The sequence below is a fragment of the Quercus suber genome, unplaced genomic scaffold (genome assembly GCF_002906115.3).
Source record: "Quercus suber isolate HL8 unplaced genomic scaffold, Cork oak 2.0 scaffold_935, whole genome shotgun sequence".
Taxonomy (NCBI): Eukaryota; Viridiplantae; Streptophyta; class Magnoliopsida; order Fagales; family Fagaceae; genus Quercus; species Quercus suber.
The window spans coordinates 148,703-203,151 of record NW_027070358.1 but is presented as its reverse complement, the minus strand read 5'-3'; the positions used below and the strand labels follow the sequence as shown (position 1 = coordinate 203,151).

At 35.9% G+C, this 54,449-nt stretch overlaps 1 protein-coding gene across 1 annotated transcript; it reads right to left on the bottom strand.

Annotated features, from left to right (window-relative positions):
* Positions 1 to 24,193: 24,193 nt before the first annotated feature.
* Positions 24,194 to 28,889, bottom strand: LOC112039863 (cytochrome b5). The gene is made up of 3 exons (XM_024072771.2): positions 28,699 to 28,889; positions 24,753 to 24,819; positions 24,194 to 24,646 (listed from the first exon to the last, which is right to left on the bottom strand). The coding sequence occupies exons 1-3, from the start codon at positions 28,783 to 28,785 to the stop codon at positions 24,396 to 24,398; spliced, it is 405 nt and encodes a 134-aa protein (XP_023928539.1). The 5' UTR covers positions 28,786 to 28,889; the 3' UTR covers positions 24,194 to 24,395.
* Positions 28,890 to 54,449: the final 25,560 nt, after the last annotated feature.

The window sequence follows — 54,449 nt, the reverse complement described above, 5'->3', positions numbered from 1 at the left end:
AAAAAAAAAAAAAGGTGTTTGGATGACAGAAAAATCAGATCTGTTTTTTATATATTTTAAAAAATATGGAAATGATTGTTAAAGAAGAGAGTTTCACTCATAACATAAATTATGCAACATGAATTAACTAAAACAAACACAAACACAATCATGTTTAATCTTTTTCTTTATTTCAAAAATATGCATATGTTAAAGAAAAATCAGATCATTATCTAAGAAAGATACAAATTAGTTTTTTATTTAAAAAAATTCAAATCTGCATCTAATGAAGTTGCAAATCTGTTTTTGAATTAAGAAAAATTCAGATCTACATCTAAGAAAGATGCAGATCTTTTTTCTATTTTAAGAAAAACTTAGATCTACATTTAAGAAAGATGCAGATCTGTTTTTGTTTTAAGAAAAAGAATAATTCACGTGTAGATTATTGGAATTAAGAAAAAGATCATAACAATTGTATAAAAACCAAGATCATGCTTTAACAAAATAATAAATAATAATTCATGGATAAAGAAAAACATTCATCATCATAAACAAGAAGCATAAAAAGAAAATGTGATTGAAAACAACCTCTTGCATGAGCACTCCTTGTTCTTGAGAGGATGTTTTAGGGTTCAAAGAAACTTATTCGGTTATCTTTGAAACTTAAAAACCCTAATTTTAGCAACAAATCTCAAAGAAGATCAACAAATATTAGCAATTTGAGAGCCTCAAAACGTATGCCTCTTAGAGTGTAAAAAGAATGTGCTGAATTATGAGATCTAGTCTCTATTTATAGAGGCCAGAAAACTCTAAAAAATAGCCCCGAAGTGTAGAATGTGAATCAGAACTCATCCTTTGCGAGAAGATCGAAAAGAGTGTACCTTATCGTCATCCAAAGGGTGTTGGGCCAAAGCCCAAAAGGAGCTGATTCGACACTTTTAAAGTGTCATTTGTCACTCCAAAAGTGCCGAATGGTGCTCCTAGATGCCAACACACTTTCATGTTCAAGTGCGCTTTGGACTCTCCTTCTAGGGTTTTTTAATCCGGTCCTCGCACCTAGACATGTTTTCATCCTCAGTCTATGATTTTTATCTCTTTTCTAGATGATTCGGATTTTTTCAGGAATAATTATCTTGTAGATAAATATCCTAAAATAAATCTTGATAAAGTTCAGATTATCCACAATTTTATTGTTATCCATTCATCCCTTGTATTCCTATGCTTGCAATCCTATTTTATACAATAATTATCAACCAATTACAACATTATATAATTAATTTTCATTGTTTAACCAATTAGAATTAATTTAAATTAATCGTGCGTGGTGGACCCTACCTAGACACAATGCATGTTGACCGTGCAAACTTGATCATGCGATATCTTTCGATCCGGCAGTCTGATTTGGAAACCGAACACACCATTATTTCTGTTAGAATCTCAAGATCATTTTTATGATATGCAATGAATGAATTAATGCATGCCAGAACAAATTAATGCATGTAATGCAAGAACAAATTGATGCATGTAATGCAATCATGATTTTTCGGGTACATGAATGATTATTCAAGTCATTCCCCTTGATTAAATCATGGGTGCAAAATTGAGTGTCTACACCTGGGATCACAGGAAACTACAATGGATTTCTTGCTCGGATCATAGCCCAGAATAGTGGAAAATTGTTCAATCATGTGGCGTAGTTTAGCAGTTTTAAACCGAAACACATGATCTTCAGGATCCCAAAATTTCATAGCGACACAGAGAAAGTCCCACTTGATCTTAACATTCCTCAAAGCCTTGATTCCCTCTAGTTTATAGGTTGTAAAGTTGGTCTTGGTACTAAAATCAAATCTACAGACCCATCTGTTAATATCATAAATGGTTGAATGAGAACATTTTTTATTGCTAGCCATGGATGACTTTTGCTTGTGATTATTGTGTTTTGCTAACCTTGAGGTAGAGATTTGTTTACAGATGCCAAAATAAGCTACTTCAGTTCTTAATCAGGTTTAAATCGGTTTCAAAGAGTTTGTAGCTAAGTAGGAAAGTGTTTCATGGTCACAGACAAAGAATTTTTTTTTTTTTCAAAAGACTTGAAAACGCAAAACACGCATTGAAAAAGTGTGAGGAGTCGGTCCACCATAGCCTAAGCCTGGTGGCGTGATAAAGTGCCGAATAGGACTCAGCTCCACCGATGCTCATTTACACTGTTTTGCATTTTCAGGCACTTTTTAGGTCCCTTTTTTACCCTATTTAATACTCAAAAAGTTTTTTTGGTTAAACTAGGGCATTCAGACATGCCTTACTCTTTTTTCTTTTTCTTTTTTTCTAAAAAAAGTTCATCACTTGCATCACTACTTTCAAAAAGGAGAAAAATGGACCAAATTAAGATTTTTCAAAACCATGGATTCATGTCCTAAACTAAGGGCATTCAACCATGCCTCATTCATTTTCCCAGAAGAAGGAATAAAAAAAAATAAAAAATAAAAAACAACAATAGCAACAACAATGAACCATCATCACCATCTTTTCAAAAAAAATAAAAAATCAAGGTTTCCAAAAATCATGCATTCGTTTCTAAACTAGAAGCATTTGGCTCTGCCTCATTCAAGTAAGCACAAGTTCCATCAGAATTGGTCAAGATGAGTTTAAATTGGTACTACAAGACCTCATCAGGTGAATTCTAAACTTGTCTCATTTAAAGTTCCAACATAATCAAAAGCAGTTCGAAGAACAAAGAGCTAAAAACACAAATCAAGCACCATTGGGACTTCGGGTCCATCTGTGCGAAAACCTCCTCGACCTACCCCTCTAGGAGCCGCCTTCAGTGTTTCCTTCTTGACTTGCGTAGAATCGAGATTCTTGTTGACGGTTCTCAAGTTCAAGATTTCCGATCCTTTCCTCCAAAGATCTTTTGGTGGAATCAGCCATTGCCATTCGACTCACCTAAAAAGTCAACAAGTCAAGTGTTAGATTGATTATCAAAAAATTCCAAGCAAGGACACTCAAAAAGCATCATCTTATACTCAGCTCACTTTATTGATCACATAACGAGAAGATTGAGTGCGTGCTACCAATTGTAAACTTCCAATCATCTGCATGCTTTCTTCCACAAGATCAACATTGACCTGAAGCACAAATTTTCCAGACCATGGGTGATTCAATGAGCTAAGAAGAAATGAGGACAAAGAACTTAAAATTCAAGAACACACCAGATCGGGCCAAGGGACGTTCGGGTGTACTCTGGCCTGTCCAAAGTCATGGAGTTGTACGATCCATCAAGATTCATCACTTCATATTACCATGTAGGAAAGTGAGGATAGGTCTCCATGAAAGAGCTAGAAGAGCCGCTAGTATGACTAGGAGAGGGATTCTCTTCTTCCACCTCCTCTTCTTTAGAAGATGAAGCTTGATAATGCAACATGCAGACATTGTCATAAGGAGGAAATATGAGAAAGGAGCATACAAGGTGAAATGCAACTCAACATCAAAAATAAAGAGAGATATCAAGGCAACAAGAATGCTGGCCAAACAACCTTGCAATTGAGTTTGAATAAATTTAGAATAAACTTCGGGTATCCCTGAAACAACATGGCCAATCTGAGCACGAGCAATCTCTTCATCAGTCAACAGATCAGCAAACCGAATAGAGGGACAAGGAGAAACCAGAATTGTTGTGGGAGGGTACACATGTTGACCCTGAGGCAACGCCCGATCACCAAGAAACCACTACCTCCCATGGCCACACTCAAACAACACCTGGCGACCATTCAATTCTAGAGCCCACTCACACTCGACATACTCCTCACATCCAACCCAATCATTCAAAGACATTTGAAAATCACAAAGAACCTAGAATGAAAAGAAGGCAAAACCACAACCAAACCACAAAAACCCTTAAACACAAAATTCCCAAAAAAAAAAAGAAAAAAAAAAAAAAACTCACATCAACAACAGTTAAATTGTTAATCAACATACGCCAAACTTCCAAAGAATGCTTGGAAGGCGTTGACAAATGGTATGTGGGAAACCAACAGAGAAATCTATGATAGATACCATCAACCTCCTCTTGAACTCGAGGACCAACCCCAAAATATTCATACATCCAAACCTGAAAAAATCCACACACATCAATATGACATAGCCAAAGCAATTTTCAAAACCAAACCCACACATTGCAAAAATTCCAAACCACACCTACCAAACAAATGGAGCACCACCTAAGCTTGAGAGGCTACGCCGAGAAAGTTGGTTCATCAAGTGCAAGAGGGTCGCGTAGGCCATGCCACCCCAATCATAATTCTTGATCTAGCCAATATCTCCCAAACTCCACAGATAGCACAAACTCATAGTACTGCCCAAGTCTAGACACAAGAAAATCCCAATAAAGAGGAGCATGAACAAATGAGTATTCATAGCCACAGTTTTACAGCTCTCAATATTTTCATACAGCCACATCAAAAAGACATTTTTTTCTCTTCAACTTTGAAGGCACTACTACACCTAAAAGTCTCTTAATCTCTTTCAGAGTAAGGAAATCATTAACCTTGATTCTTTCACCATCCAATCTCAAGCTGGTGATGACAGAGAAATCATAAGGTATCAACATTACTTCACCAATGCTTGGGAAATGGAAAGTACATGTGGTATCCCAAAACTATTCTGACAAAGCAAGGAGCAACTGAGATCCTTGTACTCATGAGTCTCCTGATTCAATAAAGCCTCGAAAAAAAGATTCGAAGCCCGTCTCATTAATAATGTTCTTGATATCTAGAGATAGTATTTCTCATGGGCCTTTTAGCATTTGAAAGCTACCTTGGCTTTTGAGATTCTGCAAAACAAAGTTTGACCCATCATCAAGATGTCAAAAAAATCCCATGCCAACAAAAAAATTCTCATAACCAAAATCACAACCACAAAAATTTTCCATAATTGAAATCACAACCACAAAAATTTCCCATAACCAAAAATCACAACCACAAAAATTTCCTATGACCAAAATCACAACCACAAAATTCATCACATATCCAACATCACATACCCAACAATGATATTTCCATAACCAAAATTTCATGCTCAACAAAAGCTTGTTGTAACCAAAATTCCATGAGCCACCAACATTGTTCAAGATTGCACCATGTCAAAAAAAAAAAAAAAAAGAGTACACAACAACAAAATGACAATGTCTCAACATCAAACTCTCAATTAAGCATGAACACAACAAATTCCCCCACCCCCCCAAAAAAAAAAAAAAAAAAAAAAAAAAAAAAAAAAACCTCACCTTGAAGTCCATGTGGGAATGTGGAGCATGGGTTTTGGGGTCTTGAAGGAGCCCCTCTTCATCATTCCTTTCAAGTGATGGATGGTATTTTTTTTCCCATGAAAAGTAAGGAAAGAAGGTCCTTTGGAAGATGATGCCATTGTAGTGCAAAGAGAAGGGAAGTTTGGAAATGGGTTTCACAAAATGGGAATGAAGCAAAAAAGGCCAAGGACACAAAGATCTGAAAAAATATTGAGGAGGATGAGTGAAGAGAAGTGGAGAAACTTAGGAAAGTGTTTTTTTAGAGAAGAAATGGTGTAGTGAAGGAGAAAATTCAAGTGGAAGAAAGAGGTGAATAGTGACAATGGTGGAAGAAAGAGGAAGGAAGAAAGAAAAGCAAAGAAAAAAAAAAGGAAAAGACAAAGAATGAGGGGCCGAAATTTGGCCACCCCTTGCTTTAAAATCCTAAGTTGTTGAGTCAACTCCAAAAAAAAAAAAAAAAGAATCTTCTTTTCTTTTCTTTCTTTCTTTTAAGGAAAAGATTGTGCAGGATGAGTGATTTTAAATAAATAAAAAAAAAAAAAAAAAAAAAAAAAAACAGGGGATATCAATTTCAAGAAAAGAAAATTTGTGTGACATTGAAAAAAAATTCTTGGAAAGAATCAAGGACAAAGATACAATTTTTCTTCAGGGGAAAAAATTTCAACTCTCAATTTCAAATTTCAACTCTCAATTCCAAATTTCAAATTCTCAATTCCTAGTTTCAACTCTTAATTTCAAATTTCAATTTTAAATTTCAAACTCTTAATTCCAAATGTCCAATTTTCAACTTCAAGTCCCAAGTTTCAAATTCTAAGTTTCAAAGTAGAGAAGCCCTTTGATCAACATTTCAGCCATTCTAGTCAAAATAGAGAAGCCATTTGATCGACATTTCAACAATCCGATTCTGAGGTAGAGAAACCCCTTGGTTACCTTTCATGAAGATCGAGGTAGAAAAGCCCCTTGGTTGCCACAGCTTTGGTTCCGAGGTAAAGGATTCCCTTGGTTACCTTTCATCAGGTCAAAGTAGAGAAGCCCTTTGATTGACATTTCAACAGTCCAATTCCAAGGTAGATAGAGGCCCCTTAGTTGCCACAGCTCCGGCTCTGAGGTAGAGGATCCCCTTGGTTACCTTTCATCAGGTCAAAGTAAAGAAGCTCTTTGATTGACATTTCAACAGTCCGGTTTCGAGGTAGAAAAACCCCTTGGTTACCTTTCATCAAGATCGAGGTAGAAAAGCCCCTTGGTCAACATAGCCAAGGTTCCAAGGTAGAGAAGCCCCTTAGATAACTTCCATTCAAATCAAGGTAGAGAAGCCCCTTGATCAACCCACCATAAGCCTCTTAGTCACCTCAATTATCAAGAATCATTTCAAAATTCATCAATTATCAAGTAGGTCAAGTATTCACAATTTTCATTTTTGTCAAATAGCAAGGTACTAGTTCTATGCTCCAAAGTTTTAGGTTCTAAGGCTAGGTAATCTTTGAAAAATCAACCTCAATTAAATCATGGCTGCTAAAATTAGTGTCTTTATTTTACATTGACATTCGCTTTACAAGCTCTGTCAATGAGGGGCATTCTGTAGATACTCGATTTTGCACCCATAATTTAATCAATAAAGATGACTAGAATGACCAATCATATACCCAAAATTCATGGTTGCTTACATGCATTAATTCATTCATTCCATATCATAAAAAAGATTTTGAGATTCTAATGGTCGTGATGGTATGCCCAATTTTCAAATCGGACCTTCAAATTAAAAGATATCACATGATCAAGTTTGCATAGTCAGCATGCATTATGCGTATGTAGAACCAACCACACATGATTAATTTAAATTACTTATGATTGGCTAGACGATTAAAATTAATTAAATAATTTTGTGATTGGTTGTTAGTGAGTGTCAAAAATAGGCTTGCTTACATGAGAATAAAGGGGATAATCAGATAACTACAAAAGTGTGGATAATCAAGACTTTTTGGAGTATTTATCTATAAGATAATCATTGCTGAAAAGACTTGAATTATCAGAAAAAGAGTTTAATTTTTTTAATATGGATTAAGAACGCATCTAAGTGCAAGTCCCAGCTCAAAAAACCTGAAAAATGAGTCCAAAACGAACCAAAAGTCAAACATGAGACAGGCACCCAAAAGGGCCATTCAGCACTTTTGGAGTGTCGATTGGCACAAACTCGGGCCTTGGCCCGAGGGCACTTGGATTAGGTTAAAACAAATCCTTTTCAATTTTTTAGAGATAAGGACACGTCTCAGTTCATGTTTTGATCATTTAACTATTTTTTCGAGCCACCCAGCCTCTATAAATAGAAGAGGTCTCTCAAAAATCAACACTTTTTCATGCTCTTAGAATTTCTTTTTTGTAAGTAAGGTATTTTAAGTTTCAAAGATAATTGAACAAATTTCTTTGAACCCTAAAATATTCCCTCAAGAAGAAGAGTACGCCAATACAAGAGGTGGTTTTTCTTTACCCTTTTTTCTGTTTTCTTTTATTTTGATGATGCATGATGTAGATATTCTTTTAGTTTCAATTTCTAATGTTCATGCCATGTGTTGTTAATATTTTTGTTGAAATATGTTTATAATGCTTTTGATGTCATGATTTACCTTTTGAGTTTCAAAAATTTGCACATTATCACATTTTTTTCAAAACCAAAAATAGATCTATATCTTCCTTAGATGCAAATTTGAATTTTTCTAATACAAAAACTGATATGTATCTTCCTTAGATGCAAATATGAATTTTTTCTAATACAAAAACTGATCTGTATCTTTCTTAGATGCAGATCTGAATTTTTTTAACACAAAAAAACTAATCTATATCTTCCTTAGATGTAGATCTGATTTTTTTTAACATAAAAATAGATTTGTTTCTTCCTTAGATACAGAACTGAATTTTTTTTAAAAGCACAGCAGATTTTGAAATAAAAAATGGAAGTCATAAGTAGTGATGTTTTGTTTGACGTAAGTAGCATAGGTTTATTTTATGAGTGTGGTTGATGTAAGTAGCATAGGTTTATTTTATGAGTGTAGTCCTCTTCTAAAAAATCTTTTTCTTATTTTACATAAAAAAATAGATCTGATTTTTCTAGTTCTTTACAAATCTAGATTTTCTAACTTACAAAACATATCTGATTCTTTTTACATAAAAACCGAAAACCAATTTTTTACCTATACCAAAACAGATCTAGTTTTTTTTACTAACAAATCAAATCACATTTTTTTTATTCACAAAAACATATTTGAATTTTTCTTAAAAGAATAGGACACATTTATAAATAGATTTATGTGACTTAGTTTGGTTGAGTGTCTCATGTATGCAATATATCATGCATAAAGGGGTACATTGGTCATGAGAGTCTAGAAGACCAGGCTCTGTCTGGGCTGAATGGGTGCCTAACACCTTCTCATTCTGTAAGCTAACCTCCGAATTACTGTCTTTGGATAGGTAGACCTAGGATTTATCTTTGTTTTTATTTTTGGATAGATTGTAACTAGGACAAAAAGCCATGTATTTTTTGGAGTTTGTAACTAGGACCCAAAGCCGTAATACTCAATCTATCAAGTTTGTATTTATTTATTTATTTTTATTCAATCAATGAGAATGGAACAATTCAGTCATGTAAAGTTGTATTTAATTATTTTCTTATTTTTTAGTATAAAAAATAAGTGGCAACTCCACACCACTTACCCAAAAAGAGAGATGTCCTGAAAAAGCACTCAAAAATCTCTTCTTCTTCTTTTTTAGGGCACCTAAAGTTCCGGTCTCTCACAATATGCTTGATAAATTATCCCAATTATTGTGTTGCGTAAGGGACTTACTGTTGTTCATTTTAAATTGCTGGCTAGGGGCATAAGTTGATTTTGTAGGGTTGAAATTTATCAACCATCTTGTTGGCTTTATTTCGTGCCAATTTGCTTGTAATTTAGCATTTAGTAACCCTGTATTTAGGTGGGATTCTTGTAAGAGTAGTATGTGAAGAGAATGTGAAGAATTGCTCATCCTTGTGCAAAGAAGCAAAGACTCGCGGCTAGGACTCCCGACTTGCAAGCCGCCAAATGCTGTGCACGTGAGAAGCATGCGGGAAGGTGAAGGGTCACACTAGCTGTCGCACTACAGGAAAAAAGTCCTAGGCTGGCTAGGCCGTTACCTCGCGACTTGAACTCGTAACTTGGACAAGCCGTGAGTTCAAGCCGCCAACTTACCCTGTTTGGCAAAAACTGACTCTTCGTATTCCAAACACACACCACTATATATAGACCCTTATATCCACGAAATCAAGAGAGCTTCCAGAGAGAATTTTGTGAGAGAAACCCTAGAGAAAAACAAGATTGCCTCATCCCCAATCTTCACTAAGAGACTCTACAAATTTCTCTACTCTCTTCCTCTCCATTGATACATCCTTGAGAGGCTATTAACCAAATCTTTTTCTCATCACACCCATGTCTGTGAGAAGGTACATTTGGTGCTAAGGGAAGCAGTTCAAAAGGGACCAATGACTATTGGTTGATGCTATGGTTTAGTAGTGGAATCCGATAAGTTAAAGAAGAAATAGGTTCGGCACAACTTCGTTGGAGCAAGAAGCTTGGAGGGCTTAGGTACACTGGGTAGATTAGGCTTGGAGGGTCTTCTGCTATTTATGTATCCCAACTACATTCTTTAGTGGATTATTTACCGCTTGGAGGGCGGCGGAGAGGTTTTACACCAAGGGCTTCGGTTTCCTCTTCGATAACATATCGCGTGTTGTCCTTGTGTTTGCATCTCTCTTCCTTTATCTTTACCTTTTATTTTCTGTTGTGGATGTGATTATAATTGGCTTAGATTGTTTATCAATTCTGTGTTTGGCTTATGTTCATGTTCCGCACATTAATTGTTTGATAATAAACTTGAATTGATTTTTTGTAATTTGGGGTCTAAACGTTCAAAGGTGTTTTACACGCTTTTTGAACTTTCAGATTTTATGTTTGACTATGTTGGGTTGGGATAGATAACACACAAAATTTTCAAACACAAGTATACATTATAATTCTATTGATATGATGGAGATGTATGATTAGTATATGTATTATAGATTATATTTTTACGTTTCTTTGAACCATTTTAGAGAATTGCCGTTATGTTTCCTTGGATGGTTTTAATGATTTTCTGCCTACCCGTTCGTGGTATCCATTCTACCCTATTGGATAGTTAGAGAACTAATGTGATGCAGTCTCTCTCTTTATTTGAGTTCCATAAGAAAAAGGATATGTGCTACATGAATGAGAATTTTATTGCTTAGTCATTACTTGGGTTTTGAGTTCTGCTAAGTTTTTTATACTATAAAAATATATGAATATCTTTTTAAACTAGAGAAATGAGTGTGATGTTCAGTTACATACTAAACCCCATTATTAAATAGTTGTTTGAGTTCAATTATTTGAGTTCCATTGGTTATACTGTGTTACCTACTAGTTTGTTGATTGTCGGGAAAGAAAGTTCTAAGATTCACCAGGAAAAAGACTGGGAGGTCTGAACAAGGCATTCTTTGTTGGTTTGAACAAAGTAATATGTCGACTACAAGAAAACATGCAGAAGATTGATAAAGATAAAGTTGATCAAGATGAGTTAGTCGTACACTACAAGGAGGAGAAAAAGTTGAGGATTGCATTGTTATGGTGGAATGCATTTGTAATTATTGTGATTGTTATGATTTAGTGCAATAGGGCTAGAGTGGAGCAATAAAAGATTTTGCCATAAGTTTAGCTAATTTGGACCAACTTTATCGCATTTTAATGTTATTGTTATGGTTATTAATGTACTTTATCATCCAATAAATGGATTTTCTGTTTGGAAAGATTAAAATAAATAAAGAAACATGGCACTTTGTTCCTAAAATCTTAAATTGTAACAATCCGTGACTAAAGAAACAATGACCTCTACTATCAATAGTGAGTGAAATGGAAATGGATTAGCTTAAAATAGGTTAGGTTCAAGGCAGTCGCTAGGGAAAAAAACAAAGCATGATAGAAGTTTCATAAAGTTAAATTAAATAATAGGGTTATTCTATCGTACTCCCATTGTTGGGGGGGGGGGGGTATGGTACCCACCTAAATCTAAACCATTAAATTAGTTTTGTTTTAATTTTGACCATTAATTTAATTTGTGAGAATACTTGTTACTATAAACAAAGAAAAAAAAATCCTTACAAATTACTCTCTCTCTCTCTCTCTCTCTCTCTCTAAGCTTCTGTCTTTTTGGTCTCTACACTTCTTCTCTGTCAACTTATTCTCTTCCAAAGTCATGACTACTACTAAACAAAACCCTAAGCAAGACCCACAAAAAAGAGAAACAGAGTATTTCAATTCCAGTCGCTCTCTACTCCGAAGATGGTGAGGTTTTTACATTGAGCTCTTCTGTTTTAGTTATATGATAAATTCATATTTTGCAAGTCCAAGTTGTTCCTAAAAACAAAATATTATAATATAGTATAAAATAATTTATAATAAATAATGAAACTTTCTTTTAATTTTTTTGAAACTTTTTTTTAATTGAATTCTAATATTTATTTTTATGTAAAACAAAAAAAGTTTTGAAGATAATCTAATTGTTAAACTATATGCATGCACGTATATGACAATGAAACTTTGTAACTAAACTTTGTCCTTAAAATTTTACTATTTAGGATTTTTTTTTTTTTTTAATCTAATTATACACATATATGCATAATGTGAATTTTTTTTTTTATAGAATATAACACAACTTAAAACCCATAAAAAAATAATTTTAAATTTAATATTAAGAATAAAATCAACTTATTCGAAATCTAAAATTAAGAAACTGACACAAGTACAATCAAATGTGATATTAGTACTGCCTAATATGACAATGAAACTATCAAATATAAGAAAAAAGATAAGGGAGCTATCAAATGTAGCAAAAGTTCAGTCATATGTGATATTGATATTGCCTAATGTGATGATGGAATTGTTAAATGTGAGGAAAAAAAATAAGGATACCACCAAATATGACAAAAGTATGGTCAAATGTGATGTTGATACTATCTAATGTGACAATAAAACCATCAAATGTGAGGAAAAAAATAAGGGAGCCACTGCGTGTGACAAAAACATAGTCAGATGTGTGTTAGTACAGCCCAATGTAATGATAGAACAATCTTAGTTGTCAATAGTTGGCAAGACATTTTTTTAGTTGGCTATGATGACAGATTTTTAGTCATCATCTTGTCAATTGGGTTATTAATGGTTTTTTCATTACCTCGTGTAGAAGGTTTAACGCTTTGTTTGTTTCAGCAATGATGTTTTCTAGAAAATGAGTCATTTTTCAAAAAGAATTTTTCTATAATAATATCTCATTTTCCTATGTTTGGTAGCAATCTTAAATGAGTTGAAAAATAATCTCCTAACTTCCCTTATTTAACTTGCTGTATGATAAAGTTAAAAATAAGTCATAATTTTTATGTTAACTAAAGATAGTTTTCCTTTAACTATCTTTCTAATGATACCAAATATTGGAAAATACAGAAAACTATCTTTATGCAAGGCTTTCCATCGAAACAAACAGAGCGTAAGAAAAATAATAACTGGAAAAAATATTTCATGATCTTAAATCCGAATCTAAATTTAGGTATCCAAACAATGGAATTTCAAATCTTTCATTGCATAAAAAGACCTAGACAAGGAATTTTAAAATCAATGGATTTCAAATCATGGCATTTTAAATAATCCATTAATTTGATATCCAAATCCAGATGTTGCCATCCAAAGACAACCTTAGTTATTTTTGTAGGAATTTCAAATTAAAACTTAAAAAAATTTAAAATCGTAAGGTTTAGGCCAACACTAGGGCAATGAGTTATGAGTTTAGGATGCTATATTGAACATGTCTTTAATGAAATTAAGACATAAGACACAATGAGTAGAAGCCGACCCATAGGTCAGGTGAGTTTGGGTCCCTAACACCTTCCCATCCCCATACCTAAACTCTGAACCCATACTCTAGTAGTAAGATCAGTCCTTCCACGTAAGGACGCTATATATATGGTTCCTAGACCTAAACTAGGTGGGGCCTCCTTTTCTTTTCTCCACCACGGTCCACTTGGCCAAGGCCTACTCCCCCCGTTGCGCCCACACCTGCTTAATTCCTTTTCCAAATTAAAACCTTGACCAAATCTTCTCATTTAAGACCCAAACATATTTTATTCTTTCCATGTTTTATTTTCCTTTCAAATTTGAATTAAACCTTAAAAGGTTAATGACAGTGCTTAATTTCAATGTAAATATCTTATCTTTGGTCACCTCATTAAAGTCTCTACATTTTCCAAATTGATTTTTTAGGATGCAAATTTATAATCCAAACAGTGATTGACCCGATTCTATTTGGAAACACAATATAAATTAACCAATTTCCTTCCCTTGAATTTTGACTTTGGTTTTAAACTTCCTAGCATTCTTAGGAGCCATGACTAAGATCTAAAGAGAGAGGAAACACAAAACCATGGGCATACCGCATTAGAGAGAGATTAAGCACAATGTATAAGCAGTCTTCAAAATCTATATGATGCATGATGCATAGACTCCAATGATGCAAGAGCTAATGCATTTAATTGTTCAATTTTTTTTTTTTTTTTTTTTACAATTTTGAAAAATGGACCATAAAACTAAAGTTTTATGAAAAATTCCTAATTGTTGATGAACAAAAACCCCAATTTTTCAACAACACTCAAATTGACAAATTGATTATCACAACAAGTGTAAACAAGCTATAAACAATCAATCAATCAATAACAATGCTCAATTTTTGGCAATTATACCCAATTGAATAAAAGCCCCAATTTCCTCAAGAACACATGAATCCTAATTTTGAAAATTTTCACAAATCATGAAAATTTTGAAATCAAAGCATAAGAAATCATGTGAACAACATGCATACACAAAAACCATTGATCATTATGAATAAAAAAACACTCAAAAATATCAAAAACCCCAAAATCTACACATTTCAAAAAATTGAAATTTGAATGATTATGCATGAATGCTTGTAAAATAATCAAAAGAAGGGGTAAAAGAGTCATACATAGAGTGTAGAAGAAAACCTTGAAGCTTTTGACTCGGAAAAGGACCAAAAAAAATTTTGTTCAAAGAAGAGGGATCTAGAGCAATCGAAGAGAAGGACAAAACTGAACTGTCAAACCCTTAAAAATTTGAAAAATTTGAATTTCAATCGATCGAGAAGATTCAAGTAGTGATCAAAGGGGCAGTTAAACAGATTTCAACTAATCGAGTTGGAATCAAATAGGAATCAAGGGAGGCAGAGAGTTTTGGCCTAAAAAATTTAACTTTTTCGATTGGTCGAGAAACAAGTTTGATTAATCGAAAACTTGAAAAAATTGGAAATTTTTGCAAAAAAAAAAAAAAAAAAAATCAACTGAAAACCAGTTTTGATGACATGAAATGCATACAAACGATTTCAGAAGTTTTCAAAAACATATTCCACTCAAGTTTTTGGAAATTTTTTCTTCAAATTTTTACCCAACCCAAAGAAAATGTACTAAACATCACACAGTGAGTAATTTCAGATGACCATATTAGTTAACACACAATTAATATGTACTGAGTTTAGCATAGATTTGCATGTAGTGTACGCAACTAGTAAGTGTACAAAGCACAAAATAGGTGACATGTAGATAGTAATCAAACAAATTTTATACATCATCAATCACATTGGTTTGAAAGTGACTATCATCTAAAGAGATACATCATATAATTCTCACATCTCCTAGAAAACACGCTTGCAATCATGTAAAAGCATTTTTTTTCTTTTTGCTTTTTCTTTTTCTTTTGTTTTGTTTTTATTTTTTCTTTTGATCACAATCAAAGATATCATGCATAGGCATATAGGAGATACAAAATAATACCCTAGTTGCATATTTTTATTCTTTTGAGAATAACACATCATTTATTCTTGCTATGCAAGTGCTACACCTTACTGAGCATGGCTTTTATAATTTGCACACAGGTGTTCATGATTGGCAAGTAACAGTGGAGAGATGATTATTTATGCCTTTCTCCTAAGATTTTCTAGTCCTTACGATCAAAATTTGTGACATTAGAATTAAGATCGTTTGTTTAAAAACTATAAACAACTCACACAATTAAGCACTACATAGCACAAATTAGCAAAGTGTAAAGAATAGCTCATCAAAGCTAAACAAGGTACACAATCATGAGTTGTAAATTTTATTGGCCAACCTTAATTACACACTTGGTGGTGTGTTATACAAATTAAAAAAAAAAAAATCCTAATCGGAATGAAATGCATGAACGAAATGCAGAAAAATAAAATCCTAAGCAAAAACATTTTGATCCAAACAAGTGAGAGATATAGCATGAGGACCATAAGGTTTAGAGAAACCTAGGGGCATGTGATAACACCAATCACTTGACGAAGAGACTCAAATCTACTTCTGTCAAGAGGTTCGGTAAGATGTCAACATTCTGATGCTCAGTAGGGATATATTCAAGAACAACTGTTAAGTTATGGTTTTTTACATAACATTTATGTTGGCTTTATTCCATGACAAAAAGTGTTATAATTACATTAATTTATTTCCTTATATTTTGTGAGATTTATTTGTAATGGGTTTAGTATTAAATTGGTGGAGATTGCTCAAGAAGTTGATCTCGCAACTTGGTTTGCGAGTGGTACAACCCGCGAAAGTCACATAAGGAGCACACGCCGAAAGCTGAAGAGTCAGTGAGTTTCGCAACTCATCTCACGACTTGACCAACTCGCGAGATAACCTGCAAAATGCACAGATAGCTAAAATTTTAAGTGTGACTCTTATACCCTTCACCCACACTCTATATACCCTCATTAGCCACAAAATTGTAAGGAGGCTATTCAGAGAAAAACCCTACAGAGGTTTCTACAACACACCCCCTTTTAGAAAGAGAGCTACTTATCCTTGATTGAGAATTCTTTTGTAGTCTCTTTTCCTTCCCCTCTCTCATTGTTGTACCTTGAAAGGAGATTGATTAATTTATATTGATTAATTCAATTTCTTTTTTTCTTTTTTCTTTTTTCTTTTTTCTTTTTTTGTTTTTGTTTTTGTTTTTGTTGTTGTTGTTGATAACTTTAACTCTTTGGCAAAGTTTAAATGAAATGTGCTAGATTAGGAAGTTAACAAAATGATATAATCAGAATTCTTCCTATTGAGGGACTTTGAATTTGAAATTTGATTGCTCATTTGAAGGAAATTAAATTGAGGAGATTATTTAATTTCCTAATGAAAATTCAATATCATTTTACAAACAACTCATTAAAAACCCTATATTTTCCATATTGGTTTTTAAGATTCAAATTCCTAAAATGGATGTCTAAGGAAAGAAACATACTTTGTCAACTACATTCAAGGAAGAAATAATGAATTATACCCTAAAAATTATTTTAAAAATTAAAAAAAAATTTAAAAAAAAAAAAAAAGAAAAAGAGACAGACCTGCCCAAGACTCAACCCGAACTGAATGTTCAAGTTTCGAGTGAAAGTGAGTTCAGGCCCATTACGTTGGGTTGGTTTTCAGGTCAGGTATGAAACTAACCCAACCCGACTCGAAAAGTGCTTAGCCCTAGATTTTAGGTTGTAATTTGCCAATATGGGCCTTAAAAATTGCTTTGAAAATTAACTATTGATAAATTAAGGAGAAGAATCTTTAAGAAGTTGCCAAGACTCCTTTTTTTCGTTGTTCCTTTGGCCATCCATAGAAGCCAGTCAATCTCCATGGGGGATTTGAGACATGAAATATGATGACATCAACATGATTTGGTGAGTAGGTTTGTATATGCAGATTCACATCCCCTTTCCACATTAGTGCCAAGCCACCTCTGGTATGAAACTAACCCAACCCGACTCGAAAAGTGCTTAGCCCTAGATTTTAGGTTGTAATTTGCCAATATGGGCCTTAAAAATTGCTTTGAAAATTAACTATTGATAAATTAAGGAGAAGAATCTTTAAGAAGTTGCCAAGACTCCTTTTTTTCGTTGTTCCTTTGGCCATCCATAGAAGCCAGTCAATCTCCATGGGGGATTTGAGACATGAAATATGATGACATCAACATGATTTGGTGAGTAGGTTTGTATATGCAGATTCACATCCCCTTTCCACATTAGTGCCAAGCCACCTCTCCTTTCTATACTTGGTACTACTAGCATACATCGGTAAGGTAATTCTGCCTGTATGCACCACATCTCTTCTACTATTCTTTTTGTTTCCATCAAGAACAGCACCTTGGGATATTTTTCCCTCACAAGATGAGAGAGTACATCAACTGCACATTGATTCCCAAGCCCTCGGCAATTTCAACTTAAAAGAATCATTGTGCTCGGTGGGGCTGCTCCACAGCCTCCGCCATTTGGACTTGGTCAACATTTGCAGCCACCAACGTTTTGTTTCGCTTCCCCTTCGAATTTGTCTTCTCAGTTTCAGCCTCATGATACAAATTCCTTCTCTTTAAGCTGCAGGAAGTAGAGTCCCTAGGGTTTGTTGTCGTGTGAGTTTATGTTCTCTCCAATCTACTCCACGTGCTTCCTCTTCCCTCAAGTGCTGTTTTTTTTTTTTCCCTGGTCAGGTGAGTGCTCATGTGGTATTTTAGTTGTTACTGATGAGGTGTCTTTACTCCCAACATATACAACTGGGATACTGACCAGGTTCGTGGTTAAATTGGTGTCAACGTTTCCATGCACACAATTAACGCCCCCTGTTATGATATTTTCGCTTTGGAAAATCCTACTCGAAAATTTTGCCCACTTAATCTGCTCATTAATGCCTTCGTATCATTCAATTCTTGAGCGTTAATATTCCCATCGTTGTCTCTGTTTTGGCTATTACTGAATCCTACATTTAATACGCCATCATTAGGGTCCTCTGTCTGAATCGGTTCCCCCTGTCCGTTGGGTTTCTCCAGCGAGACTACTAGTTTTTGAGTCTACCTCGGTGGACCTCCCCTCTTTGTAGTACTCTCCTCCCTTCCCCAGTACCTTGCCTTCAACCATTCACTGTATGGTAACTCCTGCTATGACGGATCTCTTGGTTTTTTGCACTCCTTTGCTTTGTGTCCAAAGAGACCACAATGGAATCACAACCCCACCAAGCACTCATACTTGAAGCCAATTCACAACCCCCCCAAGCACTCATACTTGAAGCCAATCCCCCCCCCCCCCTTCAGATTGGTCTGTCCGAAGTTAATAGTGGCATCTTGAACTCAGTAGATCACCTCGTCGCCCCAGCAATGAACAATACCTTACTCCCAAGGTACATTCCAGAGGAAGTGAAGCAAGCCCTTTTCCAGATGCACCCATTAAAATCTCTTGGACCGGATGGTATGTACCCTTATTTTTTTCAAAAATTTTGGCATATTGTTGGTCAAGATGTCACAGATGCAGTTCTTTCAATTTTAAATTCTGGACATATGTTGCATAAGATGAATTTTACCCATATTGTATTAATCCCAAAAAATAATGATCCAAAATACATGTCTGATTTTAGGCCAATAAGTTTGGCAAATGTGATCTCTAGAGTGGTGTCAAAAGTACTTGCCAATAGGTTGAAACATGTACTCCCCCTAGTGATATCTGATGCCCAAAGTGCTTTTGTACCTAACTGGCTCATTACTGACAATACTACTGTAGCATATGAGTTGCTACACAGGATGAGAAACAAAAGTAAGGGCAAAATGGGTCAAATGGTTGTCAAGCTCGACATCAGCAAGGCCTATGATAAGGTAGAATGGAGCTTCTTGCGACAAATGATGCTGAAGCTAGGCTTTGACATAGGTGGGTGACTTTGGCAATGGAGACAATCACCACTGCATCATATTCAATCCTAATCAATGGGGAACCACGTGGCTTCATCTCACTATCTAGAGGTCTTAGACAAGGGGATCCACTCTCTCTGTACTTGTTCCTGCTATGTGCTGAAGGTCTATCTGCCTTGATAAGAAAAGCTGAAGAGAACCACTCACTAAGAGGTATAAAATCTAGTAAACATGGGGTATGTATCTCTCACCTCTTGTTTGTTGATGATAACCTCCTATTCTACTGGGCAATTGTAGAGGAATGCCAAAGATTACTCCATCTATTGGAAACTTACAAAGCAACTTCATGCCAAGCAATTAATAGACAAAAAACATCTTTGTTTCTTAGCACAAATACCAAGCCAGAGGTGAGAAGAGCAATCCAACAAATGCTAGGTGCTAGAATTATGTCAAATGGTGAAAAATACCTTGGGCTACCAATGGCAAGCGGAAAGTCCAAGGTTAACACCTTTAAAGAGCTTCAAGAAAAAATAACCAAAAGGGTAATGGGGTGGAAAGAGAAGCTCATTTCCGAAGCAGGTAGAGAGATTCTGATCAAGACTGTGGCCTAAGCCATTCCAACCTACTCCATGTGCTTATTCAAACTACCAAAGGCCATATGTGACAAGATCAACTCGATTTTGGCCAACTATTGGTGGGGTCAAACGAAGGATGAGAGGAAAGTCCATTGGATAAATTGGCAAAAATTGTGTACACAAAAGAAAAAGGAGGGAATGAGCTTTAGAGACATTTCAGCATTCAATTTGGCAATGCTAGCTAAGTAGGCATGGAGACTTATCCACCAAGATCACTCACTATTCTATAGGGTGTACAAGACACAGTACTTTCCAAATTGTAACTTCTTGATGGCAGAATTGGGGTCAAACCCATCTTATGTTTGGCGGTCTCTTCTGGCAGCAAGGGATTTGATTTGGGAAGGATCAACCTGGCGGGTAGGTGATGGCAAACAGGTTGGAGTTGTGTCACACAAATGGCTACCAAACACACCAACCTTTCTGCATGAACCCGTGGAAGACATGAAAGTGTGTGACATAATAAACTGGAGGACAAGACAATGGGACCGAGGTAAAATAGCTACTACCTCCACCCCAAGGACATGCACAGAAATTCTAGCCACCCCCCTCAATCAGACGAACTCACAAGACTCCCTGATCTGGACTGCAAATAAATCCCAAAAGTTCACGGTGAAATCAGCATACCAGTTAGCCCTACGGCTGAACACAGAAGAAAGGCCAGAGCACTCTTTGGCCCGAGCTCATTGTGCAACTTGGGGGAAAATCTGGAAGCTCAATGTCCCACCAAAGATTCGGACATTCCTATGGAGAACTTGCAGTAATTGTCTGCCAACAAGGGACAACCTGCGCAGGAAGAAGATACAACTCCAAGCAACATGCGAACTCTGTCAAAGTGGGCCTGAAACTGTTACGCATATACTATGGTCTTGTCCTTTTGCAAGAAATGTTTGGGCACTGATCAGGGGCCGAATCCAGAAGTGTAGAAATGAGGTTGAGGATTTCTTCCTTCTTTTTAAACATTTACAGTACGTGTTGGAAGGTGAAGACCTGGACAGATGGGCAGTCACAGCTTGGTCCATGTGGAATTCAAGAAACAAATTTTATTTTGAGCACATATAACTTGAGCCACGGTCTATCTTGGAGAGGGCCACGTGTTTGTCGTCTGAGTACAAAGCTCTCATGGCCGTAGGGCAGGGTAACATTTAAGCAACACCACTAAAGGGTTAGTGCTTGTTTCATTTGTTTCATGTAATGCAATCCATGGGGATATGTCTGTGATGTGGACAGAGTCCCCCTAAGCCCAAACAAATCAGTTTGGCATTACCTGTAAAAGCTCAGTTTGGTTATAATAAAATTTTCTATCGTTCGTTCAAAAAAAAAAAGAAGAAGAAGAAAGAAGAAAAGAAGAAAGGAGAAGAATCGTGCAACAGATGATTAAGAAAAAAGTTAGGGCAAAGAGATGTGTAAGTCAAAGTATTTAATATCAAGTTGAAATGTGTTGTAAAAGTGGCTGAGGGTTCACAGGATACAAGTGATCTTCAGAGAATTTTTGAGATGGCTAAGAAGCCCACATGTTATCTTCTAATGATGCCTAAACAATGAAAGAGAGGGAGAGAGAGATTTAAAACTGCCATTTTAGTCTCCACAAGAGAAATGTTGAAACTAAAACTAAAGCATAGTCAGTTTTTGTTGCGGCCTTGCGGGCATTGAATGACAAGCGAGGCATGCACTTGGATCTAGGCCGTATTGTATGGCCAAAATTTATATTCCCAAAAAATAGTTGTTTCTAAATCAAATCTTATTTGTATTTGAGAAATCAAATACATATGTAATACTGTGATTTAACCGAAAAATAAAAATAAGGTCACTGATGAAACACAGGTTTGTAAGAATAGCACAAGAACTGATTGGCATTATTCCCATTGGGGTACTTGGGTGTTGAACTCAATGGTCTAAGGTATGACACAAATCCAAAACCCCCAAATTTAATCAAGCACAATAACGTTCACGGGATTTCTTTTTTTTTTTTTTTTTTTTTTTTGAAAGAGTTTCAACATATGGTGTTCACTTCTACTAATAGCTCTTTATCATCAGACCAAGACACCAATCAGTTCATAGGATTCCTGAGACACCACTTCTTTTTTTATATATATATAAAGACCGACATCTTTTCTTTGGTAATAATTTGAGATAGAGAGAGAATAACATTTACACAATTTCAATTTGAAACAAAGAAGACCCCAAAAAAGACAAAAAAAAGTTTGAAACAAACACATTAGCACAAACTACATTGCATGTCTATTTGAAAATTGCTTAATTTCGGTAACTTATATGCATAATGTGAAGCAAAAAGCTAAAAACAAACTTATTTATAAAATGCAAAAAATTTATATTATTTGAAATAAAGTTAAGACAAAAAGCACATGTAGAACCCATTAAATGGAACAATTGGATAAATTAATAGTCTCCAAATGAAACTTGAAGATTTGCACAGTTTGAGATAGAAAATTCTAAGGCATTTCTGAAGTATGGAGAAATTGTGCTCCTTCCTCTTACATTCGTGATAGGTTCTACCATTAATTTAACGAGTAAACCCTACTATGAATGTGAGAGATCCGTGATGTAAGAGTACCTAAAAATTACTACCTAAAAATTACTCATTTGAGACCATCATGTTTGTGGCAGAATGAAACTCTGCGCCATTGATTGGTCATATTTTCTGTGCTCTTTCATTCTTAACCAGCGAAACAAAAGAAAGAAGAGATCGTGACTTCAAAACCCACTGGATATCTATAACTCACCAAGAATATTCTATAATACCTTTGTTTTTCAAGGGTATGGGTACTCATTGTGGCCATAACTACCCATTTGAAGTGTTTTGATCTCAATCATTCCTTCATGAATACAAATAACAGGCTACTATTAAAATATTTGAAATAATCGATTCTGATTAAAGTGGAAGCTGTAACCCAGAGATACTTTGGAAGAACCCTAATTTTTAAGATTATTCCAACCTAACATCAACTTGTTAGAACATCCGCATTTGGGTATGTAAATGCCAAATGTTAAGAACATTTGGCATTTAAGCCCCAAAACCCATCAGCAATGGGAAGGCTAAATCCTATATGCAAAAAAAAATTTGGGATTTTGCTACAGTACCATCTCAAATGTAAGATGGTACTGTAGTAAGATGGTATAAAAAAAAAAATATTTTTTAATGCTTCCTCTCATTATTTTAATTTACCCGGCCCTTTCTCTTTCTTCTCTCATTTTTCCTCTTTCATTTCTCTATCTTGCTTCTCTCTCTTTCTTTCTGCTCTCTGTTCTTCTTCTTGCTCTCCGATTCTTCTCAGCATCTTCATTCTCTCCGGCAACTCTCTAAATCGGCAGTGAGGTTCTAAATCGGTGGTGGGTTTCCGCTTCTTTCGAGGGTGGGTCTCCGCTTCCTTCGAGCTTCGGCGAATTCGCTTCCTTCGAGCTTCGGCGAAGCTTCCCAGCGGCAAATCCGCTTCCTTCAAGCTTCGACGTTGGTGGGTTTGGTTTTTTCTCAGCGGCGAATCCGCTTACAATTCTCTGGGGTTTTTTTTTTTTTTTTATTTTTGTGGTTTTGATGGTCGGATAGGGTGTGGTGGTGGTGGTGTTGATGGTCGGAGGGCAGCGGCGTGGTTCTAGTCTTTTCTCTGGTTTTTTTTTTTTTTTTTTTTTTTTTTTTTTTTTTTTTTTGCGATGTTGATAGGCGGATAGGGTGGTGGTGGTTGTGTTGATGGTTGGAGAGCAGTAGGTGCAGTGGGGTGGCTCAGGTCTTTTCTCTGGATTTTTTTTTTTTTTTTTTTTGTGGTTTTGTTGGTCGGATAGGGTGGTGGTGGTGGTGTTGATGGACGGAGGGCAGCGGCGTGATTTTAGTCTTTTTTTTTTTTTTTTTTTTTTTTTTGCGGTGTTGATAGGTGGATAGGGTGGTGGTGGTGGTGGTTGTGTTGATGGTTGGAGGGCAGTAGGTGCAGTGGCGTGGCTCAGGTCTTTTATCTGGGTTTTTTTTTTTTTTTTTTTTTTTGTGTTGACGATAGTTTATGGGTTGCCGATGTGGTGGTGGTGGTGGTGGTGGTGGTGGCGGTGGTGTGCAACGGTGGTGTTGATTGTGGATCTTGGACAGAAGGAAAGAGAGAGAAGGAACAAATAATGAATAAATAATGTGTTGTATTGGATAATAGAAATGGTGAGATATATTATTTTATTATGTAAAAATATTATTTTAATGAGTAGGATTGAGATATAAAAGTTGGAATGTTGAAGAATTGTAAAATTATATTGTATAATTGATAAAGTGACTTTTTGAGGTGGTAAAATAAGATAGGATATAGAATTCGGTTGTGGATACTCTTAACATGACAGACCACATCTAGCACATACACAACTTTAAATAGCATAACAATATTGGTACTTTTTAAACTTTTCGAGAATGATAGAATCACTTTTTAAATTTAGGTGATGAAAACGTTGACCAAATTTCAAGGAGAGTATTTTTCAAGCTAAATTGTATATTATATATCAATTATAGATCACAAATATCCAAACAAATGAGTGGCAGAAGATTACAGTTTGGAGGAAAGGATGACAGGAGAAGCACAGGTTCCATTGCAACAACAACATAACCAGATGACAAATTCGCGTTCTTTAATTGCAAGGAAATCTAAGTACAAATTATGTTACCACAATCCAGCTTTAGGCTGATTTGGTGTAAAAGCGGACGCCAACAGCCAAACCCAAGATTGCAAGGGGAACAAGGAATTGGAGGAGTTTAATGATGAACTCGGATGTCTTGTCCTGGTTGTAATGAGGCTGCTTTGGAGGCTTGTATGTAGTCTTCTTGGGGATGGTTGAAGAATCAATCTCTCCAACATAGTACTCGTTCATCATTTCTCTGGCACTATCACTATGACCCACATCCTCAAAATCATCAGTTGCATCCTTCCCTGAAAAAGTTACATGAGGGTGGCATCAAATTTTTAAAATATAATAAACAAAAAAAAATCAAGTAGAGAGACTGCTTGAATAAAAGGACGTCATCTGAAGTTCTACCTGTTGCTGACAGCAAAACCTCATCACCACCAGGATGATCTTCCAAGAATTTTGTCACATCATATACCTATTACCAGGAAAGTAAGACATCAAAGAAGTAAATGATATGAAGTTGAGCAACTAAATTAGGGGGTTAAATTTCATCTGTTTTAGGGGCATGAGTTTCCAACTATGGCCTGAAGCATCCAAAAGTTTCATAAAGTATACTTGATTCCCATGTTCAATATCCGTGTTTTTGGATGAAGTATTATTAAATATAACATAATTTTACATCCCATTATTTAAAATCTCATCATTTATCAAATTTCTTGTTTGGCTGTACTCTTAAAATTTAAAATCCTACCTTCACCTTCACCTTCACCTTCACCTTCACCTTCCCCACTCCTATTATCTGCTTATAAATAAAAAATAAAAAATCTAGGGAAGCTAGACTGTGCTTTTGATATCTGACTTAATATTTTAATCTGAAAGCTCACTCTTCTAGAAAAGTTGATTATAATCGGTGGTCTGCATTAAAAATTAATGGCATGTTTGGATGTTTAAAAAAGGAGGGGGAGTAAAGTAGAGGGAGGGAGAGTAATGCAATTACCTTGTTTGGAAGTTTTTTAAAAAATGAGGGGGAGGGGTTTGGAGGAGTTTGGAGGGGTTTGGACTCCCTCTAACCCCCCAATTTTAATTCCCTCAAATTGGAGAGATTTGAAGGGGGATTAGAGTACATAAACTATTAATTAAGTAAATTACCTAATTTGCCCTTATTATATTAACAAAATTACACAAGGGGAAGGGCTAATTACTCTCTTCCCCCTTATTAATTTTAAAAACATCCAAATAAGGTGGAGGTGAATCATTCACCTCTACTCTCCTCCCCACTACTTCCCTTCCCTCTACTCCCCTCTACTCTCCTCCCTCTCTAAACTTCCAAACAAGCCATAAGGGAGAGAGAGAGAAGGAAGAAAAAGAATCAGATCTGTGTCCCACGTTGAGCTTCATGGTCAACTCAGCCATCAAACTTGCCATCTCTGCCCTGAAACGCTTCAAGCTTGCCCTGGGATGCCCAAGTTGCTGCTGCCAGATCCGCTTCCATGGTCATCGTCATCGTCAACGTCATATTCAACTCCTCCAGCAAATCATCGAGCATTGTGTCAACACTGGAGAAGCTGAGCAAGACAGTGGAGACACTGAAACTAGGGGATTCTCACATCAAACTTCGATTTCTTGGTTGTATCACAATTCTTGATTGGTGGGTATTAGAGATGATGTTGGGTTCTTGAGTCTCAACTAGGAATTGGGGCATGTTGTGAGGAAAAAAAAAATTCTTATTTCCCAAAATTTTTTATAGTTATCATTAATTGAGTGTTAAGTCAAAGTATGTCGTTATAGGAAATTTAGAAATTACACCTAGATAGGCAGAATTTTAAGCCCTTAAATCCCAGCTAAAAGTTCCCCCTGAATTTTGAATTTCCTTCCTCTGCTTCATCCAAACAAAGAAACTTAGTCAACAGAAATTAAAATTCTATGATTCGGCCAAATTCCACATTAAACTTCCTCATCCAAACACACGATAAAGGAAATAGAACTAGCGACAATCTTCAAAACTGTTAATGCTTCCACTACAAAATCTTCCCCCCCCCCCCCCCCCCCCCCCCCTCTTTTTCCTGACAACCACACTCGTTGACAAAAGAAAGGAAAATGAAAAAAAACTGTTGTATGGAGATTAAGGTTGTGTTATCTGCAGCAACAAATGAGGTTTCATATGTTTGGCACAAGAATGATGAGCACTTGGTTGAGGTTTATAGGGTCATGTACAAAGCAAATTAGCCAAGACCTTTGTTTGCATAACATAGCTGAAAAACAATCAAGGAGCATAACATAAATCAAATAAAAACAGATCAAGTGACCTAATCTATAGCATACTTCTTGGTATATGCAACTAAACCCAAGACAATTAGATCCCAACAGATCTACCTAATTGGTATACCAAAAAGATCATAAAATTCTGAACCATTTGTTGCAATAATACATGCAAAGAATAAACTTTTCAAAAGAAAATGAAGCAATTCTTCAAATCTGATGGTCCAAAAATCATTTTAACATGGTGACTTTCTCAATTAATTACTTAGAATGGGTTCCAGATCACTCATCAGTTATGGTGCTTGACACCCCATGCTTGGCAGAGATTCAGAAGCAGATCACTCACCATTTAATCCATTTCTGACTGAAAGAGAACACAGTAGATACCACAGAGACAATGGTAACAGAGAAAGAAGGGAGGCACACAAAAGAGTAGTCATGAAGCTGGGGCCACCAGAGTGATGCAGGAGATAACGTGTAGCTAACACAAGTTTTTCTAAAAGAGAACCCCATGGGGTTGGTTTAGTGATTCCCAAAGTCTCATGAGATCCATTAGGTGAGGTCCTAGTTTCAAAACTTCTAGCCATCATCTTGAGGCCACTCCTTGAGATCAGGTGCTCAAAGAGCTCTAGACACCCACGTTTTCAAAAAAAAAAAAAAATGAAGAAGAAGAAGAAGTTTTCCTAAAAGAGAAACTGAAAGTACATGCTTAACCTCCTTATTCACTTGACTCTGCGGCCTTAAAGCACCTAATTGTGGGAAAAGGGGCAAAATTCCTGTTACTCAAATTTTGGTGAGCCTAAGCTGAAGTTTGTAAATGATAGTCAAGATATACCGTTTTCCATTTCTTGCATTTTATTAAAATGCACTATTTTATCATTAAGAAGAAATTTACTCCCTTAGGAAAAAAATGTCAATATTACACTGATTTATGACTAACAATTTGAGGTTTAAGTTATTCCTGTCCTCCAGTCCAGCTCAATTAGTAAACGATTATAACCCATTAAAAACCAAGTCCAAAACCAAATTGCCTCTTCAAAACCCACTTTATTTGGCTACACTGTTAGACCAAAGGCAGTCAAGTCAAGAATCAAGATCAGTAAAAAAAAATATATATATATATCAGATTTTCGAAGTCAGAAAAATAGAGTACCGGTGCCTATTTTAGCTAGTTTTTGTACTCACACTGTTACACAGGGCCTAACTATTATTTCTGTTGAGTCGTGACCCTCATAGAGAAGTGGAAAATTGATTTAAAGGGGCACATTTGACTACCAAAATATTCCACTAACATAAAATCTTGATAGTATAAGCACCAATTCAACCAATCTCATAATATTCCAGTTTTATGACCCGAGATGATGTGCAGGATAAATTGTTATTTGAATTAGAAGTATTTAAATTTATGCTTAGGGGTAGATCTTTATATGAATAAAGTAGTAGTAGTAGATTAGTATTGTTATTTGTTTGAATTCAAAATGATTCCTACGTTTTAGGATAGGATTAGTTTTTATGTTTTAGGATTTGTTAATGAGGTTATCTCATCCATGTACGTTAAATGCAATTAATGAGAATTAAGCAAAATTAAACCCAAAAAAGTCTCTCTTTCTCTTAACATTCAGGAGATTAGTCATCTCAAATCAACTAAACTATCAATTTATATTTTGTTTTTCCCGGTTCACAACAGTAAGCACAAATTCAACCAATCTGGTCCAAGCGAGCGTGCTATATAACTAAGGAATTGAACAGCTTCATCCAAGAGTTGAAACATGACCAACAAATCTACTGAGTTTCAAGTAGCAAACAAACCATTTAGAAACTTAGATAAATTTTGCAAATAAAAGATCTGGTGAAATCAAGTCATTGACAATAACGAAAGCAATCAGAGACCACTACATTTGAAACAACAGAACCGAACAGATCTAAATACAGAACCCACATACACACACACACACAAATCTTAAAAGGAAATCAAATCAACATAAATAAGTAGAACCAAATTGCAAATTTGACAAATACCCACATGCAAAAACAAAAAGAAGATAAGCGAAGGCATATAAAAATAAAACATATATTAATGAGTAAAGAGGATTACTTTGCCATTGATAATAAGCCAACAGTCTTTGTTGGTGTTGTGCTCAGAGACTTGAGCCAAAGTGAAGACTTTACCGTCACCACCCATTTGCTTATACAATCAGAGACAACAGATGAGATGAGTTTTTTTTTGTCGTAGAATCAGTGTGGGCTTCCGAACCCAAACTAGTAGGAAAGCGTCTGGAGTCCGGAGTCAATGAATTAGATTGGGTTGTGGGTGTGGGTAGGTGAGATTAGGTGGCGCCTTTGCCCCTTTGCTCTTTGGTGGGTCACTCTCAGTCACCTATTGTTGTAGTAATTAATTGGTTGGTGAATTGAATTGTTGTAATAAAATCAATGTGCTACTGCTTCTGCGCTGTCTTCTGCCAACCATAGAAAATTATAAATCTATCAATTTTCAAAATTAAATAAAAATGACTATGATTAAAATTAAATGACAAATTTTGACTTATAATAAACTTGGTTGAAGTTTAAGACTACAACTTTGGATGTAATTTTCAACAAATCTATTAATAAATTATATTTTTTCCTTATATTCTTCATATTTGCAAAAAAATCCAAAAAAAAAAACAAAGATTAATAGCTATATTATCAATCAATTGTTTAAATTATAAGTTTTTGTACTCTATAATTATACATAAAAAAAATAAGTTCATGAATCATATAATAAATAAAAATAACATTCAATTAGCATAAAATTTAACATATGTGTTAAAAGTATGAATTATTAGTAATATCTATATTCTATATTATTAGCATCGGTAACTTATATAATTCCCATCACAACACACTTCCAATAAGATTTAATTTACTCTATATTTCCAAATACACAATTTATATTCTCTTTCTCTTTCACATATTTTTCTACAATTTATATTTGTTTTAAAGTAACACATTGAAAGGTTGTTCTTGAACCTTCATGAATGAAAGTACGTCCATCACAAAGGTTGGCACTATAGTTTAATCCTAGGGAATTGTTTGACTAAGAGAACTAATAACACCAAATTTTACTTCTGGTGACACGAATCAACATTTAAGGACAATATTTTTTGTATTATTCTATAGCACTGTGAGATTGTTCCTAAATTTATATATATATTCATTTTCGTTCTTCCATTTATTTAAGATGGTATTTGTTGTATTAAACTTGTTTATTTACTGTTATATTTCTAACAAATATAAGAGTACTTTGTTTTATAAGAATAGGGTGTAAATTATGAGAATTTTTTTTTTGTATTTTCCCAAATTATAACAAAATATGGTTAAGGCACATGTGGTTATGAGAATTTTTTAATTATCTTTTGACTTTTGGAAAAAAAAAAAAAAAATTCTCAACATAATTATTGCAGCACTCAGTAAGAAGCAGAACATCATTTTGATGGAAGCTGGCCCTTTTTGCGTAGCTTTTCTTTTCTTCAATAAAGTCTTTTATTCGTATAAAAATTAAATAAAAAAAAAAACTTGATGTTACAGTACATGACAAAACTTTAAAGCCTTTCTTTTTTCTTTTCTTTTTTGAGGGGTTAATTTTTATTATGATAATAAAATATTGTGATTACTTTTGATAAATGCATGTTGATAACCTGTACAAATTTAGATATATTTACTAAAAATTGTCCATTAATTACTTCTTTTCCTCTACTTCGTGTTTGTGTTTGTGTTTGTTTCTTTAAAAAAAAAAAAATTACTTCTTTAACCAAGTGACAACTTTTAAGAAATATAGTAATTTAAGTTATAATATAGGGCAAATTAAATTTTTGCACCCTAATCTTTCACCTTAATACGATTACCACCTAAACTATCTTCTTTTTTTTTCTTTTTTTTCTTTTGGAGAAACAAACATACACACATAAGGGAGAGAGAGAAAGAGGTTCTAATACAAAGGCAGATCACAATTCCTTTTAAAAGTCATGGTAACTATTAAGGGAGGGTGAGGTAAGTTATACTACACACAATACACTCTCTTAAGCAATGTGGAACAATTATTCATTTCTTTTTTCTTTTATTTTTTTGGAGAAACAAACACACACACAAGGGAAAGGAAAATGGGTTTTAATATAAAGACACACCACAACTCCACTCAAAAGCCAAAAGTGAGAAGAAATCAATGGATAGGAAACTTATGAGGAAACTTATTGTGGCCATTATCCTTATTCTTGCTAATGTGCGAGCTAGTGACCTTTCTTCTACCTCTTTTGATCCACCTTCACTTCCAATCCCTCTTTCTCATACCTCAAAACTTGATAATTCTCATAAATCATTATCACTATATACTTGTCTTCCCAAAAAAATAATGGATGTGATTATAGGTAAATTGCTTGACTGAGGTCAATGCATTATAAGCGGTTTGATAAATTGCTTGACTGAGGTCAATGTGCAACTAGAAGACCAAGAAATGCATGTGATTATAGGTAAATTTAATGAATGTGCAAGAAAATATCATGATTCTCTTATTGAGACCGTAGAATGTTTTCTTCAATGGTTCAAAAATCAAAACTACAAAAAGGAGCCAAAGGCCTTGTAGCTAAATTGGTACCTCCCTATGCATAAAGTGCTTAGGGGTTTAAGGAGGAAAGAGTTTGAGCGGCAGAATTAGTAGCACGTTGTAATTATTTCTTTAAAAATAAAAATAAATAAATAAACTACAAAAAGGCACTAAATGTTGTTTATACATTTCGTACAAGAACTAGCTCCAATTTTTATATGGTAAATAGTTTATAACACCTCTCTCTCTCTCTACTATAATATTTCGATCTCCTAAAAAAAATACTATAATATGGACAAAATATTACTACATATTTTAAAAATCTAACCGTTGAATTGTATGTTCTTTATGCTCTTAATACACATGGCAAATTTTGTGTTAACTGAATATCATTTACTATATCATCTATAGCTTATATTTTATACATAATTTTAAACTATAAAAACTTGCAATTTAAACAATTTATTGATGGCATAACTATTGATCTTTAATTTTCTAGAAATTTTCAAACATAGAGGATATAAGAAGAAGATGCAATCCAATGGTGAATTTGTCAAAATTCACCTCCAATAAAAAGATATTAAGTAAGGTTGTAGCCTAAAACTACAACCAATTTTGTAGCTAAACTTTATCCCTATAACATTTAGAGAATAAATTCAATAAGGACGGGGTGTAATCCCTTTGGTTTACACCAGCCAATAAGAACATGCTACATCAGTCTTTTACTTAAAACTCATTATAAAATCAATACATCCTAATATACCTAATAATATATATCTCAAAAAAAATAACCTCTATTTCACATTTTCAGACCAAATGTGAAAAAGAGTCCCTAAAATCTCATTTCATTCCTTAGCTTCTCTGTCTCCCACCACATTGGAAATTATTTGAGAAATACCTTGCTTCAAAAACCCTATAGAATAGTATAAATGAGACACCATATTGGCCATCATCGTTAAAAGATTAAAAATTCAGCAAGTAGATCTAAATAATCAAAGTGCCTGGCAAAATCTTACCCACCCTTCTCTTTTGCCAGAGTTCAAATTCAAGATTCCTAGTACCAAGCACTTACTACCAATCATAATTAGACTGTTGGTATTACTTGATTGTAAGACACCCCATAGAACGAACAAATCTCATGCGCAAAATTTTGACCATTTAAAGGGAAACATAAAAAATAAAGAAAATAACAAAGCTTGAAAATTCAGCCTAGGCCAAGCCCAGTGGCTCCAACAGATTTTTTAGACTCCGGCAGTTTTGATGGAGCCTCCAACGGTATTTATTGAATTTTTAGTTTTCTGTGTTTAATTTTGTTAATTCCATTAGGTATTAGAGGGTGTGATTGTGTGAGCTTGGTTCTAATATTTTATTTACACAAATCTGATGTGGCACAAAATTAGTGGACGGGTAAAAGTAAGTAGCCTTTTACATCACATCCTTATCAAATTTACAGAAAGAGTTTTGTAATGCAAGTTCTAATTTGGCTTACTTTGATGTGTCCCATAACATTGAAATTCTGCACTTAAATGATTCAAATGAATTTGAAATTGAAATTAATAAAGAATTGGAAAAGAAAATTGAACTTATGGAACCAACTCTTGAAACCATTAATTTGGGCAATGATGAGAATCCATGCTTAATTAAATTGGCTCAACTCTAAATGAAAAAGAAAGAAAAGATCTTCAAGAACTTCTCATGGAATTTCAGGAGGTGTTTGCATGGTCCTATGAAGATATGTCTGGAATTGACCTCAAGATAGTTCAACATCACATTGATACTCATGGTCACATGGTGCCTGTCAAGCAAAAGTTAAGAAGAATGAGGACCAAATGGCTTTTAAAAATCAAGGAGGAAGTCACTAAGCAATCAAAGGTAGGGTTCATCAAACTTGTGCACCAAGCCGAATGGATAGCCAATGTCGTGACCATACCTAAGAAAGATGGGAAGGTGAGGATGTGTATGGATTTCAAGGACTTGAACAAGGCATGCCCTAAGGATGACTTTCCTCTCCCTCACATTGATGTCTTAGTGGATAACATGGCGGGAAGTGCTTTGATGTCTTTCATGGATGGTTTTTCAGGATACAACCAAATCAAGATGGCTCCCAATGACATGACCAAAACCACCCTTCACTACCAAATGCGGAATCTATTGTTACACGATAATGTCATTTAGTCTCAAGAATGCTGGGGCAACATACCAGAAGATGGCTACGAACTTGCTACATGATATGATGTATAATGAGGTAGAGGTATATGTCGATGATTTGATAGTGAAATCCAAGGATAGAGGAAGCCACACCATAAAATTGAGAAAGTTCTTCGAGAGGATTAAAGAGTACAAGCTCTGATTGAACCCACAAAAATGTACCTTCGAAGTAACAACCGGAAAATTTCTAGGCTTCCTAGTGAGTGATAGGGGGATAGAAGTTGACCCATCCAAGATTAAAGTTATATTAGAGATGCCTCCACCCAAGAGTGAGAAAGAAATAAGGGGTTTCTTAGGTCAGTTACAATACATTAATCGATTCATTGCCAAGCTCACCTCTACTTGAGAGCCCCTCTTCAAACTCCTAAGGAAGAATGAACAGAATGCATGGAATAATGAGTGCCAAAAAGCCTTCGAACTTATCAAGGAATATCTCCTCCACCCACCTATCCTAATGCCTCCATAACATGGAAAACCCTTACTCTTATATCTCTCTATCATAGGGGATGCAGTTAAAAGTATGCTTTCACAAGAAAACGATGACAAGAATGAGAGGGCCATATATTACTTGAGCAAGATATTCCATGATTATGAAACTAGGTATACTTCCATAAAAAAGTCATGCTTTGCACTTGTTTGGGCCGTACAGAAATTGAGACACATTGTCTTACCTTTCCAAATATGGGTGGTAACAAGAATGGACCCATTGAAGTATCTCTTTGAGAAATCTGCTTTTAGTAGAAGATTGTCAAGATGGTTGATCTTGTTGGTAGAATTCGATTTGAAGTATGTGGCTAGGAAAACTATCAAAGGAATTTATATGTCAGATTTCTGTGCCGAGAATCCTATAGAGGGGGAAGATGGTAAAGAAGACTTTCTAGATAAAGACATTTTGGATGTTGAGTTAAGGACATGGAATATGTACTTTGACCAAGTCGAAAACCAATATAGGAATGGGATAGGGATACTCTTGATCACTCCTAAGGGATCTCACATGCCTTTGTCAATCAAATTGAACTTTGAAGCAACTAATAACATCGTTGAATATGAGGCTTGTATTGCAAGAATGGAAGCTCTCCAAGAATTGGGGGTAAAGGAAGCGAAGTATTTGGAGATTCAACTTTAGTTATAGTCTAAGCGCAAAAATTGTGGCCCTCAACAATACTTGGAGGCTTGACCAAGACCTTTGACAAAATTGAATACATAATCATTCCTAGAGCTCAAAATCAATTTGCAGATGCCTTAGCTACCTTAGCCTCCATGGTTGAAATACCTAAGGGAATATGGACACGACCCTTGGAGATTGAGCAAAGTTACGAGGAAGTGCACAAAGGGAAGACTGATGCTTTAGTAATGACCATAGAGGAAAAGGAAGTTCCATGTTACTATGACATCATGAAATTCTTGGAACTAAGGGCATATCCAAATGGTGCCGACGAGAGAAAACGTTGTTCCATTAGGATGATAGCAACTCAATACATCCTATGTGGAGCACAGCTCTATAGAAGATCCTATGATGGCATACACCTTCGTTGCTTGAAGAATGGAGAAGCCGAGAGAGTAATGGAAGAAGTTCATCAAGGTGTTTGTGGCCCTCATATTAATGGAAGAATGTTAACCAAGAAAATCCTAAGGATATGGTACTTATAGAATACAATGGAAACTCATTGTATGGAATATGTGAAGAGTTGCCATGATTGTTAGGCACACGCCAACTTGAACCATGTACCGCCTAGTGAGTTGTATAGCATGACTTCTCCATGACCATTCTCGGTTTGGGGCATAGATGTGATTGGAAGGATAACTACTAAGGTTTCAAATGGGCATGAATACATTTTGGTAGCAATTGACTATTTCACCAAATGAGTAAAGGCAGCCTCCCATTCCGTATTGAAGGCTAAGCACATGGCTTGGTTCTTAAAAAACAACATCATATGTTGGTTTGGGGTGCCCTAAGAGATCATTTCTGATAATGGTTCCCACTTTAAGGGTAAAGTTCGAAGGGTCATGGAATTGTACAACATCGAGCATCACAAGTCTTTGCCATATTGACCACAAGCTGATAGGGTCATAGAAGTAGCTAATAAGAATGTGAAAAATATCATAACCAAGATGGTAGTGACATACAAAGACTGGGCCAAGAATCTTCCATTTGCATTATGGGATTATAGAACTTCTATTCGTGCATCAACTGGAGTAACACCTTACTCTTTGGTTTATGGTAGTGAGGCGGTGCTTCCTATTAAGGTGTAGAAACAATCTTTGTGAATATTAGGCTAAGGTGAGATATGAACAATTGGCTTTGATAGATGAGAAGAGGGCTAGGGCACAATATCATGCACAAGGGTACCAAAAAAAGATTGCTAGAGCATTCAACAAGAAAGTGAAGCCAAGAAACCTTAAAGAAGAGAACTTGGCCCTAAAGGTGCTTAGAGATGAGACTTTCGATCCAAGAGGAAAGATGAAGTCAAGGTGGTCTAGGCCTTTTATTACTAAGAAGATCATGTCTGGAGGTGCGACAAGAATCACAGATTTGGATGGGGAAGAGATGCTTCGCCCAATCAACATAGATAGACTCTGGAAATACAACATCTAAAGAAGAAAAAGAAGGAAAAAGCCTGCTAGGTTGAAAACCTGAAAAAACAATCTAGGCAAAAATTAATGCAAAAGAACCATACTAGATTGAAAACCCGCAAAGGTGGTCTAGGTAAAAATTAGGGGAAAAGACCATGAGCATGGCAAAAATTCCCAAAGGGACGTCATAGGAAAAAACTTACATAGGAAAGGGAAAAAAAGAAAAAAAAGAACAATAATGACAATAAGCAAAGATAATAAAAGGAAATTCTCTCATTGCTCAAATTAAAGGATAATAAGATTGTTTTTATAAGGGATTTGGAACATTCCAATCCTTTATTAAATTCAAAAACAAAAACATGAGAATCATAAAAGTTCTGAAAAGTAAGACATAGGGCATATCAAGGTGGTCACTTGGTCCTCCTTACTTTCTTTCAAGATGTAAGCCTTCTCATCCTTCAGAATCCACTTCATGTTATCCTCCAACCATTACTTGTACCTTGTAGTGGGGTAGATGTATTTGGGAGGAACGATGTCTTTCGTCACCCTACGACGTGGCCAAGCCTCACTGATCCTGACTAAGATCCTACTAGTGAACACTGTGGTGTGGTAGGCCCCCTTATCATCAGGAGCTCCTTGACGCTCTCCAAATTGCCTTGGAATACAACACATGGAGTAGTAAGAACAGCATCGAAGCCCAACTAAGGTCACACAGTGGTCCTTGCAACAACTATGGACCATGCTTAAGCTATGCCACCATTCCACGACTCACTTGTTGATACTATATTTTGTCTGCCCTTGATTTGCGAGCTAGACCTCGAAAATTCAAAAAATATCATTTTCTCTCCATAGGGCCGCAAAAACATCTAGATTGACGTGGCGTAACCCATTCAGACACTGGAGCACTCAAAGTGTCTCTTTCAGCCAAAATGACCAAAACACCCCTAGTCAACCCTAAGTTGGCTAAAAGTAAATCAAGGTTAAAATCCCCTCAAAATATCACTTTTCATAGTTTTACATCAAACCTAAGTTTCTTGGAGATTTTTGGCAACTTTGACCCTTAGTTGACTCTTGGTAGGCCCTAAAACCCTAATTTTGATTCGACTATCAGAACGGGTTGAACCCAATGCCATTGTGAAGATTATCAAATTCTCATTCCAACGAATGCTCATGGGTTGAAATCGAAGTTAAAACGTCCAAGATATCATGAAAATCGGGTTAACGCACCGATCGATGCACCACTAACTTTTGGGAGCCATAACTTTTGATCCGATCGTTGGATTTTTTAGTTCCATACCTTTTTAGAAACTAGAAGTTAAGATATTTCCAAGGGTGTCAAGATCAACCCCATCCAAGACCAATTGAAGGTGGTGGCCCTTGAAGGGCTGCCGCCTCGTAAAGTATGCCGAGGCTATAAAAGGCCCCAGGCACCTCCAGACAAACAAACAAAAAAAAAAAAAAAGACTTTTCTCAGTTTTGTTCTCTACCTAGACGTTTTCTGCACATTTTTCCTCTCTCAAACACATTTTTACACATAAAAACATACAAAAAACATATTCAAACCTCTTAATTCTTCCTTCTTCACCAAAAATACAAGGTAGTGTTCATACCCTCCATCTTCCTCTTCTTGCTTCCATACTTTGTGTTAGGGCATATGTGATTCACTTGTTAGGAACATATGTCACTATTTTATGTAATTAGCTAATCCTTTGACAAAATGCACTTTACTTGTATTTGAGTAGATCTATGATGTATTTAATACATCAAGAAACTTTGTTTCAAGATCAAGTGTTGAAGTCATGCAAGTTTGTCCAAGTTTCAAGCCAAGAAAGTGCCTATCACTAAAGCTCGACAGCTAGCCATCTGTCGAGGTTTAAAGAGTTGATCAGCCCCGTGGCTCGACAGCAGCTTGACAGCTAGGCATCTATCAAGGATTAAGAAAAACAGATTTTCAGTTTTGTTTTAACTCTAATCTGTGGTTATGTGTTTAGGCTTTCTTTTCTCACAACCCTAGACATATAAAATGATTATTTTAAGGGCCGTTAAAGAGGATACAAGTTGCACAAGTGTTGAGTAATGTTGAGTAAAGTTTGTTCAAGCAAATTGTGACCGAAGACAGAGTTTTGCCATAGTTCATCATTCTTGTGAAGAAGTTGCTGTGTTTGTGCACTGTAGGGTTTTGTGACCAAGCATCTTCTAGATCTTCATCGTTTGGATGAACTGAAGAATTTTGCAGTCAACAACCTTCTCTAGTTGGTGATTGAAGTCACGTACTAGGATCCATGCAATTGGTTAGTCACGTACTGAGAGTCGTGCATCAAAAGGAGAAATTATCACTACAGAACAAGTCCAATTAGGTATTAGGATAAGGGTTCAACTGAAGGTTGGTATAAGGTACTGTGATTCCTTTACTTGTAACCACTTGTTGTGATAATAGTAAAATTTCAAGAGTGGTGACCTTAAAATCACCTGGTAGGGTTTTTGTCGTGTTGGTTTTCCCCATTCGTAAACAAATCACTGTGTCAATTTATTTTTCGCTACACTTAGTTTAATTGGGGATTTGTTTGTGTTTGCATGCTAATTTTATTAATTAATAAATTTGGCTAATTAATCAATTAATTCATCACAAGGTGTCAATACGTTTTTGGCTTATCACCTTGGATTTGAGGTTTAAGGGGTATGTATGTAGCTTTTTAGCTACCATCCATACCCCTTTTTCTTTAAAGCTTCATCTAGCTTTCTCTTGCCTTAACAACATGATTTATTGCTTTATCTAGCATGCTCTTTGCTTTATTTTGCTTCTAGCAGGTTTTTGTTTTATTTCCCTATGCTTCCATGATTATTCATGTGCTAGTTGCCTTTTCTTCATGCTTTATGCTTTATGCCATATTTAGATCCTTCTTTCTTATGTGTTGATGTTTGGGTCTACATGCCCACGTGCTTGATATCATGTTTATGGTATGCCTTGCCTAGATCTATATGTTTGTATGCATGTCCTATGCTTTTATGCCTATATCTATGCTCGGATTTGTGTTCTTCCATGTCTTTATGGTCATATCCACATGCTTATATGTTTAGATTTATGCCTCCATGTGCTTTGGTGTTTGGATCTTCCTTGCTACATGCCTTGTGGCATCTCCTATGTTAGATCTATGTGCTTAGATGCTCTATGCCATGTTTATGTGCTTAGGCCTAGACCTTGTTTATCATGCCATGTGTTTTTGTAGCCCTCTTGTTCCTTTTTTCGCATTTTTTTGTGTTTTAGCCTAATGGTTAGGACCTGATCTAGACCCTATGGTCTTTGTCATCATCCATACACCAAGGCCCACATCAAAGGGTTTAGATCATTCCTATTTGCATGTCTATGCTTGCTTGCTTCTATGCTTTGTGCTTGTGTTAGACTTCGTAGTTCTAGGCCTTGCCATGATTGGTGCCCTCCACGAACTTGACCTTCTATGGTTACATTCAACGCCCATAAGGCCTTGTTTGGATGTAACCATTTAGAAGGCATCTCCGAATGCCAGGTGGCTCTATGCATACCCTTCCCTTTTCCACTCCATGCAATACTATGCTTACCATGCTTGTTTGTGCCACCCATTGGTTTTCTATGCATCTTTACATTCTTACTTACTTGTTAATGCATGAGTCTTGCTTACTAGTGTGTCGTCCATACTTCAACACAATGAAGTCACAGACATTCGATCCAAACCTACATTTGTCCCCCCATAGACACCATCTTTTACTTGCCTTCTTTCTTGTTTGCTTGTTTCCTTATTTGTTTGCCTTCTAATTCACTTACTTATCTTGTTGCTTGTCATGTCTCCTACCACATGCTATGCTTGCTTCGCTTGTATGTTTGTTTGCTTTATACCCATAGCGCATTGTCTATGCATCTCTTTCTTTCCATTGCTTGTCTACTGGTTTCTTGTCTTTGCCTTTACATGTACACACATGGAGCGAGGACGCATGGAGCAAGGGTATGGTCTCCCAGGCATAAGTAAAAAGGGTGTGGATGTAAGCATGTAGATATGAGCCAAGCGGCTATGTTCAGTAGATTTAGGGGTCCAACCTCTCCCATTTGGTTATGTACTCTTTTAAACCCCCTTCCTTCCTCCCTTATTTCTCTCTTAGATGGGTTTTATTAGGTATATCATGCCATGTACCATTCGTTCTCATCTTTAGAGTATGGCAATCATTGTTTACTTTCCTACACCTATATTTTGGGCCATGCTCTAGGGATGTAGGCATTTACTTTCCTGCTATATCTGCTAGGATTTGCATAATGTATGTATATATATACCTGCTTGCCCCTCCCAGTGTGATTGTCACAATCCATGTCATCTAAGGTGATAGGTCACAATCTGAATGACCCCTTGTGATTAACCCTAATTAATTAATTTAGCCAAGTAATTAATTAATCAATTAATCATGCAATTTTATGGAAGCACAAACAAATCACCAATCAACTAAATATGCAGCGGAAAATAAATAACACGGTGATTTGTTTACGAATGGGGAAAACCCTAATGGCAAAAAACCCCACTGGGTGATTTTCAGGTCACCACTCCCGAAACTCCACTATTATCAAATCAAGCGGTTACAAGTAAAGGAATCCCAAGTACCTTACCAACCTACAGTTGAACCCTTACCCCAATACCCAATTGGACTTGACCTGTAGTGACAGTCTCCACCTTTGATGCACGGCTCCCAAGTACGTGACTAACCAATGCGCGGATCCAAGTACGCGACTTCAGAACACCAACTGAGGAAGAATGGTTGGCTGCAAAGTTCTTCAGTTCATCCTTTTTGATGAATAGCAGGAAGATGCTTGGTTACAAAACCCTATGGTGCAAATACACAGCAACTTCTTGATGGAAGATGAACTAGGTCAAGAACTTTGTCTGTTGATCACAATTTGCTTAAACAGAGATTGCTCAATGATAATGCAACTTGTGTCACACAAAACGGCTCTTAAAATAATCCTTTTATATGTTTAGGGTTAGAAGAAAAGAAGGCCCAAAAACATATTCACGGATCCCAAGAAAATCAGATTGGAAATCTGACTTTTTAAATCTCGACAGATAGCAGGTGTCGAGGTAGCTGTCGAGCGGGGTCGAGCTTTATAAATTTTGCACTTCAACTTGCTTTCTCTTGGACAGACTTGATGACTTCAACACTTGACCTTGAAACATTGTTTCTTGAAGTATTAAAAACACCTAGAACTACCCAATTACAAGCAGAGTGCGTTTTGTCAAAGGATTAGCCAATTTACATAACTAAGTGACATATGTTCTTAAACAAGTTAAAACATATATGTCCTAACAATCTCCCCCTTTGGCAATCCGTGACAAAACCACAACAAACAAATGAGCATATGAGAGAAGTCATAAATCACTCAACTCATATTCACTTGTTGAATACAATAAAATCTATCCTAACACAAACTCTTGAAAAACTTTGCAAGAAGAGAGCTTATGATAAGTAGACTTTGACAACCTGTATTTCTGAAACACTTTAAACAAAACTCATCAAGGCATCTTGTGTGAAACAGAAATAAATAGATTGCATACAAGTATAAAGAACATGTGTATTAAGATAGAAAAGAAACAACACATGAAGAGAGAGGTGAAAGAAACATACATCAACATATATAAGATATAAGATAAGTACAATGTATGTAAAAATGGTCAAAGGACCTCATATACAAGACCAATGTATCTAAGAGATAAGAAAAAAATACATATAGCCTCACTACATCCCTCAAAAATATGACAACACTCCCCCTATCAAAAATGTCCTATACTAACTCTCCCCCTAAGATGACTACTCTCATAGCCCAAAACTACTCCCCCTTTTTGTCACGAGTGACAAAGGGTAGAGTGTCATGTAGACATCTCATCAGCAGAGCTAGCATCCCCATCATCATCATCATCATCATCCTCATCATCCTCAGAATCTGATGCTGCTGGAGTAGATGGTGAAGGAGTAGCCTCTGGAGCAAATCCACCCATGATCGCCTGCCGTCGTGCAATACGACCTACATGAACATTCACCTGATACAACTCAGCAGAGAGTGTATCAAGACGAGTGTCCATGCGCTGCAGCTGTGCCATAATATCACCAAGGGAGACATCGCTCGAAGAGGAAGAAGGAGCAGATGTAGATGGAGCGAATCTGGATGGCGCTGAACGGGAGGGAGGAGTGGCACCTGGCTGTCTCGACCTGAACTGCGCCTCACTACGTTTTACGGTAGCGGCATCTATGGCAGATATGTGTGTGAAGTGGTCGGACACAGGAAAGGGAACAGAAAAATGGCGTAGAATCCGCGTGATAGCAGAAGGAAAGATGAGCTTATCACGGGACGCCGAATCAAGATAGACCTCTATGATAGATCGGATGAAGTGAGAAGGGAAGTCTATGGTAAGATGCTCAAGCAAAGAAAGCAAAAATCGAGCACGAGGCTCTGTGATAGAGTTATAGTGAGAAAGAGGATGGAGAACAAAAGTCATCACCATGTTAATGAATCTAGGACCTTTAGCAAAAGGCCTACATGATGTGAACTGATGCTCACCCCAATCAGCAGGGCGCTCACAAAAAGCAGAGATGAGCTCATCTTTGGACACAGTCCTCAGACGCTCACAAGAGGGGTAATCTGGAAACTCTATCCTAGGTACTCTAAGCACATCCGCAACAAGTTGCGGTGTGACAGGAATGCGCATACCTCGAACGCGAGTAACAAAATGAGGTACTGAAAGATCAATCCCGTGCATGTTGGAGTAGAACTCCTGTATCAGCACGAGAGGGCAAGTGACCGGGATGTCACACAGTGACCCCCATCCCCTACTGTTAATGACAGAGGGAAGGTCAGTATCGGCGAAGTCCGCCAGAATAACTTGGCGTTCCGAATGAACACCTCGTTTAGAAAAGTTCTCCGAAAATGCCTTATGAGCATCTCCATCACGGAACCGAATGTTAAAGGGAGTAGTATCTGAAGAAGTAGAAGCTCCAGAACGCAGAGGGTTCCGAGCAGGAGTAGATTTACGTTTGGGTGCCATAGACACGACTAACGTAAAAGAATGAGAAAAAGATAGAGAGGGAGACAATCAGAAAAGTCCCAACACAGTTCAAATATATCAAATATGTTGAACAACAAGTACGTATGCATGGGAATGCATGAGCATGTGACATGCAAAGGAAAAAAAATCATGGGCTCAGCCCAATCCAATCCTAGCAGCACACAAACATAAAGCACACATCTAAATGCATGTAAATATCATTATAATGCAAATGAAATGCAATGTATGACATTTTGAAATCATCTAAGTGCAAACCCAACCCAAAATTTGAAGAAAAACTCAACAATTTTGAAAAACCCCAAATTTTTATGAAAAATCCCAAAAACTAGGTTTTCAAACATGAAATGCATGAAAAAGGAAGGGAAAAGTGATCTTACCAAGAGATTGAAGCAAGGAATGAGCAAGATCCAAGTGGGGTTGAAGATTGAGTGAGAAAATCAAGTCTGGAAGATGAAAAGCCACGGACAGATCGAGTGAGATCGAGAGAAATGAGTGAAAAATCGCGATCTGCTCTTAAATAGGCACCTCAGTAATTCTCGACAGCTGAGGTGTCGAGAGGTATCGAGGAAGCTGTCGAGGAAGGTATCGAGGAAAATGCCTTCGACAGATGCAGGTATCGAGAGGTATCGAGGATCAAGGCCAAATGCAGAATCAAGAAGCTCGATCGATCGACAAGGTATCGAGAAGCTGTCGAGAGGACAGAAGAAATCTCGATCGATCCACAAGGTATCGAGACAGGTGTCGAGAAAGAAGACTCAAACAGCATAAGTGAATCTCGATCGATCCATCAGGTGTCGAGAATCTATCGAGGGGACAGAGACTTTCTCGATCGATCCATCAGGTGTCGAAGAGGTGTCGAGATTGCGATAAGAAACAACTTGAGAAGCTCGACAGATGACAGGTATCGAGGAGGTGTCGAGGGAGGTGTCGAGCCAGCAGTAAAAACCAGTTTTTCGAGAAAGGAAAAACACAGACATGAATGCAATCCAACACACATCTCAACCAAAGATCCACTCAACATATAAACCTCTCAAAAACATCTCTCAACAAGAAAATAAGCACAAGGATCATGCAAAACACACACACACACTAAACAAGTCTAACCAATTTTATATTTCAAAAACAAGTTATGACAGTTTAGTGAGCATACATTAGCACATGTAAAACCTTTGTGATGGCCAAATCACATTGTACCTGCACATGTATCAAAAGTAGCAAAGAATATTGCGTGTTGTGTGTGAAAAACATCGCAAGATTGCATATGTGTATAAATGTTATGACGATCTGAGATATGAGAAAATAACTTTTAACTCACACACAATCATAACTGTTTGATGGGGACTATCACCTTCGAGGTACATCCTATAACTCCCACATCTCCTAGAATACACGCTTGCAACCATATTTAAAGCATTTTTAATCTTTTTGCTTTTTATTTTCTTTGCATGTTTTCTTTTATTTTAGCATATCATACATGGGTATATAAAAGAGAGAAAAGAAATACCCAAGATGTTAAGCATTTGACATCGCACTTTTGCTATGCCGAAGCATACAAATGTCTTTGACACTGCACTTTTGCTATGCCGAAGCATACAGGTGTCATATTATGATTGGCGGGCAACAGTGGTGAGATGGTTATTTATGCCTTTCTCTTAGGATTTTCTAGTCCTACCCGTCAAAAAGAGTGATATGAGTGTTAAGTTTTAAGAGATAACCTAATCTTACTCATCACAAACAAGAGCCACAAAGCTCACTTGCTTAGTTGTGCATAGAGATGCTCATCTAAGCTACAAGAGATACAAAGTTTAGAAAACTTTGTTTCATTGGCCATCCAAGGTACACAAGTACCAAAGTACACAAAACACACACTGTTTTTGTATTTTTCTGATTTTTCAATTTTTTTTTTTTTTTTTAAAAACATAAACAAACTGAAAGTAAATACACAAAACATGTTAAACAAAATAATGCAAAAACTAGACTGACTCAGCAGAAAAACAAAACACACAAGGAATGCAAGACACAGAAAAACAAAAAGAAAGAAGAAGGTGATGAAATCACTTGAAGTCCTTTTTCTTCCACACCTTGGAAGAGCCTTTCCTTTGATTAAATCCTTGAACCGGCGATGAGGGGGAAGAATTTAACCCGTTCAAGTTTGAAAGGAACATGAGGGCTTTCAGAAGATCTCCAAGAGGAGCAAGAGAGGATTGAAGCTGATTGTGGCTTCCAGATGCTATCATGCCATTGCTCTGTTGAGTGGCTAACCACTTATAGCAATTTGGTCTAGTATGACCGGCAGCTCCACAATGATGACAGAGATGCTGCTTCTTTTGTTTAGGCTTTTGAGAGTTAGCCTTCTTAGCCCTAGGGTTTTTAGCATCTTTCTTATCTTGCTTAGGGGGTGCTCCTAAGATAGATTTACCCTTGTCTAAGTTCTCACTAGCTAATTCAGTTTTGACATCAATATTCTCAATTTCAGTATTATTAGCAGGAGGAACAAAAACAGTATTGCTAGTAGAAGCAGTATTAGAGAAAGAAATACCATACCCCAAACCAGTTCGATCCGAAGCAGATTTCTGATTGCTAAGCATCTCATCAAGCTTTGCACTTGAAGTCCTCTCTAATTGAGCTCTGACTTGAAACAGCTCTGCTTCAAGCTTCTTGGTCTTCTCAGCCAAAAAGGTGTTTTCAAATCTCAGTGCTCCAATAGTTTGATTCGCCTCATCAAACTTTGTGGACAACTCTTCACGATCAAGTTCCACATCACTGAGCTTCTTGGTGGCCAGCCTGTATAATTTCTCATGCTTTTCAGAGAGCTTGTAAAGCTTCTCATAGGCTGAATGGATATCATCTTGATCATCCATTTTCTCAAATTTTGACTCCACCAGTTCTTCTTCTTCATCCACTTCTTCAACAATCCCTTCAGTAGGATTGACTGTGGCAGTGAAGGCATTTAAGATTCCGTCATCCTCATTGTCGGAATCATCTTCAGGCTCAGTGTCACTTAGAGTTGCAGCAAGTGCCTTGCTTTTCCCAATGCTCTTGAGATATGTAGGACACTCATGTTTCATGTGTCCGAACCCATGACATCCAAAGCACTTTGGTCCTGCAGGAACAGTGTACTGACTTCCATCCTTAGCATCCTTCTTCCCTTTGTCTTGGCTTTTAGACTGTGAAGAACTGAACTGCCTCCGGTCCTTGTCGAAGCTCCTTCCATTGGCATTCTTCATAAACTTCTTGAACTGCCGAGTGATGTAGGACTTCATCTTAGAATCTTCATCATCGGAAGACTCATCTGTATCACTGTTCTTTGCCTTCAAGGCCATGCTTTTACCTTTACTTGACTTGCCGATCCTAGATAATCCTATCTCATAGGTTTGCAAGTTTCCTACCAGCTCAGTCAAAGGAATCTTGTCAATGTCCTTTGATTCTTCTATTGCCGTAATCTTGGCATGGAATCTCTTAGGTAGAGATCTGAGCACCTTCCTTACATTCTTGGGTTTTGGGATGGTTTCCCCAAGATTGAAGGCTGAGTTCACTATGTCCTTGAGCTTGGCATAGAACTCATCAAATGACTCATCCTCCTCCATCTTAATTTCTTCAAAGCTTGTAGTGAGTCTCTGAAGCTTTGAATCTTTGACAGCCTTTGTGCCTTCATAGGTAGTCTGGAGGATGATCCAAGCCTCCTTAGCAGTTTTAGTTGAGGATATCTTTTTGAACTCCTCATTTGTGACTTCGCTAAATTGGGCATTTAACGCTCTACTGTTGAAGTTAGCTGCCTTGATCTTAGTATCATCACAATCGGCTGGATCTTCTGTTGGCTTAGTTCAGCCAATCTCTACAGCTTGCCACACCTTTTCATCTAAAGACTGCAAGAAAGCTCTCATGCGTACTTTCCAGTATGCATAGTTAGTGCCATTAAATAAAGGAGGTATAATTAAAGATTGCCCTCTATCCATGACAAACAGGGGTCAATGGATCAAACACAGCAAAGATTAAATCCTAATCAGAGTGTGCCCGCTCTGATACTACTTGATAGGTCACAATCTGAATGACCCCTTGTGATTAACCCTAATTAATTAATTTAGCCAAGTAATTAATTAATCAATTAATCATGCAATTCTATGGAAGCACAAACAAATCACCAATCAACTAAATATGCAGCGGAAAATAAATAACACGGTGATTTGTTTACGAATGGGAAAAACCCTAATGGCAAAAAACCCCACCGGGTAATTTTCAGGTCACCACTCCCGAAACTCCACTATTATCAAATCAAGCGGTTACAAGTAAAGGAATCCCAAGTACCTTACCAACCTACAGTTGAACCCTTACCCCAATACCCAATTGGACTTGATCTGTAGTGACAGTCTCCACCTTTGATGCACGGCTCCCAAGTACGTGACTAACCAATGCACGGATCCAAGTACGCGACTTTAGAACACCAACTGAGGAAGAATGGTTGGCTGCAAAGTTCTTCAGATCATCCTTTCTGATGAATAGCAGGAAGATGCTTGGTTACAAAACTCTATGGTGCAAATACACAGCAACTTCTTGATGGAAGATGAACTAGGTCAAGAACTTCGTCTGTTGATCACAATTTGCTTAAACAGAGATTGCTCAATGATCATGCAACTTGTGTCACCCAAAACGGCTCTTAAAATAATCCTTTTATATGTTTAGGATTAGAAGAAAAGAAGGCCCAAAAACATATTCACGGATCCCAAGAAAATTAGATTGGAAATCTGACTTTTTAAATCTCGACAGATAGCAGGTGTCGAGGTAGCTGTCGAGAGGTGTCGAGCTTTAAAAATTTTGCACTTCAACTTGCTTTCTCTTGGACAGACTTGATGACTTCAACACTTGACCTTGAAACATTGTTTCTTGAAGTATTAAAAACACCTAGAACTACCTAATTACAAGCAGAGTGCATTTTGTCAAAGGATTAGCTAATATACAAAACTAAGTGACATATGTTCTTAAACAAGTTAAAACATATATGTCCTAACATAAGGCAAAGTGATGCCTAATTTCTGCTTCAAAGTAAGGTGAAATGTCGCTGGATTTTCACCGTGGAAATCTGGTATTTGCTTGAATGCCTTAGGAAAGCATAGATTGGGATCACACCCATTCAAAAGCCAAACCTGAAAGCCCTATGCAAGCAAAGCCCCAAAAGCCAATGTTAAAATCATGTTTTCTACTGCCAATATCCGAAAATTAAGGTTTTATAAAAAAAAAAAAAAAAGGACTGTCCTTAGACAGACATTGTGGGGTGCCTACCACCTTCCCCACACGTAACAAAACTTCTGAACTTAAGAATCAAGATTTTTTACCATCCACATTAAATTAGGAAAAATACCTTTTTTCTTAGCCTAGAATTGATAATAAAATCAACTAGAAATAGGTGACCAATCACACCTTAGAAAAATCCAATGATTGGTGGTGACTTTACTTACCTTTGGTAATCACCTAAAATTTGGCCAAGATTCCTACCACACCTCCAAAGGTAGACCTACCTTCCTCCCCCGATAGAGAGAGCACCCAAAGCTCTATGCGAACCATACCATTATCGAAAGGGGCCTCCAACGGGGCCCGCGCATGCGGAAGCGTCGCCATGGCAGGTGGTTGAACGAAGGCTCGACGGTTTATTCCGATTGAGGCCAGGCGTCGACACCATTGAATGTCAGTCTCCTTGAGGCGACCCATATGCTCCATATATGCCTTAAAGCCCATGTCATTCTGATGAAGCCAATGGTCCCTAAGGTGTCTAGGGAGGTAGGTGCTTAGAGGAACGGTGGGAGGTTGAAGCAACCGATATCTCTCTTGTAGCAATATCTGGGGGAAAAAAAAAAGCGTAAAAAAAATAATAAAAAAATGTTGAGAAACGATAAAAGGTGCCTCGATGGGTTGAAAACCGAAGGGTGCTAAGTTGAGAACTTAGGCAAAAGTTAGGGATTATACCTGAAAAAGAAGAGGATTACCCGCAAAAAGGCTTGCATCCTTCCTATGAAAGGCATCTAAACCATTAGGGTCTCTGCCAAGATCAAACCCATTGGGTTACCTCTCTTTAGCTCATAAGCTATCATGGACATCCAAAAGTCCACACAATACGGGTTTTAAACAAAGAAATACCTAGAAAGAGCACACAAGGAAAAGGCACGAAGAAAGTATGAGCGTGGCCTCTCACCCACAGGGAGGGTTGAACTAGAAAAGTACTCAAAAACCAACTTAAGGTTGAGCTTCCCAAAGACACACCACCTATTTGCTATGGTGGAAGGAATGCCCAACATGACTTGCAGCAAAGAAGGAAGATCCCCGCCTATGGTAGGGAAGATGAGATCATCAATCTTTGGTTCACCTATGATAGCAACAAATTTCTCGATAGTGGGCATAATTCTGTTCCATTGAAGCAGAATATATGCCGAGAAGGAACCTAATAGTTGGCAATAGCACGAAGAAAAGGATCCACCCTAATTTGATGGTAGGGGAAGATGAAAGAAAGACCATAAGGAGTGATAGAATCCCTGAAGGTAGGATCAAGCCTTCTAATCCAAGCTGAGACATCAAGTGGAGAGTTTTTAGCCATTGGGGGAACTCAAAAAATTGTTCTCTAGGTTGGAAATACATTGGTGAGGGGTTTAGACTCAAATGGCTACTTTTATACTTAAGTAAGTCGGTTAGGGTTTTTCTGATTTACAGCCCACGTACGCAGAGTCAACCCTATGTATGCAAAGTTAAAGCTGCATATACAGTCTCATCTTCACATACGCATAGCACATGACAGAAGCTCATGTTCCCTTGTTTTAAGCAGAGTTTTTAACTCCAAGGCATTCTTAAGGGTTCCTACAGCCTATTTAGGGATTTTATTCGTCTATTTGGGGATTTTATCCCTATCAAACTGCTTCAATGGACCAAAAGAATTTCATTTGTTACTAATTTTTCCATCATAGGTGATTTTTGCATCACAGTGCCTTTGTTTCAAGATACATATTTGGAAATATAAGAGTCATATATCTACAACATGATTTTGTAAACAAATTTATGCTGTTAAAGATTGATGGAGCTAATTTTTTTTTTTTTAAAAAAAAAAAAAAAAAAACCATGTCAACATCTAAGACTAGATTATGTCTTACAGTTTCTTTCTCCTTGAGAATTGAAATTTTTTGCATATAATTTGGAAAAAATATAGTAAATTTACTTATTTGGTAAAAATAAGCTCAGAGAAAACCAAATTAGAATTTAAATTGAATTTCAATTGGAGTCTAGTAGTGCACCATGTGTCCTATTTAAATTTTTTTTTATAAAATTTTTGTGCAAAGTGAATTATTGAGTGTAAAAATCGAAAAGTCCAAATCCAATTAAATTCTAAATTGGATTTCAATTAGAGACCAATTTTGCGCCATGTGTCCATCTAATTTTTTTCATTTTTATGGCAAGTGAATTATTGAGTGCAAAAACCGAAGAGTCTAAATCTAATTAAGTTCTAAATAAATATAAATATATATATATATATAATATAATATAATATAACATAATGAGAAACCATTATATATTTTAAAATTTTATATTTTAAGAAAGGTGTAAGCTAATACCATGTATAATTTCAATCCCTTCTAACAAAAAGATATAATTTGAACCATATAATTGTAATTGTTTTAAATTATACATGTGTATATGTATAGGATTACACACTAGTATCGATAAAATAAAATATCAATAACTATATCATTAATTAAAAATGTAGGGACGAAAATGGGTTTTTCGCCTTAAGTGTTTAAATTTTGAGTTTTTGTAGTCTAAAATTATACATAAAAAATAAGTTTATGGATCAAATAGTAAATAACATCTGATTGACATGAAATTTGACATGTGTTTTAAAAAAATAATGAACATGCAATTCAATTATTAGATTTTCAAAATATGCAACCATGTTAATTTGTTTAGTGAGAGTTGTAGCCTTAAGTTACAACTAAGTTTGTAGTTGAACTTTGGTCCCCTTAACAATATATTAGGCCTTTACAAGTAAAAATGAAAAGCCTAACAAAAAGTTTTATTGAACTAAAATTTTGAAAAAGTGTAGCTTGTAGTATTGATAATAGGATTATCACTCTACAATTTTAAAATAAGAAAATTCGCAGAAGGAAATTATAAGATTTTATATATTTGTGTGTGTTTTTATTGTCAACTAATCGCTAACCCATACAATACACGTGATAGTTATATAAATATTAAAACTATTTAGTTTACTTGAAGGTATTATGACTTGAAATTAATAACAAAAAACTTAGGCTACATGAATGCAATTCATATATAGTCAAATCCATTACTATAAAAGTGCTCTTACGTTTGCTTTGATAAGTACTAATAATTTTAGAAGAAAAAAGAATTACTACACAGTATAAACATATAAATGCTCTTAATATATTGACCTCTTAATATTAAGCCTATGACATCTACCTAACCAATTGTAACTCCAAAAGTTCTTACATTTAGGCACTTTGAACAACCTTTTTTATATGAGATTAGTGAAAAAGGTTCAAATCATCATCATTATGTGCAAGGATACGGTGGTAATGATACAAAAGATGGACAAAAAAATTCTTCAAATTAGTTACTGAATATAGGCTTAGCAAAGTAAATCTTGAAGACATTATGTCCTCATACTGCAATAAGCAAAATAAGATAAGGATAATTGGAGAATGGTAAATGAATGTGATGGCGCTCATTAAACTAATTTATAGGTTGAAAGTTTCAACTCTCGCATCTTCAAATAAGAGGCCATATTTAATTTGAAAATTGCGTAAGAAATTTTAGAGCAAACCTTATTCTGGGTTCTTGCATCTATTGGACTTAATTCTCAAACTTTTATTTCCTACCTAACACTGCTAGTTTGATCCTAGAGAAGAAATCTTGTATCCCATTTAAGGTAGAAAATTTTAAGTTTAAAAAGGGTAAAGAGAAATCACCAACCCAAGTTGAAGCTTATAATAATCACTACTTATCCTATTTATAAGGAATATGCTATAATAATCACTACTTATTGGGGCTAAAAAAAACCTCATTGGTTAAAGCTTTTTAAGTTCCAAAAGTGGTGTTTCCCCAATAGCCCAATAGCCCAACACTCATTACATTCAACAACCTATTAATCATCTATTGTTACAATAGTCCATCCTAGGAAAACTTCCTCCTTACCTACTAAATGGGATTTTAGAAGGAGAAATACCTTATATTTCCGTCGTTCAAATGGCTATCTGCAAATATAAGCTGCACCTAATGCAGGATCTTTATCCAACCTATTTAAATTATCCATAAAATTCAACTAAGACATTTTTTCAAGCATGTGGAGTTCACTTTAAAGAACAAATAAATAATACCAAGAAAATAAATGATTTTCCCTGCAAATGAGGGAGATCATAGTATGATACTCACGAAAAACAAAAGAGAGGCAAATCCCAAGAATTGATATATATATATATATATATATATATATAATCCACAATTGCAAACCAAAAGGATGGTTAAATCCAAAAAGTTTTGTCCTTTCATGTAATACCTAAGCAGCAAAACATAGGTAATATACCCTTTTATCGAATGTTGATTGAAAATTTTCTAACCACCTAAATTTTCTCATTCTATTAATGCAACATTCATTATTAGAAGCTTGACTTGACTACAAAAAGAGAGAAACAAAATCATATCAAACCAACATGTTCTCTAGAACCAAATAGGATTACAAAAACGTACCAAGCTTTAAAGGCCAAGACTTAAACCAGCAGAGGCTATGGACAGAGAGAGTGAGATTGAGAGAAGAGGTGAAGGGTTTGGCCGAGATGCTTTGAGTTTAAGCCAAAAAGAACGGGACAAAGGGCAGGGTGAAGAGAGAAGAGTAAACCTGGAGAAGTGGTGGAATAGTTAGCTTTTAAATATTCAAGATTCAACAACTGAACATTTGGAGATAAGATGAGGTGAGAAAAAAAGAAGAGAAAGTTAAAGACGATAGGTTATTAGGGTTAGGGTTTGGTTAAAGAGTCGGGGTGTTTCTTTTTCTAAAAAATAAAACATAAATAAATAACTTATATGGGTGATGATGTGGAAAAATGTGGAGTAGGTTAACAAATGGTTAAAGGCTTCGATTTTCTAGTATATATATAGATGGACAAAGTTTCACTACAAAATACGTTGTAGTATTAAGCTATAACCTTACTCAATAAAATAAATATTGCTACATATTTTGAAAATCTAACCATTGAATTGCATGTTCTTTATGCTTTTAATACACATGTCAAATTTTATGTCAATTAGATATTATTTACTATATGATCTATAAAATTATATTTTATACAAAATTTTAAACTACAAAAACTTACAATTTAAACAATTTATCGAATCTTTAATTTTTTAGAAATTTTGTAAGCATGGAGAATATAAGAAGAATATATCATCCAATGGTGGATTTGTCAAAATTCACCTCAAATAAAAAGATATTGAGTAAAGTTGTAGCCTTAGGGTATAACTAATTATGTAACTAAACTTTGTCCTATATAGATATATATAATTAATAAAGCTCTGTCTATTAGATTACATCTTTTTCTTATATCCTCCATACTTGTAAAATTTCTAAAAAATTAAAAATCAATAGCTATATCATAAATACATAAATTTTTTAAATTGCAAATTTTTGTGATTTAAAATCATGTATAAAATATAAGTTTATAGATTATATTGTAAATAATATCTGATTAATACAAAATTTAATATGTGTATTAAGAGTGTAAAGAATATGTAATTCAATGGTAAAATTTTCAAAATATGTAATAATTTTTATTTTATTCAGTAAAGTTGTAGCCTTAAATTACAACTAATTTTGTAACTATAACTTTGTCCTTTCTTTTAAGAACTTAACAGTGAACTGCTTAATTGATCTAACTACAAGACAATGGATAGCTAACTTGGTTGATGGCTTATTCACACCAGAGGAAGCAGATATCATTTATAAAAAAAAAAAAAAAATCCCCCTAGCACGTGCTACTTCTGAGGATCTCCTAATTTGGCCTCATTCGAATAATGGGAATTATAGTTGCAAGTTAGGGTATAGGTTTCTTAAAGAAGAATCTAAACTGGGTGTTGCGCAGTCCTCTCCAAACCAAGATAAGCATATTTGGAATGACATTTGGTCCCTGTGAGTGCTCAAAAGGTGAAGAATTTGTTGTGGAGAGCTTGTTAGAATGCTATGCCAACAAAGGAGTCCTTAGTCCGACATACCACCATCAAACACCGATTCAACTTTACAATATTAAACCAACTTTGAGCAAGTCTAAATAAGACTAAATACAATGTTTTGATCATGGTTTGCCAACATTACAAATTAGAGTTCTAAATACATAAAATCCTAAGACCTTAGAACCTAACATC

Bases quoted from the DNA above. Each gene is read 5' to 3' on its own strand.
- LOC112039863 (XM_024072771.2), bottom strand. From the start codon at position 28,785: ATGGGTGGTGACGGTAAAGTCTTCACTTTGGCTCAAGTCTCTGAGCAC. The intron at 24,820-28,698 runs GTAATCCTCTTT...TCCTGGTAATAG, and splicing joins GGCTTATTATCAATGGCAAA to GTATATGATGTGACAAAATT. The intron at 24,647-24,752 runs GTAGAACTTCAG...TAACTTTTTCAG, and splicing joins GGTTTTGCTGTCAGCAACAG to GGAAGGATGCAACTGATGAT.